Below are 67,500 nucleotides of genomic sequence, written 5' to 3' on the forward strand. Positions count from 1 at the left end.
TTTTTAAACGCATCTACGCTCACTCCTGATATGTTTCTTAGATGAGCTGGCAGCACATTAAATAGTCGCTGCATTATCGATGCTGGTGCGTAGTGGATTAATGTCCCTGTGCGCCTTTCTCAGTTTACCTGGAATGCTTTTTGGTACTATTAATCTACCTCGGCTTGTTCTTTCTGATACTTTAAGCTCCATGATGTTTTCAGCAATTCCTTCTATTTGCTTCCATGCTTGTATTATCATGTAGCGTTCTCTTCTCCTTTCTAGACTGTATAGTTTTAAAATTGCAGTCTTTCCCAGTAATCAAGGTCCTTAACTTCTTCTATTCTAGCAGTATAGGACCTTTGTACACTCTCTATTTGCGCAATATCCTTTTGGTAGTGTGGGTACCATATCACATTGCAGTACTCGAGTGTACTACGCACATAAGTTTTGTAAAGCATAATCATGTGTTCAGCTTTTCTTGTTTTAAAGTGTCTGGGAGAGGGAGAGAGGGAGGAGGGAGAGGGAGAGGGAGAGAGAGAGAGAGAGAGAGAGAGAGAGAGAGAGAGATATTTTCATCCTATTATAAAATAAGATAAGAGAGAGAGAGAGAGAATAAGAATTTTTGCAAGGATATACGAACAAATGAAAAAAGAGATTCATTCTATTATCTAATAAAAGGATGTACAGAGAGAGAGAGAGAGAGAGAGAGAGAGAGAATACAAGTATTTGTATAAATAGCAGGGGTATATAATTCGAGAGAGAGAGAGAGAGAGAGAACTACGCATCTGTCACTCAGTCTTGCAGACGACGCCATAAGAATGACGTCATCATTTAAAGACCGCTATTTTCATTGTTTGGAAAAATTATTGACTATTTGTTCTTTCTACAACCTTAGGTAACATTGGCCTTGCTATAATGTTCCCGAGGGCGTTGTGGAAACACAATGTACATACGAAGTTCAAGTAAACAAACGCATACATTATAACTTCTATACATCTTTGGCTTCTGTTTTCTTGTTCTCCACTTACTTTTTGTTCTTTCTATCACCTTATGTAACATTGGCATTGCTATAAAATTCCAGAGGACGTTGTGAAAGCACAATCAACATACAAACTTCAAGTAAATAAACACATGCATTATAATTTCTACATGTCTTTGGAGACTTTGTGATGTGTTCGTAGGTGGTAGTTTTCATTCACCTAACCCTCTACCAATGTCTTTCATTTCTGCCAGAGGTACGAGATTTCGAAACATGAGAGAGAGAGAGAGAGAGAGAGAGAGAGAGAGAGAGAGTTGAACATTGTTATTATAGTATTTGTATAAATGGGAGTTTTAAATAATTCGAGAGAGAGAGAGAGAGAGAGAGAGAGAGAGAGAGAGAGAATAAAAGTATTTGTATAAATGGCAGTGGTAAATAATTCGAGAGAGGGAGAGAGAGAGAGAGAGAGAGAGAGAGAAACTGCGCACCTGTCTAACTCAGTCAGGCAGACGACGCCATAAGGATGACGTCATCATTTAAAGACCGCTATTTTCATTGTTTGGAAAAATTATTGACTATTTGTTCTTTCTACAACCTTAGGTAACATTGGCCTTGCTATAATGTTCCCGAAGGCGTTGTGGAAACACAATGTACATACGAACTTCAAGTAAACATAGGCATACATTATAACTTCTATACATCTTTGGCAACTTTGGCTTCTGTTATTGTAGTAGACTTCGTTCATCTACACTCTACAAATGCCTTCCATTTCTGCCAGACGTACGATAGATCGAAATATAAGTGAAAAATCGCTATATATATGCAAAATTACACACAAAGACGATTTTGTCAAACTAAGTCATGCAGACGACACAGTAGGGATGACGTCATCATTTAAAAACCTCTATATCTTCGTTATTTGTAAAAATAATGGGTTGAAACTTCTGGAGAGCATGTACGATATGTTTCTCTATACAGAGAGACAATAAAACGATTTTTGAATTTTTCAAGTTGGTATGCCAAAATACCAACCCGGACGGTCCCCTTAAGGTGAAGACGCACGAAGTTAGAGCTGTAGCAACTTCCTTGGCATTTAAGCAAAATAGATCTCTGCGAAGTATAATGGACGCAACCTATTGGAGAAGCAAGTCCGTGTTCGCGTCTTTTTATCTAAAGGATGTTCAGTCTCTTTACGAGAACTGCTACACACTGGGACCATTCGTAGCAGCGAGTGCAGTAGTGGGTGAGGGCTCAACCACTACAATTCCCTAATTCCATATCCTTTTAATCTGTCTCTTGAAATGTTTTTAATGTTGTTTTTATGGGTTGTCCGGAAGGCTAAGAAGCCTTTCGCATCCTGGTTGATTTGGTGGGTGGTCAAAGTCATTTCTTGAGAGCGCCCAGATTAGGGGTTTGATGAGGTCCTGTTGTATGGGTTGCAGCCCTTGATACTTCAGCTCCTAGGGGTCTATCAGCATCCTAAGAGGATCGCGAGGCTCCGTAAGGAAGACGTACTTATAAGGCAGAGTAATCGTTCAAGTCGACTTCCTTACCAGGTACCTATTTATTTTGTTTTTGTTATTTTGATAACTTCTAAAATGAAATAAAAACTCTTAGCTCATAAAATGTAAACATATTATACTGGTCTCTACCCACCATCCTGGGTGTGAATCAGCTATATATTCACCGGCTAAGTTAAATATTTAAAAATGATATTTTAATTATAAAATAAATTTTTGAATATACTTACCCGGTGAATATATAAATTAAAGGACCCTCCCTTCCTCCCCAATAGAGACGCAGTGGGACGAGGAGAAAATTGAGTCTTTGTTTACATGGAGCTTGGTATCTGGCCGACAGATGGCGCTGATGGGCACACCCGCAACCTGTATAGCGATCGCTGGCGAGTTTTATTTTGTACAGTTTTTGTCTGTCGAGCAACAGAGTTGCAGCTATATATTCACCGGGTAAGTATATTCAAAAATTTATTTTATAATTAAAATATCATCATTAAAAAAATTTCATGTAGAATTGATGGACAGGTTTTCAGATATGGAAGGTCAAGAGATGACATTCATCACTGGAATTTACAAGTGTGTGTCTGTAAAGTTGAAGCTTCGTAAATATTAGGTGTTATCTTTGCTCCCAGGTCACCCCGAATATGGAGTGTTTTGGCTTATTCCTTAGTATAAATGCAATCTTGATGTTGCCATTTCCATTTACATTACTTGATTTCTAGTTTTTGTTGTCTTAAATTATATTTTACATTTTATATATGCCATACTGTAGTGAAGCTATTAAAGTACTGTATATATTTAGCTTTAATGTATTTTAAGTTTTAATGTTGCACTGCATAGAAAATTACTGTTAGTGATTTCCTTTTTACACGTTTTCTTTTTCAGCCTCTGGTATGTTGTATGCAAAGAGAGCAAATGTTCTTTTGAAACAAAAGCGAGTTAATGCAGCCATCAGAGACTGTAATGAAGCACTGAAGCAAAATCCAGATTCTGCAGTAGCATTCAAATACCGAGGGAGAGCTCACAGGTAAATTCTGTTCAGGTGCTACGTAATGGGCACACAAACTTACCCCCCCCCCCTTCTTTCTCTCTCTTTCTATTTTACGTTTATTTTTAATTGCATAGATTAGACTAACTCAGTCTTTTTACCGTTCATCGAGTTCATTATCATCTCCTCCTACACCTATTTACGCAAAGGGCCTCGGTTAGATTTTGCCAGTCTTCTCTATCTTGAGCTTTTAATTCAATACTTCTCCATTCGTCATCTACTTCGCGCTTCTTAGTCCTCAGCCATGTAGGCCTGAGTCTTCCAACTCTTCTAGTGCCTTATGCAGCCCAGCTGAATGTTTGGTGAACTAATCTCTCTTGAAGTGCAAAAAGCTTTCCCAAACCCTCTCCATTTACACCTCATTATCTCATACACATATGGCACACGAGTAATCTCTTGTAGTTTCATTTCTAATCCTATCCTGCCATATAACTCCCAATACCCTTCTGAGGGCTTTGTTCTCAAATCTCCTAAATCTATTGTTGATCGTTTCATTATCGTACCATGACTCATGTCCTTAAAGATTTAAATTTTGTAGGTATTAAAAGCAACCTTGCTTCTCTGCACTAATGTGGTTATGGCAGACATTTATGAGAACAGTTTAGTACTGTAGTGCTATAGTATGTCATTGCATGATTTGTACTAGTTAGTGCTGGTATGATATAGAGAATTCACTAAAGTGCTGTAGGGGGTTTATGGTATTAAACCCTTCACTACGAGGCAGTGGATCTTCCCTCAGTAGCTATGTGCAAGATTTGTCACCATCACCACTACTACTGTACATGCACACTTACTCTATGATAACCTACATTTCAATGTGTTTTATTGCTAATTACAAAATTAATATTTCAAGTTTGCTTTATTTTCCATTATTATCTCCATCAATGGAGTTGGTGGGAGGTTATGTTTTCGCACGTTCTTGTGTGTATTTGTTTCTTTGTGAACAGCTTCCTGGCCACAATTTTGATATTAGAATAATGAAACTTGCAGGGTTAACTATTACGTATAAACCTGGAAATTAAATTTTGGACGGTCAAGGTCACGGTCAACCAAATGTCCAATTCACGTAATTAGCCATAATTTTGTATGTGATTGTCACAAAGACTTCAAACCCACGCCAATTAATACTTGTTAAGGTCGAGTCCAATGTCCAACAAAAGGACTTAATTCTTGTCATCAACCATACGGCCACATTTTTATTTGTAATGAAACTTGCAGGGATTTTAAACTTATGTAAAGAGCTGGAAATGATTAAATTTTGGAAGCTCAAAAAGTTAAGATCAAGGATGAACAAAACGTCCAAAATCAGTCCAAACGGTAGAGAAATAAGCTGTCGTAGCGGAGATCTGTACCGAGTGCTTTTCTGGTATTTCACTGTAAACAACCAAAATATTCTTTCCATTTATTGTGAAGTTAGTATAGAATGATTTTTCAGAAATTTGTTTTATATAATTTTCTCTAAATATTGGTAAAGCAGTGTCATTTTGGGAAAAAAAAAAACATACATTGAAATGACTGTTATTCCAAAATAATTCCATGATAAATAGCCATCGAAAAGCATACAACTACTCATTAGTACAGTAATAATGGACATTACATTGTACAGAAATGTAATGAAAACATCCATTTGTTTCCTTTGACACAAGAGGTATTCTATAATATTTAATTATGATTTACACGATAAAAGCAATATCACAGTTCTAGCTTGTGTTTACGAAAGATTTTTCAGTCGTGACAAAATGTAATGCAAAACTAATTTTGAAAATCTGCAATCTTTGTCAAATAGTTGTTCGTAAGAATGGTATAGCAAATAACACAATAAATATACCGCATATCTATAGTTATAAATTAGAATCATTGTAATGATAGAATTTGAAACATACGGAATTATATTGAATTTATGTTTATACATAATTATCCCTGCTTTCCCCACCATCACACCCTTTAGGGCTCTAACAATTACTCCCCCCCCCATCTCCCTTTGCCCTAACAACCAAAATCTTCTACACCTGAAATTCTGGAATCTATGGATATTTGAGGTTACAGGGCAGGGGGCGCATTTGTATTTGACTGTACATTAGGTGACACATAGTCCATTAATTAAATGTTTTACTGTACACAAAGTATCCAGAAAATTTTACAAAAGTTTTATGTGGCATGAAAGCTGGCCTCTTTTGGTGTGCCAGAAGCTCTAGGATGTAAACTGGGACCATGTAGACACATTTTATTGTACAGTAAATTTTATATGAAACATTACTACGCAAAGAATTAGCATAATTGTAAATTTCAGAAAATTGTGGCAGTATGACAACTTCTAATTACCACCTCAAAGTAGGCTTAAAATTGCTTTAGGGTTTGAAATATTGTTGGCTGTACCCCCAACTGGAAAGGAGCCTCGCTTCACTCGCCATAGTCTGACTAATGCCCTGAAATTTTTCTGAAAAAAATCCCTGCTTATGAATTTGTAACTACTACTGATTTCTAGGAATCCAAGATTATGTCTTCAGGCATTGCCTTTAGAGTTAGTTTCTCTTATATAATCCTTTCATAATACTGTATGTAAGATGATAATTGTTCTAAAAAAAATTTTCAGGTTACTCGGAAACTGGTTAGAGGCTGCTAAGGATTTACGGTTGGCGTGTAAACTTGATTTTGATGAACAGGGTGATGAATGGCTGAAAGAAGTCTTGCCTAATGTAAGTATTGTGGAGGGTTTCCATTATTAAGTAAATGAACATATTTAACATGAATATATTTGTATTTGTGTTCTCACAAGTAAGAAAACATCTAGAGGGGTTTCTGGTTTAGTGGTTTTTTGTGTAGAGTTGCAAATCTTGTAACCAATTAGTGATTTTACATGAGGTTTAGCTATTTGGTTTCAGTATTACTCCGGAATTATTTTGATTAATTTTTCTCAGGCATCGAAGATTGAAGAACACAACAGAAAATATGAGCGGCTTAGAAAAGACAAGGAAGCCCGCGAAAAAAGGGAACGAATCCGCAAAGCCCAAGAAGCTCAAAAGAAGGTGTGTACAGTACAGTATATGTCATGTAAAGTTTTTGATATATAGATCATTACAAAAGTGAAATGTTCAGGTATCTAAGATATGCTTGCTAAGACTTTTTGAGAATTTATTGTAAGCCTCTTGTACATTTTATAATATATTATTGCTCTATTACAATATACATAATGTATAATTTAATTGTTCAATACATTTCATATTTATATTTTCGTTGGATTCTTCATCTTCCTATTTGTCACTTATTGTCTGTATTTTAGGCTCAAGAAGAACAGAAGAAGCAAGGATTTCCAGGAGGAATGCCTGGTGGATTCCCTGGTGGATTCCCAGGTGGATTCCCTGGAGGTTTCCCTGGTGGTATGCCAGGTGGAATGCCGGGAGGTATGCCAGGTGGAATGCCTGGTGGTATGCCAGGTGGAATGCCGGGAGGTATGCCAGGTGGAATGCCTGGCGGTATGCCTGGTGGAATGGATTTTGAACAGATATTGAAAGATCCTGAGATATTGACAGCAATGCAGGTAAGTGATAATGTTTTTGTAACTGATTCACAGGTTTATTTGCAAGCCTAAAGGACAGTACTGTAGCTCCCCTTCCGTACCGAAAATGCTTTCGGGTACCCATGCAAGACTAGTTTACAGTACTGTACTGTTATAGCAGTGATTGTGGTAAATGAAAACTAAAATCCCTAATGTCGCCAAACCACAAATGGGTCATACAAGAAGGGGTTGTCCATTGTTTCCATAGATTCAGACATTTGTATATTTATTTTGTATACATACATGCACATACATATAAAGGGGAGGGAGTAATTCCTCATTTAGGGAATGTTGCCATTGGCTAAGGAGAGTGGTGTGATTATGCATGGTAACGTGAAAACACTTTTCAAATAGTCCTTACAAAATTAATAATACTAGACTAGAATCCCTGGCTTCGTTGATTGGATTGCCTCAAGAAAGGAGGAGGCACTATTCATAGTAAAATACCCTTGGGTGTGATGTACCATCAAACTTTCATATGGTTTATGTTTTGTAAATAATATTTCTGGTACGTCATACACAAGATATGGGCAACCTGCGGCCCGCGACATGTTGAAATATGGTCCGCATAGCTTTTTAGCTTTCTTAAAACAAAATACTCAAACTATTAGATGCTCAGTCTTTTTTTTCAAAATTCCTTTCTCAGTCGAACTAATCATTTACAGGCTGAAAGATTACCTTCTGACCTTCAAGAAATTTAAATACATTTGAGAGGATTATTTTAAAGGAAATACCTTTTTAATCTTTTAATTAGCCTCCCAGCAAAATCCTGCCACTTAAGTACTTAATCCTTATTGGTTTTTCGTATTCTTAACAAGGATGTAAATAAATAGTATCTTCTAGAAAAAGTACTATTGTTCTTCGTTCCATTTCTATCAACGCACTTTAAAATTACTGGTGTTCTTCATTCTGTTTCTATCAACCCATGAAGATCATAGTTCTTGTATCCTTGCACCAAAGATTAAATTTTCAATATTTAACTTAGCCGGTGATTATAATAGCTGCAACTCTGTTGCTCGACAGAAAAACTCTACGGAAAAATTCGCCAGCGATCGCTACACAGGTAGGGGGTGTACTCAATAGCGCCATCTGTCGTTCAGATACCCAGTACTCATTGTAAACAAAGAACTCAATTTTCTCTCTGTCGGGCTATCGGCAAGACCTACTAATTCGCTGTTGCTAACTGGATTTGTTTTCACAACTATTTGGTGAAGTACACTATTCTAGTTTTGAGCTTTCGCTATGCAGGTGTTTTATCTTCATCTTAAAACTTGAACTCGTTTTGGATAGATTTAATTATGGTGACAAAGAGAGTATGGACTTTCTTTCACTTTTAAATGGCCGACCCTTCCCTTAGACGGAAGTGTGTTTAGGCTTTTAGTAATTCTTATCACGTTATAGATTTTCCTCTATATATTTTATATCTCTCCGCCTTTATTAGGCCTCTTCGATTAACTTTCCATTTTTTATAAACATATAAAAATAAATTTTAATGCTTTGTTTATATAGACCTTTCCTGAGAGTAGGCGGTCCTAACTTGGAAACCGAAGTTAATCAACGTTGAGCCCTTTATATCGTCTTTAGCTTTTAAAGAGCTAAGGATTTAAAACTTTTTAAATGTAATATTTTATGAAAGAATTTCTTTGATAGTCTTCGTACTGTTTTCAAAGATGAACTAACGTTTAGTTTTTTATGCTACGCAGTTGTTGACGTTCAGGACGTTCAACATGCGCTCTATCGTTACGATAGAGAGAGAGTGTATCACGGTTTCACTTTGCAGTAAGAGTAAATCGATTCTGACGTTTTGTTCATTCTTTCTTAGCTTAAATGTTTTAAATTCTAATTTAAAGGAACTTTTTATTTGAAATACCTTTCAGTTTTTTTCCTTTAGTCAAATAACATGTTTTTTTGACGATATATAATTGGGCTCTTCTCTTAGGTGTGAAATCAAGAGAGAAAGAGAGAGAGAGATAGAGACGGAGGGAGAGAGAGGAGAGAAAACGTTCCGTTCAAGCGGGTAACGTTGTTCTCGTGTTACTCTCGTCCCTAGTCTCTATACGGGGAGGAAGGATAAAACGTTTTTAGGTTTTTATTCTCGTCCCCAGGCTATGTGCGGTGAGAGATTGAAAACGTAGTTATATGAACTAGTGTTTAGTCTCTTTCCCAGCCACTGATTTTTCTTTTTATCTTAAAATATGTTTTCTGTTTTTTGCTGGTATTATGAGCTTGCATTATACGACTGATTTCGCAATTACTACCTTTTAATGAAGGGTAGAATTGCGTGTTTCAGGTAGAAATAAGTGCAAAACAGAAAATCGAAGTGATAAAGTGATATGCGCAAAGTGTTACAGTGTTGCGTCCGAGGGTTCGTCTGTTCGTGCCTGTCGTTCACCTAGTCCGGGACCTCTTACATGCTCCCAAGCCCAGGAGAGAAGTAATGTCAAACGACTTATGGGTTCGAGAGGCCTTGACCAACGAACAGACGTTTTCCCTCTATGGTATCGGGTGTATCTTACCAAGATCTCCCCTACCATAAGACGAGAGAGACGTTGTTTCTCCTCGCCATCCGTAGGCTTTTCGCATAAGAAACCTGTCACAAGGTTTCGAAGCCCTTAAGCGAAAGTCAGTCCTTTCAGGACAGGTCCAGCGTCCTGGTTACAGCCATTAGGACAGCTCTGACCCTATGCAGTCATCGGATAACTGCTCGCCGCATAACAAAAGCGTAACACAGACTCCGAGAGTCTTTTTTTTGTAGGCAAAGTGTTGCAGTCACAGACGTTACCCTCGTCTATTACCACAACCATTTCCGTTGATCCTTAAGGGGTTGTATGGCAAAACATGCAGTATATGCTTGCCTCCCTTATGGAAGACTATTCTGCCGATTAGTCTGTTGAGTCTAGCCGTTTATCTCATCGATATCCTGGCTTTCAGCCAACCTAACGTTCCTTTGTGCTTTCTGTTGACGTTGGCGTAGCTTAGTCACGTCAGTCAGGTTGTTTAGAACCACACTCGATGCGGTCTCGTGTGGTTTTTCAGCCGCATTTGGACGTTAGGCCACTGGCTGATGCTCCTGTTGACGTTCAAGACGTTCACTAACAATCGGAGTTGACTTGTTTTGACGCTGTGCGTCAACCTCCGCATTCTAGAGTTGTTTTGACTGCTCAGTCTAGGCAGTCAAAGCAGTCTCGAGTGGACGCTGTGCGTCCTCACGCACCTGTTGGGGTTGACAGTTCAGTTGTTGACAGTTCACAGACTGTCAAGCAGTTACATGACGTTGCGTTCTGGTCCGCTACTAATGCACCAGTGAGAGACTCAGCTTTTATCGGACAAGGTTCCTGTAGATGAGGAAGTTGCTGTTCTCCCTCCTACTGATATTCCCTTGAGGACTCTGTCAGATGGAGAGGAGCCTAAAGCTGCTTAACCTCCTATGGACTTTAATTAAATCATGATGATTTTTTTAAGGATCTTCGTCCGGATGTTTTTGTAACTGCTGCTCCTCGTTCGCCTAAACGTCAAAGCTTACACTAGGCCTAGCTACTTCGAAGCCGTTGTTTTTAAGCTAGTGCTCTCTCGCTCTCCTAGAGAGCGTTACGTTAGCTAGGCGACTGGTTTTTCACCAGGAGGAGTTTGGGGGATACAGCCTTTGCTTTCCCTTCTTTTAAACTGGTTTATAGAGCGAGATTCTGATATGACACGAGAGAAGTTCTCGGCTTGGGAGTTCATGCCTCTGCCCAGATAGACTTCTCAATTCTGGTAGACTCTCCCTGGCGCCTAGCCAGGAGACGCTCCAAGTTGTTTACAGGTCAACTTCACAGCTGTTGTCGAGCCTTTGAAGTTTTGCTGTACTATTATGTCACGCATAACAAGGCTTTCAGGGATGGTAAACGGTTCCGCCTCAGTCGCTAACCCCGTCTGTTGCCACACCTGCTCCCGTAGACCCTAAATGGGCTTTGCTGCAAGACATGCAGTCCAAGCTTGCGTCCTTGATAGAGGACTTAAATGCGGAGAAGAACCTTCTGGCCAACAACCTTCCAACCGGTCGGTTGTGCGCCCTGTTGACGCTGAGGTAACCTACTCGCGTCTGCCAGTTGAGGTGGTTCCTCCACCGATGCGACCCAGTGTGGGTTGCCAGCCGCACGTTGACTGCACAACCCAGACGGTCTAGACAGTCTCGGGTTGACGCTGTGCTTCCTCGCGCACCCATGGTTGTTGACAGTTCACAGACTGTGCAGCAGTTCCATGATATTGCGTCCGGCTCCGTCACGCATCCACCAGTGCGACCGGATTCAGCGAGCCAGACGTTGCCCACTCCGTTGCCGTTTCCTCATCAGTTTTGGATGAGGAACCCTCTGATGAGGACGTTGCTGAACAACAAGACGATCAGCCCCCAGCCCTGCTATCCATCCAGAAGATGCTGAAGAAGGAACGCTGCTCAGTCAGGCTGTGGATGAGTCTGGTAGGGACGCTGTCATCCGTGGATCAATTTGTGTCACTAGGAAGACTACACCTCCGTCCTCTTCAATACCATCTAGCTTTTCACTGGAAAAAGGACAAGACGCTAGAAGCGGTCTCGATCCCGGTTTCCGAAAAGATAAAGTCTTGTCTGACTTGGTGAAAGGACAATATCAACCTAAGAGAGGGTCTTCCCCTGGCTGTTCAGACTCCCAACCACGTTCTCTTCACGGACGCATCGGACGTAGGCTGGGGTGCGACATTAGACGGTCGGGAATGCTCGGGAATATGGAACTCGAGTCAAAGGACAATGCATTTCAACTGCAAGGAGCTACTGGCAGTACGTCTGGCCTGGAAAAGCTTCAGGTCTCTCCTTCAAGGCAAAGTGGTGGAGGTGAACTCGGACAACACCACGGCTTTGGCGTACATCTCCAAGCAAGGAGGGACCTACTCTCTGACGTTGTACGAGATCGCAAGGGACCTCCTCACCTGGTCAAAAGGTCTAAACATATGACTAGTAACGAGGTTCATCCAAGGCAACTTGAATGTCATGGCAGATTGTCTCAGTCGGAAGGGACAAATAATTCCAACAGAATGGACCCTCCACAAGGATGTATGCAAGAGACTTTGGGCCACCTGGGGCCAGTCAACCATAGATCTCTTCGCAACCTCGATGACCAAGAGGCTCCCAATATTTTGCTCACCAATCCCGGACCCAGCAGCAGTTCATATAGATGCCTTTCTCCTAGATTGGTCACATCTAGATCTATATGCATTCCCTCCGTTCAAGATTGTCAACAAGGTACTGCAGAAGTTCGCCTCTCACGAAGGGACAAGGTTGACGCTAGTTGCTCCCCTCTGGCCCGCGAGAGAATGGATCACCGAGGTACTTCGATGGCTAGTAGACGTTCCCAGAACACTTCCCCTAAGGGTGGACCTTCTACGTCAGCCACACGTAAAGAAGGTACACCAAGGCCTCCACGCTCTTCGTCTGACTGCCTTCAGACTATCGAAAGACTCTCGAGAGCTAGAGGCTTTTCGAAGGAGGCAGCCAGAGCGATTGCTAGAGCAAGGAGAACATCCACCCTTAGAGTCTACCAATCGAAGTGGGAAATCTTCCGAAACTGGTGCAAGTCAGTATCCGTATCCTCGACCAGTACCTCTGTAACTCAAATAGCTGACTTCCTCTTATATCTGAGGAAAGAACGATCTCTTTCAGCTCCCACTATCAAGGGTTACAGAAGCATGTTGGCATCAGTCTTCCGTCACAGAGGCTTAGATCTTTCCAACAATAAAGATCTACAGGACCTCCTTAAGTCTTTTGAGACCACGAAGGAGCGTCGTTTGGTTACACCTGGTTGGAATTTAGACGTGGTACTAAGATTCCTTATGTCAGACAGGTTCGAGCCGCTACAATCAGCCTCCCTGAAAGATCTCACCTTAAAGACTCTTTTCCTGGTATGCTTAGCCACAGCTAAAAGAGTCAGTGAGATTCATGCCTTCAGCAAGAACATCGGATTCTCATCTGAAACGGCTACATGTTCTCTACAACTTGGTTTTCTAGCCAAAAACGAGCTGCCTTCTCGACCTTGGCCAAAATCGTTCGATATTCCAAGCTTATCGTATGGTTGGAAATGAACTAGAAAGAGTCTTATGCCCTGTAAGAGCTCTTAAGTTCTATTTAAAACGAACTAAACCTTTACGAGGCCCGTCTGAAGCTTTATGGTGTTCAGTTAAGAAACCATCTTTGCCTATGTCAAAGAATGCTTTATCCTATTTTATCAGACTGTTAATACGAGAAGCTCATTCCCATCTGAATGAGGAAGACCAAGCTTTGCTGAAGGTAAGGACACACGAAGTTAGAGCTGTCGCAACTTCCGTGGCCTTTAAACAAAATAGATCTCTGCGAAGTATAATCGACGCAACCTATTGGAGAAGCAAGTCAGTGTTCGCGTCTTTTTATCTTAAGGATGTCCAGTCTCTTTACGAGAACTGCTACACTCTGGGACCATTCGTAGCAGCGAGTGCAGTAGTGGGTGAGGGCTCAACCACTACAATTCCCTAATTCCATAACCTTTTTAATCTTTCTCTTGAAATGTTTTTATTGTTGTTTTTTGGGTTGTCCGGAAGGCTAAGAAGCCTTTCGCATCCTAGTTGATTTGGCGGGTGGTCAAAGTCATTTCTTGAGAAGCGCCTAGATTAGAGGTTTTGATGAGGTCCTGTTGTATGGGTTGCAACCCTTGATACTTCAGATCCTAGGGGTCGCTCAGCATCCTAAGAGGATCGCGAGGCTCCGTAAGGAAGACGTACTTAAAAAGGCAGAGTAATTGTTCAAGTCGACTTCCTTACCAGGTACCTATTTATTTTGTTTAGTTATTTTGATAACTTCTAAAATGAAATAAAAATTCTTAGCTCATATGATGTAAACATATTTTGCTGGTCTCTACCCACCCCCCTGGGTGTGAATCAGCTATTATAATCACCGGCTAAGTTAAATATTGAAAAATGTTATTTTGATAATAAAATAAATTTTTGAATATACTTACCCGGTGATTATAAATTAAAGGACCCTCCCTTCCTCCCCAATAGAGACACAGTGGACCGAGGAGAAAATTGAGTTCTTTGTTTACAATGAGTACTGGGTATCTGAACGACAGATGGCGCTGTTGAGTACACCCCCTACCTGTGTAGCGATCGCTGGCAAATTTTTCCGTAGAGTTTTTCTGTCGAGCAACAGAGTTGCAGCTATTATAATCACCGGGTAAGTATATTCAAAAATTTATTTTATTATCAAAATAACATATTTTTGGAATATTTGAAACCCAAGCAACCTAAGTTATATGCTTACACTGATGGTTTTTATTGATTTGGCAGTCTTTTTTTATACCACAGAAATGAGATAGGTTAAAATTAGTCTTCATTTTTAAGATTGTTCACTCAATAGGTTGTTTTATGGTCGGATATATACATACATATACCAAGGCACTTCCCCCAATTTTGGGAGGTAGCCGACATCAAACAAATGAAACAAAAAAGGGGACCTCTCCTCTCTACGTTCCTCCCAGCCTGACAAGGGACTCAACCGAGTTTGGCTGGTACTGCTATGGTGCCACAGCCCACCCTCCCCCGTTATCCACCACAGAAGAAGCTTCATAATGCTAAATCCCCTACTGCTGCTACCTCCACGGTCATCCAAGGCACCGGAGGAAGCAGCAGGGCCTACCAGAACTGCGTCACAGTCGCTCGCCATTCATTCCTATTTCTAGCACGCTCTCTTGCCTCTCTCACATCTATCCTCCTATCACCCAGAGCTTCCTTCACTCCATCCATCCTCCCAGACCTCAGATATATACAGTACAATATTCATATTTAGTTACGTACTTATTCATTTACAAAAATAAAGTAGTCCTGTATACATTATTTCATGATTTTCTTTGACCTAAATATAAATAGGGCAGTAGCAGTAGTTCCCAGATTACTCGCTAGTGTTTTCTGGTGCTGTATTTACCTTGTTATGATAGGGCCCATGATTGAAGTAATGTTTATTTTCATGAGTTTCATTTTACATTTCTTTAGTTTCATTTTGATGTCATTTATTTTAATTCCTTAATTGTGTCATCCTAGTGTGAAAAACTTTAGTGATGATCTCAGCTGCTCTTTGTGATGTTGACCACTCCATTAGAATTTGGTAGTAATTTTGATTGATTTATTGCATAGAGAAACTTTTTGCGATACAACGGACTATTAGCATTACTGGACCCGCCTGCCGCCTTATTAGTCAGTTATTTCGTGGTTATACTGTACTATGTTAAAGAATAAGGGAACTTGTGAATAGGCGTACATACAGGTAGTCTTCGACTTATGACCGAGATGGGTGTCATAAGTCGATTTGGACGTTTGTGAACTTAAAAAGTAAAGTTTCCATTGATATATTATGGTGCGTCATGATTCGGCAATTGTCCGAGACATATTTTATCAGTATTTTCTTACTGTATATCATTATTTCATTTTCTTGTTGTATAGGATACTGTATTATACACTTCGCTCTATTTAAACATTTTTGTATCCTATTTTTCAATTTTGGAAGCATTTTAACAATTACCAACTTTTTTTATGTTTACCTTCGGTCGTGATCAGCTGATCTGAAGATCCCGCTACCGTATCGAGAGGATGCGTATTGTTTATATTTCTTAATTTATTTGAAATATCTTCGTGATGAATATTACATAAGAACCAATATGTTACAGGATATCATAGATTTCATACAGTACATTTATACCCATTATTATTAGTTATCATACGAATACATTTTCTCTCTCTTTGTCTGTGCGTGTGCACATGAATAGGTTGTTAATTTTTCAAGCTTCTTGCAGTGCAGTATTTAATTGTTAGTTGTTCCAACACAGAATACTTATCTCGAACTACTTTCTTAGGAGAGCCTGGGGATCTCTCAGAGTGCGTTCCGCCAGAAATATGTCACAGGACATGTGACGTGAACTCGTCTTTACTTTTTCTGTAAAAGCAAATATATTATTTCTAAGAAAATATTTGTCCTTCTAGTGTACTTTCATATCATAAATATTTATCTATTTCTAAAGATGAAATAAAGCTAGCCTATAGTCAAATTTACGCTAAGTAGTACTCATAACAACCAATACAGACCCACAAAATTATTTGTATCGTTACTTAGTGTTTTGATTATGAGAATACTAATATTAATCTCTATCCTATTGGAAGGAAATCACTCTATTGCCCTCTCGTGTTCCACCGGAAATATGACGTCACTAGACATATGATATAAATATGACAGACATTAAAACTTTGGATACTGTATACAGTATTATCAATAAAAGAAAATATACCTTACCAATATAAATCAATTAATTTTTCTACAAGAAAGTAGATTTGTCATTAGTGTATCATTTCCAACATACTTATGACGCCATCACAGTTGAAAAATGGTTGAACAGTCGTAAGTCGCATAGGTCGGAGTCGACCTATAGATGGCACCTACTTGTCATTGTAGGTAGAGCTATTCTGCTTTTCTGTCACATGATTTGATGGGAACAAGCAGCAATAGAATTTTCATGGAAAGTTAGGAATCTTATGGTGAGCAGTAGTTGAAGACTTCAATTTCCTGGATGAGTTTGTTAGGTTTGGTAGTAGGAATGAGTGGTCATGTTTTGGATCACTTGGTGTCCAGCACTTATGATGAAAATGTTGAAAGTATATGATTTTATTACTGCACCTTCCAACTTTTTGTTAGATTTTACACTTCACACATTCCTTGTTACCATGTGCTTGTGTTAAGGATTCTAATTATTAATAGTACTACAGGTACTACAAGACAAGTTGCAACATCACTTTGTAAAAACCATAGCACTATGACTGACTATTTACAAAGAGAAGAACAGTTGCAGTGCTCTTGAAAATGAAGTTCTTAGATGCAGGTAATGATAAGAAAAAGGCAACCTTGATAAGCCCCCATTCATCCGTGGCCCTTCAAAAAAGAAGAGCTGAAGATAGTCCTTGAGCATATCTGCAAGCTAAATAACACTTGACCCCTGAGAGTATAAGGTCATTGTACAGTATATAGGCCACAGCATTATGCAAATTTAAGAATATTTTTATGATTTTGAAGTGTTTCTACTGAAAATACCATGGGTAAACATTCTTGTCTACTTTCAAGTTGTGGGTAAATAACAATATAACAGATACAGCCAGTACCCACATATGAGAATTGAAGGTGTAACAAGTTTAGTGTTGCCAGAATTGTGAAGAAGGAGAAGTATGTTAGGAGTATGCCAAATTGTTTGATGTACAGTATGTTTAGGCAATTGAAACAGCCAAGCCTAGTAAAAGATCCAACATCAAACCAGCCCATCTTTCAAGTTCACTCTTTAGCAGTAAAGTAGTATTGTATTTCGATGGGTATTTTAAATAATTATAGCACATGAGGGGAAAGAGTGGAGCTACAGCATTATTGTATCTTTGTAAATAATTCAACCTTGGACTAAGTTATAAGTAGATGTTCTTCGTTACTTGTCCTTAACAAAATGGGCTTTTCAAAACCTTCGCAGATACTAAAGATTAGTTTTGAGCCAACTGAATTTAAGAGATTGTCTGGAGAGTCAAGTTTTGTGGGTGTAAGATTGTGTTCTTCACTGTATCACAATCAAAGTAATTCAGTTAGAATCTTTTATAAAGTTTTATTAGGATTTGAAAATAATTTTTCGTGAGTTCTATTCTTTTCCCCCCTTTTTTCAGGATCCAGAGGTTGCAGCTGCTTTCCAAGATGTGTCTGCAAATCCTGCAAATATCTTCAAATATCAGAGTCATCCAAAAGTAGCTGGAATTATAAAGAAAGTACTCACCAGGTTTGGTGGCGATGATAGTGAAGGATTTCCAGGAATGCCGATGTTTGGAGGCGGCTCTATGGGGTCAGGAGGAAGTCGGATGGGAGGCGATGGAGGAGAGGGAGGAACGGGTAATAGTGCCCCTAAAGACTGTGCAGATGATCTGGATTAATTGTTATTCCAAACATAAAGTATATGGCAGACCTTAAATTGTGACAATTGATTAATTTGTTTTAGTTTTGATTTTTGGAATTTATTACAGGTTTCATGTACTGTTAGCGAGAGACTTTTGGATACAAATCAGTAAATGGTTTCAAATGTAATTTAATTGAATGCCAGCAGTATTCTTATTAATCCCAGCCTTCCTTTTGTAAGTATTGTAACAGGATCTCAATTTCTTCGCCATTGCGGAACGACATTTGTTTCTGAATTCAGATCTTCGTATTATTAGTGAAATATCCGGTTTGGTTAAGTGAACTTATCACTGTAGCTTAAAGTTGCTCACCTTTATTCATAGTAACACTAGATTTGAGTGGTACTTGGGAATGTGGTAAATTCACTTACACCAGTCTTTACATTCATTTGAGAATTGTAAATTTACTGAAATTATATTTGACACCAGTTGGTTTGAACATCTTTTGTAAGGAAGGTGATTTATTTTGAATTTACCTTGTAAATTTAATGAAGAATAATGTGAGGAAGTTGTATTGAAAACAGAAATGACTACTAAATAAGGTTTGAGGAAATTGTGTTTTTCTAAGTCCAAAGCTAAACTTCCAGTTCTATACCTCAAAACTCTTATCATTAGGATTCCAATGACATTTGGAATTGTAATCAGGCATAGCTCAAGAATAGTATGTGAAGTGCCATAGTATTTTTTAAATTTAAACAGATTTTATTTTCCTAGCATTTTTAAAAACATTCCTCCATATAGTTCTCTTGTTTTCATGGGATATTTTCGGCAGTATTGCATGAGCAATGAAGTTGTCCATCTGTATACCTGCACAGTACTGTAAAAGATATGCAATTTTAATTTTAGTTATCAAGTTTCATAGCTTGAATATTTTACAAGTTGTTAATCTGCTAGGTTTGACAAATTTGTAATCCATTCATATTGCACACTACAGTACTACATTTACATTGTTTTTATGCTTTGGTTGAATATATTGGAAATGTTGAAGCCAACTAGTATAATCTTTTTGTCTTCTATCCTGTATTTGCTCTTAGGATGAGAAAAGTAAACACAATGTAGGAGTGATGTTAATGATTTTGGTGCGATAAATAAAGCGATTATGGTAATATAAGAAAAAAGTTATGGGAGAGAGAGAAAAGTTATTTTATATTGCTATAATGAACTGTGCTACATATGTTTAAAATCAAATAAATCTTATGCTCTGAAACAGGCATTGATAATTATTAAGGTTTCCTAATTTAACTTTAGTGTGGTACAATGTTGTATCAGGAAATAGATTAACAATATTATCCTTGCTCCAATTCATAACTTTATATCTTGTTTTGCAAGCTGGTTGCATATAGAATGTCTACTACTGTTTCATTATAGTTATCTTGTCCTTTGCTGTAGGTTTATCTATTATTGGGTCATACTGAAAATATTCAGGTAAATATCTGCATTTATAGATGCTGTTCTTAGAAGAGTACCTGTAGGTCTGAATTTACTTCCCCCTTATTGTTTTCACTTTCACTTCCTGCTTGCTTAAAAAAAATGCTTTACATAGCATGTGAGCCCATATAGAGAAGGGAGTTCTATACTTAATGACAATAGTATAAACTGTATCTAGAAAAAGCTATTGTATTTACATTTTTGGTACTGTATAAGGCTTGGTGATAAATGGATTGGAGTGCAGAGTTGGTTAAGTTGATGAAATGAAATGTCCATCCATAATGACTTGTCTAGCAGTGATTCAGTTTATCAACTACCATTGTTACTTGTTAAATGAAGGTACATTGGTGGTCAAATACTTATTAGAACTAAGATAAAGTGCCCAGACCCAAAATAAGTTCTTACAAAATAGTTTTAAGTGTGTATTTGTAAATAAACATAAATGAACTATTGGTTTTTTGGTCCTTTTTTTATTTTTCTTGGTAATTTTTTTTTTCTTTTTTTTTTATTTGTGAGATCCCTTTTTGGGGAGAAATTTATCGCAAACAGAATCTGCCTCGGAACTTTCTTGTAGAACAGTCTGTTTTGCTAGGCAAACTGATTCCTCTTCATTGTCACTGTAGGTAAAAATTTCTTGGCTGTATGAAATTGATTACAGTTGTATGATAAAAGTATAAGTATTGTTTGTCATTTGTACATCTGCTCAAAACATGAACTATTTCTACCCTGTCGTTTGTGTGATTGTATAGAAATGTCAGTAAAGTGATAACCCATAAATATGACCTTATTCTTTTGTAATTGAATGTGGTGATGGTTTTAGGGGCTGAAATTAATTTATGCTTTGGTCTTTCTCTAGACGAGTTTTCTGTAGTTTGACTGGTCAGTGATTTGTCAAACTTTCTCCCTCAACATAGTGAAGAGGTCAACCGCACTTGATACAGTGGAATTGATGATGTGATAAACTAGTGGGAATAAGATAAAAAGGTCCCTGGTTGTTTATATTTTTTACTATATGTAATAGTGTCATCCAAAAGTCAAGCCTATATTTGCTTATGACTTGCTTCTTTCAACGTAACCACAAGAAAGTACAAACTCATCTTCAAAACAACACTTGACGTGAGTAAATAGCTTAAATAGCAGCCTCTTGGACAGCAAACTAAGTGAAATGCTGTAGTTATCCCTCATTGCAGCTCGGCTGGAAGCATAATTTCTTATTGCTCGGTAACTCCTGCTTTTAGTGCTGTTGTTGCACTGAAGGCAGTACAGTACTTGATGAGCTTCGCTGTGTCTGTTTGGCGCCTAACTGCTCTCTCTTTCCCAAGCCTTTTCTGATATCCTGCTGTCTAATGTATTTGATCATTTACTTAGTGCCAATGCAGGGTTTCCCTGCCCAATTCCACCTGGAGGTTATATGGCTTCCCAGAATGGGTCAAATGACACAAATTCATAATTACACTCTGATCCTATTAACTAACGTAGGTACTGTATTTTGAACACGAACAAATTGATTATTTTGCATTTTTCACTTTTTAGCCAGAATATTGTCAAGTATAGAATTACAGTCCGTCCTCACTTTTCGCGCGTTCATTCTATGCGGTTTAGCTCATTCGTATAACCTATTGAATATAAAATCACATTCGCGATGAGTACTCTCGCCGTACAACGATTTCAAACAGCCCATAATCCTTTCCACATAGCTCGCTTCGCGCCACTACCCTCTCCTCCCAGCACAACATTCCATCTCACGCTGACTACCTCAGTCTTACATTGTCTCCTCGCATGTGCATCTCCTCCTTCATTCCTTTTTGAGCAGAATCATGTTTTCATGTAAAAAAGTGATGTATTTTTAAACAGTAGTACAGTACTGTACATACTCTTGGACATCGTTTATATTTATGGGGTAATGAACTGTGGATGCGTGATTCCGTACAGTACTGCGCAAGAGAAAACTCGTTATGAGTTACGTCATGCTTCAAGACGGCTGCATAGAACATACAAAAATGGTTAGTGGTCTTTGTACAAAGTATGTACACTTAGTTAATCTTGAATGCAGTATCATTGTATACATATTGTACAGTACTGTACATTAATGACTACATTTACTGCACTCTACAATATGTAAATGTAGCCTATGTGTGCCATGTGTTATCAAACGGTGTGGGTCGTTCGAATGAAGACAGCGAACACTGAGTGATAGAACAGTATTACAGTAATTTACACTACAGTATCAGCGAGTGTTATTATTAGATAGGAACAACAGTGCTTTGTTGTTTTAAGTGTCCCGATGACTACTGTAGTGTTATTATACTGTACCGTAGCTGCCTTACCGTGTCCAGGACATGGTGCACATGCAGTGTACCCTACACTTACTGAAATATCTTCAATTAAGTATAAAGTACATATACTGTACTGTGATAGAAACCAAGTAAAAGCAATATTAGGCAGGAGGCCTACTTTGTGTAGGCAATGGTCATTAAGTAGGTAGGATTAAGTTCTCCTACCCTAGGGCAGCAAGTATTCGCGTATTCTGGCTCTTTGCGTCTTTCTGTCATCTAACCCCAACAAAGAGCAAGGGCTGACTGTAATGAATTTCCTCTCGAGTGTAGGGTCAAAATTTTAGAAAGGCCGTGCAATGGTTTATTTTCATATGTTAATGACAAATGAAATATTTATCAATAGAATCTTTTTTTTTTCTTTTTTTTTTTTTCTTTTTTTTTTTTTTTTTGTAACAATCATGTGCTCTCTGTTACTGTACTGCATACCGAGAATGGCATTTAAGCATTCCATTCCATAAAATGATTCTTGGATTTTGTGATGTTTCATCACTTGAATTTATGTGGTACAGTACTAATAAGTAGTCTGTCTTGTAAGTTTTGCTCTCAAAGAATTGGCTTTAGTAGTGTTTTTTTTTATTATGAAGTTTTTGTAGATTATAATTAGTATAATGCTTCTAAATAATAGAGTTTGATCCAAAGAATTGAGAATCAAATTGGATAAAACATATGATGATTCTACTTAAATTCATTAGAGTTTTTTCTAAAAAAATATTCAATGTTGATTGAAATTTTGTTGTAAAAATATCTGTGAACTGATGGTTGTTTGGTGCACTAAGTGCAATTCTAAAGGACCTCTGCCCACTAGCACTCAATTTTTACCCTTCGTATTTACCTCCATCCGTTTACACTTAAACTATTCCATTTTGCTGTCCAACCCCTTTTACTTTTACTAAATGGTGGAGTTGAGCCATTTTCCTCCTTGTTGCTTGAGCTCTCTGAATGGCCTATATTTCCAGACGCAGGGACTTTTGACTCAAATTAAAAAATCTAATCCAATCCAAACTGCACACATTCTTTATCCCTCAATGATACTTCTATTCCCCCTTCCTTTCCATCTTTCTGCTCACCTTCTTAACCTTTACTTCATAGTGCAAGTGGGGTGTTTTTCCTGATTTACACCCAATTACTAAATGACCTTCCTGCCCACATAGTCATTCTGTAAATCAGGTTACATCTCACAGTACATCTATATAGAACTCCTCAGTTCCACAATAGTTTTGATGTAATTTTATATACAGTATCTTCTTAAATGTGGCCGATTACCTGCAGAATTGTGGAACAGGCAGAAATTAATTTATATGGTTAACTATATTATGTTTGATCCAGTTAGAAACTGCAATTCTATTATCAGTGGCATCATTTTTTTATGCTTAAATGATTGAGCATCCAACTTACTTCAACAATTTTATTGTTTTAATTTAATTTAAGATAGATATGTAACTACAAAATTAAGGTAATTTTAAAAGATAGAAATTTAGTTCTTTTAGATCTGTTCTGCCTTGTAGACAGGTGTAAGTAGTAAAGAGTCGGCATAATTTAAGATTGTAAAATGCTCCTTTTTAGAGTAAACTGATGAAATAGTGATCAACGTATATACAAAAAAGTTTAATAGTCTTTTAAGCAAATGAAGGGTTAAAAAAAATGAGGTGAAAGTAACAACCAACGGTTTAAAAACGTGATTCAAATTGTGGTACCCCTCAGTTTCACTGCAAGTGCTTTTCATTGTAATTTTGTAAAAATGATTCAGAGTCTTCCTCGATAGGTCCTTGGACATTTTATCCAAGGTGGTAGAATATGCCTCCCAAAGTAGTTGGGATTTCCTTTATATGAAAAATATTTACTTGTATTCTTTTTTCTCTCTTTTTAGGTTCGATGAGAGTCCCACACCCTTGGCAGGAGTTGAGGAAGTATGTGTATAAAATGAGGGTCTATTAGGGCATTGCCTTTAGTGCAAGAGAAATTGCAGCATTTCTTTGGCTCTAGTTACACCCACTTTGTAGTCTCTCAACTTTGGTGCAGTACCTACGTCTATTGCTTCTTCTCTTCAGTCTTTGTGTCCAATTCCCTGCTACCTTTATTTTGTAGTGTAATTGCAGGATTTCTATGTTGCACCTTTGCACTTAATCTCTTACCTTCCCTGAGTCAGGGGCACAAGGCCAAATTCATAAAATTAATCTAACACTTTTTTTTTTTTAAGCTTGGTTGTTGCAAGTCTTATTTTATAGCACTTTTGTTGTTGCATGCTTATGGTATTGATGATGGGCACAGTAAAGACTGGAGATAAGGTCAGTGATATTACAAGAAAGTTATTCTTCCACATCATCATTTGGTTAGTGTAGGCACTCTAGGGGCTTATTGTATAGTTTCAATGTGACTTATTATTAGTATCATTGTTATTGATTGATTTTAATCAATAACAATGATAATAATAATAATTCACATTGAAACTAAGTGTTATTGTTATCATTATTATAACCCTAATAGGAAAAGCAAGATGCTATAAGTTCCAGGGCTCCAACAGGGAAAATAGCCCAGTGAGGAAAGGAAGTAATGCCTCTGACAGAAAAAGCCTAAGGCAAGAGAACTCTAACCTACGGCAGTGAAAGACTACGGTACACTGGTTTTGCCACTACCCAAGACTAAAGAACAATGTTTGATTTTTGATTGTCCTTCCAGATTCTAAAAGAAGTGCTTACCATAGCTAAAGAGGCCCCTCTACCCTTATTAAGTAGAAAGTAACCACTGAACAATGACAGTGCAGTAGTTAACCCATTGAGTGAAGAAGGCCTTTTCGGATCTTTTACCACTTGTCAGGTGTAGAATTATGAGGAAAAAAGAGAATATGTAGAAAATAGGGTAGAATATTCAGTGTATGCATAGGCAAAGAAGAAATGCTTCATAAAGAGGGAGGGATCCAATGTAATACTACTTGGGCAGTCTAAGATAAGTTTATCAAGCTGTAGGTCTACATATTAAGTTACTGTGTATAATTAAACTATCAAAGGTAAGAGAAAAAATAGATTTGGGTTTTGCTATAGTCATTTATTTGAGAACAAATTCCACACGGCACAGCTTTGTCACAAAAGGAGTTTTCTTTTAATAAAATAATTTTCTATGTATATTACTGTAGGCTACTACTACTACTACTACTACTACTACATCTAAGGGGTATGGTATACTGCTGCCCTGCTCAGAGATCATATATTACTTTGTGTAGGACGGAAAGAAACTATACCAAAAATCGCATTAGATCTAAATATATAATAATTTTGGATAAAGTAGGTGGATAAATATTTATAGCTAAAATTCTGACGCTAACTAGAAACATGATTTCTAATGCAATTGGGGGGAAAAGTACTGTAATACTAATACTATGATTTTAATTTATCAGGGTAAAAGCTTTACTTCAACTGAAATTCTTACAAATCACGTAATATAATGTATGACAAGCATAGTATGGCCAATGATACTACTAATACCTAGTTGATGAGAATCATCATCATTTTCTTTTTTTCATTTCAGTAGGAGATCTGGCTCCTTCTTAGAGCCAATGTACTCCCCTGTAAATATGATATAAGATAAAATATTAGATCTAACCAATACAGTTGACAAATTTCGGTGTTAGTCTGTTATTAAAAATTAACTCCTTCACCGAATGTTATGAATGATATGTTAACTTCCCTACATGAAGCTTAATACTTTTTATTCAAACAATATCCATGCTCCCCATTCCATTGATATTGTTTTTATAGTGCAATATATTATATATATATATATATATATATATATATATATATATATATATATATATATATATATATATATATATATATATATATATATATATCACTTTATTAAAAACCTTTCCATTTAAATAGATTTACATTGATTTATATTCATAACAACCTCCTTTGGTTTGTCTATTGCAAAATCGTTGCATTAAAATTAGTCTCTTCACAAAAGAACATTTATGTGGGTTTAGAGACTAAATTTAATCCCTATTCCTCTGTTGGATAATTAATGTTACAGATGATTATAATGTGTTTAGTAAATTAGTTTTAGTTAGAAATGATATAAAAGCAGTTTTCACCCTGTCCTGTAAAAAAGCTTGTCTCAATTGTATGCCGATATCGATAACAAATTAGCGTTAATATAAAAATTAAAAAGTGAGAAATTTCTTGATTCTGACGTTATATAACAACTCTTATAAATCACAAGTTATAGTATTTTGAATAAATCATTTTATTGCTAGATTTATTCTCGGTATTTGCATAATTTACTAAAGAAGCTCATTTCACACTTCTCGGCACAAATCTGCGCCATCTTCAGCCGGTCAGCTGAGCATAAACATTCACGTCAAGGAACCTACGAATTTTTCGGCAAAATGACTTTCTGGAGAACTGCTGGCTTAAAGTAAGTGTTTTGAGTCTGCTGTATTAAATAATTTCACCTTCCCAACATTGTTTTAAAGATATTTACTTCTTATTTAACCGGATTGTTAAATCGTCTGCTATTAGTGATACTGGTGCCAGTATTTATCTTACCTCTATTTCTCTGCTCCTGCCCCCGGAGAGTTAACCTAAATACTCTTGATCAAATTAAATTTAATTCTGATTATTAATCATGATTCCAAATTCATCCAAAACAGGCTATGCTCACAAAACGAGAAGCCTTTATATAATGACGGACTAGACTTTGTAGGCGTTTGTAAGTTGTGGCCGTCATACTACAAAACCTGAGTCTGTGTTTGGCAAGACCTTTACACAAGAACACCACCGAACCTAATCCGTGAGCCATATCCTTACCTACTTAGCCATGGGGGTGAGGCTGACACCATCTTACTACCCCCAGCCGTATTTTTAGCTTATCCTGTTTGCTACTCGCTTCACTTCTAGCAAAGGTACAGCAATCATATTTTGTAAAGGAAATCTGTTTTGCAATTCTGTAAGTTTACGCTTGTCTCAATGAAGTATGTACGTTCACTCCATGACACACTTCACCGACACAGGCCTTGGACCGGTGTCACGGTCTGAACGATCCCCCGGTCTCAGAATTCTCCTTGACATTGTATAATGGTTCTTTTTCGCCATTAGCTCGCTTCGCTCGCATGAAAATAAAACATCAAGCTCGTATGTACTGGCAAGCGGTAATGTTGAGCTGCGCACGCTAAATTACAGAAAAATAAAACATCAACCTCGTATGCACTGGCAAACGGTAATGTTCGCGCATGCGCAGATTATAAAGGAGCATTGTGAGACCGGGGGTTGGTTCAGACTGTCACACCGGCCGAAAATCGAGTAAAAAATTTCTAGAATCTCTTTTTTCAAGGGAATGATCAGAATGAAATATTAAACTCACTAAATTTGTAAATGCTTGTCCCAACAATCTACATACTAGGACCACTCTGCGCATGAAAGTCGGAAACGTGCGAGAAAAATGGACAGCTAACCCAAAATTCCCCTCCTAACCTGACCTACAAGCAGTGGCCTTACCTTCCTCGTGACCTAACCGGGGGGCGCTAATGTCCCTCTGCGACCCCCCAACCACTGTCGCTAACATACAAACCCCACAACCCAACTTAACCGAACCTAGTAGTTCCCCGGTCACAACCCCTAGCCCGGGGGCTTGCCCTTCGTAAGTCTCTCCTACACAAAAAATAGCTATGGGCAGCACTCTAAATTTTATCTTAACCACATTGTAATAATTAAAAAGTTACTCGGGATTACCTTAATATTTGTAGTTGCTTAAGTCTTAAATCCTCGGGTTCTTGCGCCTTCACAGAGACCTCTAAAGTTGCCTAAGATCCCTTTTCGAAATAAAAAATAAAAAAAAGTCCCGTAGGTCTAAAAACCTTGTCTTCAAAGCATCAAGCTGATCTATATGAGCAAGAAACTCAACACCATCGCTCAAAGAGAAACTATATGGAACACGTCTGTCCATTACGGTGTTTAGTGTTGGAAAGGGTTGACCTCGTGTGTAGGTCAATCTCGGGTCGAGGGGGTGGGATTTAAAATTTTGAAATCACGCGGCCAGCAAAAGTAGGCCTACAAGCGTACGGAAACGAAGAGTTAGTTTGGGTGGTTTGTTTGACACTGGCTTTATCTACCGAAACATCTTAACTAGATGTTGGCTAACCTAACCTTTGGTTGTATATATAACAAGTTAGTATTCGGCATAATTTCAGGACGTGTCCCTACGCACTAACAATTTTAACGAGGTTAAAAATAAAGATAGTTGGGATTAGCGAAAACATAAGTCCTAACATCGATAACTGTTCAAGCTTGCGCCACCAGCTGATAGGCGAACAGAGCGCCGCCAAACGGGTGTTATTATAGTCAGGCAGGAAACAATGCTTGGAGGAAATTAGCAGTATCAAATGTCACTATAAATGACGTGTCCCTAAAAACTACAAACTTTACAAATGGTAAAAATGTAGATCGATAGGACAGTATTAAATTGTAAAAACGAACGATTCTTAGACTGGGATGACACGGGCTCTATCTATCGGGAAAGTTGGAAACTAAGCAGGAGCTACCCGTGACTTGCGTTCGGATGGTGCTGAACTTAGAAAATATTGCCGTGGTAAAGGTAAATTATGATATTATTCAAAATGATAAAATAACATCATATTATGGTATATTGGATCATAGTAAAGAACATCTTCCCCATAATGAAAAACAATTTGGCGAGTATTAAGAAAGATATCGCCCTGTCCCTAAAAACTACATTCACCCCCAAATGACAAATTGATGTCTTACGTTAATAAGACAAACTTCTTTGTTTGTTAGGTAAAGCTCATAATCCTCGCCAGTTTTGAGTTCAAGATTTAGAAAAAATCACTTTATCATGTTTAACTTCATCACTCTGTGTATCATGTTTCCATCTTCACGTTTCGAAATCCAAGAACTGACGTCTTCGACCCGCGCTTGCTCCCGTTGCTCCGTATTTATTTTGTTATTGTATTCCGGGTGAATGTAAGAGATAAGGCCATGCCTCGTAGCTCTCTTATTTTCAACCCTATCGCTAAGAATACAGCAGTTTAACAGGGTTTGCAAGCCCCCCATTTAGTTTAGTAGGTAAGATTACGGCTTGTAGGATAGGCTAGGTAGGGAAGTTTAGGCTAGGTGTTGTATGGAGGCGGTCTTGTCCATCGATATACGAAGGCTCCAAATTCTGATTGGATATGAAAACAATACTGTAATTTCCCAGGTCAAGCAGGGTCTGATTGATTTACAAATTCCCATGCCTGTTAATTAGTTCCGTGTTCCATTACTAAAGCACCGGTGAATTAATCTAAACTTCAGCTAAAGTGAATTCTAGGAACTATGGGAAATGGAGTGTGTATCCGGGTACAGAGCTCGTTTGACTTACAAATTTCTTAGCAATTTTGATGATTTTCAAAATAATTCTATATCTATCAGCTGAGTACTTACTCAGGGTATTTAAATTATTCTGAAAAGTTTTTATTCTGTTCTGTACAAGTTTGGATAGAGTTGAAAGTAAGTTTCATCGGGTAGCCAGAGAACTTGGTCTCAGAAAACTGGGTCTCAAACGTCTGTGCTTGCATCTTAAAACCTTTAACTTGTTCGTTTACACTATGATTAAAGGGTACTAAACAGTAATTTATTATTAAAAGAACATTTATTAAGTATAGTATTTTATTTACAATATAATTATGGGGTGCTAAACAGTAGTTTATTATTAAAAGAACATTTATTTAAGACTATAATTAATCAAAAAAATTTAAATGAAGTTATAAATTAATCTAATAAGTCTAACACTTTTTAAAACACTTGAGGTTATGAGCAATATCTTTCAAAAAATCACTGGTTACTGCCATCATACTCTTCCGTTAACTTTTCAATGCATTTGTCAAGTTTTTCATATTGTTTCTTTTTAGCTTTTTTTTCTCCTAGTTGCAAACGTAGACTCTGTTTCCGTTAGCGCCTCTTCTTATTTCAGGACATCGATAAATTTCCAAATTTTGGGGTTTTTGCATGCTATAGATTGATTTAAGGCTGAGTGAAATCCTTCTAACGCATTGTTTGTCCGAGGTAATTTATTTATGACACGACTTCTTGTATTCCAAAATGTTATAGGGTATAAAGGAGCTTCTCTTCTACGGGGACATCCATGGATTGCATCAATATGTTAACTCAAAGTAACTAATAAATTCCATCGGTAGTAACCGTCTTCACTAAGTTCTTCAAATGCATTAGTAACTTCAATTGGTAAGAATGCCATTGTCCAAAACTTTATTAACAACGAAAAGTGGTTGTTGGTATTGTACTAACGCAAGACCCAAATCACAAATTCGGCGATAAACATTCTGGCACATATGAAAGAAGCACCCAACAGTTTGATAACAAGGAAAATGCTTTTTGATAGTATTACCAAGGCCTTTCTCGAAGTCAATCATCACTTCCTTGGGATTTAAATTTGCCATTAGTTCTTTCTGTATTATGAAAGCTTCATCATAAGTATTCTCTGTTTTGTCAGGCAATAAAATAAATGTACGAGGGAAGACTTTCCCGTGTATATAAGCATACATTCGGAATGATTATAGTGATAACGGGCAGAAAACCATTGGCTTTTTATGAAGGAATTCACTAGTTCAACTGCTCCGAAAAGCACCAAATTCCAACAGAAACGGCTGCTATATTGAGGTGTTAATATGATACAGTACATTAATTTTTAGCGTAACTGGAATGCACAATAAGAATTGGACGAGGGCTGACTAGTTTGGCATTTCTCTATAAGATTTGATGGGCTGAGGCATAATGGATTGCATACTGTATTGATTGACTAAATTGCGAATACCATTTCAATCAGTCTCATTTTGTTCCATATCTGGAATACAAACCAACACTATTTATAGGGGTATTGCTTTCGGCGAAGCTGAAAGATGGGCCATTAAGACTTTTAGCAAGGGTTAACCACTTACCCGCTAGTTAGCATGGGGGCTTGGTTGGTTGTAGCTACCCCTTTCACTCACACATATGACTGTAATTCATATACTTTAGCTAATACAGTATTACACCAATGTGTTATAAGTTATGATAATTTTCATAAAGTACATCCCTCTCTCCCCATCATTTCTCCTCCCATCTCTAAATTTTCATTTGTTCCAACACTTGAGTACTTACCTCGAACTACTTTCTTAGAGTATCTGGGATCTCCTCCCATCCGACCAGAGTTTTGTGTAGTTTACCCTATACCCATTTTCTATGAGGGGTAACCTCAGGCGGAGTGATATGCGCCCTGAGGCTAACCCCGGGTCAGAGAGCATGCTTGCTCAGGTCTCGACCTCCAGTAAGTTCTCTGGTCGCGTCGCGATATCATCTCGCCGCTCTCCTTAATCCCAGTGTGACTCTGTGTCTCACGCGGTTCCCACGTGGATCCTTTGTGCTTTTCCCTTTGCTTTCCCCGTGCGTTCTTGTGTCTCGTGGTGCTTCCTACTGCATCGTGGAGCATCCCTGCCATTGTCCTGGGCCTCTGGCCGGTAAATCGTGTGGAGCGTTCCTATCGAAACCTGAAGTAGACCCGCACTCCTTATGTTCGTCGTGTAGGGGCAGTGTGTGTTCCCCTACCACCACGTGTCCGGAGTGCGTGTCCTGGAACGAGGTGCAGTGGGTGCGTTACGGCACCAAGAAGAAGGAGGCAACGAAGAAGTCGCCTAAGAAGCCGAGCATCTCTTCTCCCCTTGCTTCGTCGGACTGAGCTTCCCTGCCACCCTCCCCTACCCAGAGTAGGGGACGAGGTAAGTCCGTTGCGGGGAAGAGGTCCGTGGCCCTTCCCCAGGAGTCTGATCTGCAGGATAGTGGGATTATGGCACCTTCCAGGCAAGTGTGGGGCCTGAGGGAGGGTCAGGAGTGTGTGTGGGGGACGGAGTCCTGGTGCAAGCAAGGCACGTCTCCTCTGATGACCCTATGTGGGGGAAAAATGTCCCTAATTCTTCTCCAGCCTCTTGGGCTTGTTTTTCAGGATTTTCTGCAGCCGAAGGTACCGCTGAGAAGGAACACTCGCCGACATCAGACCTCCTCGCGTGGGTACCCCCGAAGACGCCCTTCAGGTCCCCGCTGAGAATGGAAGAGGGCTTCGGCTCCTGGTCCCCTACTGAAGAGCGTCCGCGCTCCCCTCCAGCGCCATCTGCTAAGTTTCCGGACGTCTTCTTACAGGCCCAGTCGTCCGTCGAGCATCGAGGAACCCCCCTACGTCTTCGTGAGTCGGGCCCGCCTAAACAGGTTTACAAGTCGTCGGGTTTGTCAGTCGAAGCGTTTTCCTGCTCCTCGGAGGACGAAGCCCAGAGGAAACACAGAAGACGTCGGGAGAAGTCTCGCAGGAGGCACTCCCATTCGCGCTCCTGCTCCAGGTCTCGCCACGGGAGTAGGCGTTCCGGATCCCCCAGAAGAAAATGGAGAAGTGGCTCCCCGGACGAAGAGTGGGCAGTCATCCCTCGCAGCATACTGTTGGAGTTGGCAGCAGTTCCAGGCTCTTCAAGTTTGCGCCCTAGAGCCCATTCTCCGGAGAGATACTCGTCCATTGGTAGATTCGACCGACGGAGGGAGTCTTCATTCCAGGTCCCAGCAGACAGGCATAAGTCCGCGAAGGTTCTGACTCCATCCCCCCAGCGGAGAGAGTCGCCCCTTTGGTCTGGCAGCCACGTCCAGACCTCAAAGGCATCCCTGAGCCATCAGGATCGTGAAGGACGGCTCCCCTCGTCGAGCAGACCCGCAGATACGTGGACCTCGGTGAGGAAGCATAGACCGAGGACGGGGGCCTCCGTCTCGCCGGCTATGCCCGTTATTCAGCCAGAACCCCAGGAGTAGAGAGGGCCAAGGCCTTGTCTTCTCCCCGGACGAAGACCTCAGACGGAGGAACTGGACGACCAGGGGGAGGGTTCAGCAGCGGATGTGTCAGCCTATCGAAGGGTGATAGGTCTCATCCGGAGACACCACAGGCTGGACGAGCCCGAGCCCTCCTCCGAGGAATTCTGGCGGTCCAGTCTCAACAGACTTGTGGATGCCCCCGTCCACCAGAGACCCTCCCTGGCACTACCGTTAGCCAGGGATGTGAAGCTAGGTAGAGCCCACGTGGACAAGATTGTGGCCAACCACGCCGAGGCTCCCAAGAACCAGAGTTCCTCCAAACTACTACAGGGCCTGAAGTCTCAGAGCAAGTTTTACCTCCCGGAGGGCAAACGTGCAGGCACCTATACACTGGAACCTGCATTCGCCGTTTTAGGACAGGGAGCTGCGGAAGAGAGGGCCTTGACAGCACCAATCTGCTTTTCTCCTTCGGAAGCCACCATGATGGAGGAGATAGCGAAGGACCTCGTGAACGTCTCCTCCTGGCTGGATTGGTGAGCTTCTACCCTAGTGGGCGTCGAGGCCTCGTACGACTTCACGGTTCCAGAGAATCAGGCCTTACTCAAGGAGCTGATTAGCTCAGGAGGCAAAGCCCTGAAGTTTCTGTCGTACCAGTCACTAGCGCAGGCCGCCAACTGGGTCCTACGGAGGAGGGACACGGTCCTCAACAAGATCACCAGACGGCTTCCTGACAGAGAAGCGAGGTCCCTGAGAAGCCTAACCCTGTGGGACGACTCGATTTTCCCCCTGAAGGCAGCTGAGGAGTCAATTGAAAGGGTCGGGAAACTCGAGGACCAGGGCGATTCCAGACCCCCTCCAGTGAGGAGACCCGCACACAGGACTACCTCCGTTGTTCCTCTACCTCCTCGGGCTTCTCCTAGCCAGCCCAGGAGAGACACCCCTACTACGGGCTGGTCACAGTCCACTCAGCCCTCCCGTAGGGGAGCAGCCTCGGCTCAATCCTCCTGTAGGCCTTCGTATGCAGCGTCCAGAAGAGGGCGTTCAGGCCGTGCCTCTAGGAGGAGATAGGGAGGGAGGCCCCCTACTCCTGCCGAAGCCTCAGGTGAGGGGATGCCTCAAACACACTTGGCAAGCATGGAAAGACCACGGAGCAGACCCGTGGACCGTGGCAGTCCTGAAGGAAGGGTACAGGTTACCCTTCCTAGCGGAACCCCCACCTCTGATACCAGATCAGCAGGCAGGGTGGCTAGCCCCCAAGGACCCCTTGAAAAAGACAGCCCTGCAGGAGGAAGTCTCAGCGATGCTGGCAAAAGTAGCGATGGAACCAGTCAAGGACTCTGGTCCGGGGTTCTACAGCAGGCTTTTCCTGGTGGAGAAAGCGACAGGGGGTTGGAGACCGGTCATAGACCTCTCAGCCCTCAACAAATTCGTGTGCAAGACCGACTTCAAGATGGACACTCCGAAGTCGGTCTTAGCGTCCTTGAGGGAAGGGGACTTCATGTGTCAGTAGATCTCAAGGATGCCTACTTCCAAATTCCAGTTCACCCCTCCAGCAGGAAGTACCTACGGGTGAAATGGGGTACCCAGATGTTGCAGTTCAAGACCCTCTGCTTCGGGCTGTCCACAGCCCCTCAGGTCTTCTCGAGGGTCTTCACGAAGGTCTCAGCCTGGGCACACGAACAGGGCATTCGCCTGAGTCAGTACCTGGACGACTGGTTGTTACTTACTGCCTCAGAGGAAGTACTGAGGGAGCAAGGCATGAAGCTTCTACGGTTCTGCAACGTCCTTGGTATCATCATCAACCTGAAGAAGTCATAGTTGATACCCTCCACCAGGATGACCTACCTCGGAATGGTTCTGGACTCCCGGTTAGCGAGAGCCTTCCCCTCCGTGGAGAGATTAGACAATTTAGACCAATTCCTCCGTTCCTTCCTGTTGGGCCAGCCCAGGAGATCGAAAGAACTGGCAGAGGCTGATAGGCCACCTTGTGTCATTAGAGAAACTAGGTCCCCCAGGGCAGGCTGAAGCTCAGGGAGGTCCAGTGAAATCTGAAGGAGAGCTGGAACCAGAGGGACTCCCCCCACAAGGTGATCCCGGTCTTCCCGGAGATGAAGGAGGTTCTAGAGTGGTGGTGCGGCAGGTTGAACACCCTCAAGGGAATGCCCTTCGCAGCCGACCCTCCGGAGATGCTCCTGTTCACGGACGCATCAAAGGAGGGGTGGGGTGCCCATCTGCTCGGAAGGTCAGCAAGAGGGAGTTGGACAGACGAGGAGAAGGCCCAGCACATAAACGTGCTAGAGATGCGGGCAGTACGAAGGGCGTGCCTGGAGTTCGTCCATCTACTCCGGGGGAATACCTTGGCTCTGATGTGCGACAACACCACGGTGGTGGCCTACATAAAGAAACAAGGAGGACTAAGATCGAAGGAGTTGTGCGTCCTTACGTTGGAACTTCTGGAATGGGCCGAAGTGGAACAGATCAGAATCTCGGCAAGGTTCATTCCGGGAAAAAGGAACGTCCTAGCCGACGGCCTCAGCAGGATGGGACAAGTAGTGGATTCCGAATGGATGGTCTCTGCACCCAGAAGTAGCCAAAACCATCATTCAAAAATGGTGATCACCGGTGATTGACCTCTTCGCAACGAGGTTGAACGCACAGCTCCCCGTGTTTTGTTCTCCTGTGCCAGACCCAAGAGCGGCGTTTGAGGACGCCTTCCAGCATCCCTGGGACAACCTCGACGTGCCTTCCCCCCTTCGGGATGCTCAGACAGGTCCTCAACAGAGTAAGGAGGGCGGACAATCTGTGGATGACTTTGGTAGCGCTCTGGTGGCCGGAGAGAGAATGGTTCGTGGATCTAAAAGAACTGGCACAACTTCCACCTTGGCCCCTTCCGGACAACCACATTTCCAAAGGTTTCACGAAAACCCTCGGTCCCTCCGCCTTCACGCGTGGAGGTTACAGAGCGTCTCCTGAGGAAAGAAGGCTATTTGTTGGGGACGGCAGCGAGGATGTCAGGCTACCTGAGGCGATCATCGGCAGCAGTCTACCAAGCAAAGTGGGCCACCTTTACTAAGTGGTGCGCCTCTAAGACCATCAAGCCCCTGAGGGCCTCCATCCGGGAGATAGCGGACTTCCTAGTTTATCTCGGGGACGTGGTCAACATGTCCATCCCGGCCATCAAGGGAGTACAAGCTGCTCTGGGTCAAGTCTTCCTCCTGGAGGGCATCGACCTGGGAACCTCCAGACATCTCTCGATGCTCATTAAGAGCTTCGAGCAATCGTGTCCCCCGCAAGCCGTTAGTGCCACAGTGGGATGTGGCCAGGGTCCTGAAGATGTTGTCAGAACCTCCCTTTGAACCCCTAAAGGACATCGTGGACAAGGATCTCACCCTCAAGACAGTTTTCCTTTTGGCATTAGCTTCGGCTAAACGAGTAGGGGAGATCCATGGACTGTCCTACGAAGTCGCTCACTTGAAGGGTTGGCGGGAGCTCACTTTCAGGTTCGTGCCATCCTTCGTTGCGAAGACCCAGAATACAGCTGTGTGGGATCCCAGGTTTGAGGGGTTCTCAATACCAGTAATTCCTCGCTCGGACAACTCGAGGGACTTGCGTCTGTGCCCTGTCAGGGCCGTAAGAAAATATTTAAGAGAGGACAGCCAGACTTCGGCCCGAGATCAAAAGTCTCTTTGTTTCCATGGGCCTAGTGAAGAAGCCAGTCTCGAAGAACACAATCTCCTTCTGGCTGAGGCAGGTGATTATCAGGGCCTACAGTAAGGCAGATATCCCCCTGCCGGGAAAACCCAGACCCCACGACATTAGGGGTCTGAGTACTACGTTAGCTTTCTAGAAGAATATGGCAGTGGGCCAGATCCTGAGAGCAGGCACCTGGGCCAACCAGTCTACCTTCACTGCTCACTACTTGAAGGACTATTCAAGAAAATTCCTGGACGGGTTCTCGATAGGTACCGTCATTTCCGCGCTCCAAACGGTTTAAAGGTGTAGCCCCAGTGATAACCACGGGTAGTAAGTACAAGAGAGACAGGTTCGTTCCTTAAACCCCCTTGTTCTTCTTCCCCCTATTTTCGCTTCAAATGGTCTCAGATAGGACTCTGAGCCGGGATACAAGGACCCCTACTTTGGAAGGACATGGCTCCTAGGATTTCTTGCAGAGGTGAGTTACTTAGACACTAAGTTGAGTTTTTTTGTGTAGTTTCCTCTTTTCTTGCTTTTCCTTGGGGTCAACAGGACCTAGCTTCCTATCTAGGTCTTTGGATATATCTTAACACGGTCTCAGAAGGTTAAAAAGCCACTCCCACCTCCTAAAGTATGTCTCCTAAGAAAGTAGTTCGAGGTAAGTACTCCGTGTTGGAACAAATCACAAATTTTAAGCAATTTGTATTTTTCCTAACAGTACTTACCTCGAACTACTTTCGGGTAATGGCCCGCCCTTCCTTCCCCGAGTGCCTTCTGGAATTCTTAGAGACCTAAACTACCAAGAACTTACTGGAGGTCGAGACCTGAGCAAGCATGCTCTCTGACCCGTGGTTAGCCTCAGGATGCGTATCACTCGCTTGAGGTTACCCCTCATAGAAAACGGGTATAGGGTAAACTACACAAAACTCTGGTCGGATGGGAGGAGATCCCAGATACTCCTAAGAAAGTAGTTTGAGGTAAGTACTGTTAGGAAAAATACAAATTACTGTACTTAAAATTTGTGATTTTAAGACGTGGTACAGCAATGTGTAGAATGTAGAAATCGACTTATGATGGCATTTGTGGACTATTAGAAAAGCCTTCGATAGTGTGCACCAGCCAATTTTGTAAAGTCCTAAGTTATTAGGGGGTTCTTAAATATGTAAATTTTTTTTAAGTCTGTTCATGAGCATAGTAAGTGCAAAGTTAGTAGAGTCCTATCAAATGAATTTCCAGTGAACAGTGCAGTACTCCTAGAGTATTTGTTGTCACCTATGTTTATCCTCCTCATAGATTTTGTAATGCATGGAACAGTTTGGGATGGTAGAGAAGGATTGGACTGGATTTGTAACAGCAAATTAACTGACCCTGAAGTATACTGGTGACACTTTCCTTATTAGCAGAACACCACAGAACTTGCAAAACCTTCTTACCATAATGCTGTGAAATATCACATGAAGTTGGACTTGAGATGAAGAGGAGAGAGAGATGATGAACGGAATATGTAATGGAAGATGAAATATCATGGGAAGGAGAAAGGATTAATGAGGTGGAATCATTTAGTTATTTAGGAACTATGATCTGTTATACAGGATCTTTAGAATATGAGTTTAATGAAGATTGAAAAAAGTGAACCACACAATGGCTGGGTTAAGTAAAATTTGAAAATCAAATCGCCTGAAATTAAATATAAAAATCAGGCTATATTTCGGTTTAGTGAGATCGGTGTTACTGTATGGACACAAGTCGTGGTATGACAATGAAACAATATCCAACAGATATTGTAGATTTGAGAATAAAGCCCTCGGAAGAATATTGGGAGTTAAATGGCTGGACAGGATTAGAAATGAAACTATTAAAGAGATTACTCAAGTGTCATTTGTGGATGAGATCATGGTGACTGGTAGATGGAGATGGTTTGGGCATGCTCTTTGCATTCTCCAAGAGAGATTAGCTCACAAAACTTTCAACTGGGCTCCACAAGGCACTAGAGTTGGAAGACCCTTGCCTACATTGCTGAGGATTATGAAGCATGAAGTAGGGAGATAATGAATGGAGAAGTATTGAATTGAAAGCTCAACATAGAGACTGGTGAAATCTAACGGAGGCCCTTTGCGTCAATAATTGTAGATGATGATGATAAACAATACTCTGTTACCTGTATTTGTAAGTGCATAGCTAGACATAAGCTGATCTGATCACAACCGAAAATGAAACTGTAATATTAGATTGTAAAAGTACTCCCAAAATTTAAAACAGTACACTAATATTTTATTTAAGCACAATTAATTATTTATAAAATCATAATTATGTAGAGTGCAACAATGTGTCCACTAAAAATAGTTGCCAGCCGACTAAATTGGATAAGCTACGATTGAGAGACGGAGATCATCTGGTGTATTCAAATGCTGTTATACTGTGTTTAAATTTCCTTGAAAGAAACAATTATTTCTAAGAAATTTGTTTTTAGTTTATGAAATAAGATATATCGTTGTTTAAGAAAATTCAGTGTACTGTATACAGTATACTCTCAGAACAGTGGTTTAGTCATTTCCTTTTTGGCTGGTAGAGAGCAGTTTTCTCTCCTCCTTAGGGTTTAGCCCATAGATATTGATGAACGTTAGGATAATTGTTGTTTTGCGCTGCCTCTTCATTGATTCTACCGTGCAAAAGGGGCGTCGTTGCAAACAAGACTCTCCTTGTTTGGAGTATAGGGAGTGGTCTGCCTCCCAGTGGATGAGGAAGGCTAAGCGCGATCGCTTTCACTCCGAATCTAACTCGGAGGCGAAGAGATCGCAAGTTTCCTCTTCTCATTTGTGCTTTCCTATACCCCTTTTCGATGCTCCTCCTTGCCCGTCTTCCTCCGGGGAATGTATGAGTTGGAGCGCAGTCCTTTTAACTCCTGGGGAGCCTCGCGGACTTGGGTGAGTTGTTGCTTCCCCTAGCGAACCACCACCTCCTCCTGCCGCTAAAGTGCCCTTCTCCCTTTCAGATGGATTGCAGGCTTGGCCTTCCTTGGTAATTTCTGCTTCTCCTTCAACTTGGGTCTAAAAAGGATCCTTCGACTGTAGCCAATTTCTTCCTGGACATTAGCGAGGTTCTCATTCCTCCCTCCGAACAGTCTCCTGCCGACGTTGAGCCTTCTTGCCATCCTGTGGCATCATGCTAGTATACTGTACAGCTCTTTATTTTTCACATTAGGAAAGTTTCCAGCCTTCAGGCTAACCACCTTCCTACTGCAGCTGTAGAAGATTTCCAGGCATTCAGCGCTTCATCTGATCGTCGAATACAGGGATGAAACTCTTAACACTTCTTCCTGGTCGATCATCCTCAGGACGTTGTTCACAACAATCCAATGATGAGATAAGAGATCGCAGTTTCATGATCTTGATGCTCTTCACGAAGGCATTCTTTTCAGAGCTAACACTCATGATCACGAAATCTAAGCTTACGATCACGAGATTCAAACTCGATCACGAGATAAACTTTCGGTAAAGATCTGGACATCACGTTCATGATCTAGACGTTCACAAAGACGAGGCTGGCCCTCGCTTTCACGAGGGCGACGCTCACTTTCACGAGGGCGACGCTCACTTTCACGAGGGCGACGCTCACTTTCACGAGGGCGACGCTCACTTTCACGAGGGCGACGCTCACGTTCACGAGGGCGACGCTCACGTTCACGAGGGCAGCCTTCATGATCATGAGGGCATCGTTCTCGTTCGAGAGGAAGACAGTCTAGGTGTTCACGATCTCGAACGGGGCGCTCACGATCTCGGGCAGGACGTTCTAGGCGTTCATCTACCCATGCCTTACGACCGATGATGGATGTTACTGTTAAAGCATGATTCTCGTGTTTTCACATGAATTTCACGAATTCACAAGGGACCAAAGGTGAACGAGAAGAATAATGCCCTACGGGAACCTGAGGTACTGGAGTGTGACTATGATACTGTAGAGGCTTAGAACCTGAGCGACAAAGTGTTGGAGAGCGCTTTGCCCCGGTCGAGTGTGTTAGCGTGGGCGATCGTTTGGCTAAAGGGCCTCTGGCCGCAAAAAGAATGGGGTAACTGCAGAATGCTCATCGGTGGTTTGGTCAGTGGATTGTTGATTGGAGACGAGAAAATACAAACTTTTTCGTCTTTTATAAGAAGGAAATATCTGTTACAAAAGTTTTCAAAGCTTCTACAACAGAGTACTGGACGCGACTGTAATTCGTGCTATGCCCATATGTTCGTTCTGACCCCCAGTCAGTCTGTGTTACTGGTCCGTAGATAGGCTTTGGCTCATGTTACAAGCCCAACAATAAATTTAAGACATGTCTCAATCTTGTCGGTTGGGTGCATTTTGGTAGTAACCGACCAGTCTGTTGTCCGAAAAACGATTCCTAAGGAGATTCGCTGTGATAACATAGCAATACTGGCTACCTATTTTATCAATTTGTATTGCTACTCGGCCAAGCCCCACTAGATTGGTGGCAGGATAGGATACTCCCCACTTTCTTAGCAGAAGCGTGTAATTAGTTGCACATCTTGACATCATCTCTTGCTAAGCAATCTCTTTACCCAATGTGACAAACCGAGGAGCCTTGACTTTCACCTTAGAGTCGGGGCCACTTGTTCCACTCAAGGGAACTTGCTAGCCCTTAAGGAGGGGAACAACAATCGGTATCCGGGGGGTATTGCTGACCACCCTATGGGGTAATTGGTTGACCAGGTAGTGTAGTGCCCTTCCCATTTTCTGATACTGTATTTGGAAGGGGAAAATCTTTCCTCGTGGGTCCAAGTCGAATCGAACAAACGTTTCCCTGGACACCCTGTTGCAACTAAGGTCAAAAGAACTGATAGACATCAGGTGGTTGGTGGCAGACTAGAACCTCCGCAGAGAGGCCAATCTTCTCGTACCCCTACCCCTCTGGAACTGATGCTTTTTCAGATGCATCCAAAGAAGGTGGGGGCTCGTATGCTGCACCAATCCATCTCCGTACTTTGGTCTGAATCAGAAAGTTACACCAGCATATAGATCTCTTGGAGAACCATCTAGCAGTAGAAATAATCAGATAGACAGAAGACAGCTCGGTGTCCCTATCCGCTCGCATCCCAGGAATGTGCTTTCAGACAATTTGAGCAGAGCGACTCAGTGGGCTCCAAGTGTCTTTGAATCATTTAGTACAGTGAACCCTCGCTACTTCGCGGTTCGACCATCGCGGATTCACCACTTCGCGGATTTTTTCCATAACCCATATATATACAGTAATATATATATATATATATATATATATATGTATGCATGTATTTATGTATATATGTAGGTATGTATATGTGTATACATATAAATATATATATATATATATATATACACACACACACACACATATATATATATATATATATATATATATATATATATATATATATACATATATATATATATATATATATATATATATATATATATATATACATATATATATATATATATATATATATATATATATATATATATATATATATATATATATATATATATATATATATATATATATATATATATATATATATATATATCTATATATCTAAAGTAGGAAGATGTGATGTAGTTCTAAGGGAAAAGTATGGGAAATATGTCTGGGTAATAAGCAAAGCTCTACCTCCAGTTTGTTTCTACATTATGATCAGAGATAAATGTAAACAAAACATTGGTTGCCATTTTTTATCGTGCTTTTTAGCATGTTTAGGAAATGCATGATATAAAATCACCTTTAATATTTGTGCCTGTTTTAGTTTAGGGTACTGTAGTACATGCATTGAGTGTTCTGTACATTAAAGGGTAGTTTGTTAACAGTACTACGTACAAGGGAAGGTTTTAAAAGTCTGAATATACATGTTGAATAAATAGGTAAATATGGTGTCACTACTTCGCGGATTTTCACCTATCGCGGCCGCGACTGGAACCTATCTACCGCGATAAACGAGGGTTCACTGTAGCCAACAAAGTCTTAAATTTTTTGGGTTCCCCGACTGTGGACCTGTTCACAACGGCCCTGAACTTCAGGCTCCTACTACTGTATACTGTTCCCCAGTCCCGGACCCCAAGGCTTTCGGGCAATATGCCTTCCAACAACGGTGGGACAGCATAGATGTGTACGCATTTCCTCCGTTCTGTCTGATGAGAAAGTCCTCGACCAAGTCTAAATAAGCAATAACTTATCAATGCTCTAATAGCCCCGCTATGGCATCACTCAGAGTGGTTTCCGGACCTTCTGCAGCTTCCTACGAAGCTTCCGAGGGAACTTCCTCCACGATATGATCTACTCAAATAGCCACATGCCAACTTCTTTCACAAAGCCGTAGCTTCGCAACGACTTCACGCCTTGAAACTGTCCAGCAACGCCTCTCTCGGAGAGGCTTTTTGCAACGAGTTGCAGAAAGGATGTCTAGACACCACCTGGCGCTTTTCAGTGACTGTCTTCCAGGCGATGTGGTTGTGTTTTTGTAACTGGTGTCATGGAAGGGGTATCACTCCCCTCGATGCCTCTATTCTAGCGAAAGCAAAGTTCCTGATATACCTTTGGGAAGAAACCCTTCTCTCGGTTTTGGCGTGTCAAAGGCTACCTCCGAGCCTTAGGTTTTGCCTTTAAACTGAAAGAAATATTCTTTCTCGTTATTAGATCTTTCTCTACTCATAGGAAGTTAAGAGAGCACTTTTCCCCACTCAGGTCTTGGCATTAGTTCGCTGCCAAGGGTACAGAACATTTTGTCAACCCTAGGAAGGTCAAGGGAGCCTGTCAGGATCCCATTCCTTCCTGACTGGGACCTACGGAGTCATATCCAGTCATTGAACCCTCATTCCTGACTGGGACCTACGGAGTCATGTCCAGTCATTGAGCCCTCCTTTACAAGCGAGTGATTGAATTGAGGTCGGACCTCAAGGGAGCTTGCATAGGTTGAGCATGCTTCGCTAACCCTTGAAGGGTCAAAGGAGGCTTACAAGGATCTTGTTCATGACTAAATTATCAATCCTAAAAGTCCTCCGGCTTTAAGACCCAGAGCTCATGATGTCGGGTATCAGTATGTCCATGTTACAAGTTTAACAAGCGGCTGTATGGAAGCGCCGAACTACCTTCACAGCACACTGTCTACTATATGTGGCCCACAGGAGATTCAAAACTACTGCTGGTCCTGTGGTGGCTGCACAAGTGGTCTAAAGTACTCGGGCTACTTGTTGGATGAGTAGTAGTTGGTTGAAGGCATTGGTTACCTGGGTTAAGTCTGGGATAAATTAAAGTATATCTGGCTTTTTCCCTTTCTTCATCTTCCCTTCTCTTAGGGTACAGCACCATGGGTCCTTCTGTAAGCTGGCTTCAACTTCTGCAGGTAATAACCATTTCCCTTTTGTAACCTAGTTTACAGTAATTTATATTGATGTACTTGTACTCGTCCCCAATGCTTCCCTCGAGGTAGGCATTGGGAAACTTCTATTTTTATGTGCAAGGTTCCTATTTAGAACATTCTTAGCTAGATGTTCATATGCTGCATCTCTCATCCAGTATTGCTCAGGCCACTATCTTTCTCACTTTATGAAGTGAGGTGGCAAGGTTTCCCTAGATTACAGTCTAATACTGTACTAGGCAAACCCGGGTCAATAACTATGCCACTAGTTGGACTTATCCACCCACCTAAGGGCGAGTCATCCATAATAAAGAAAGGTTTGTTAGTTTGGTGAACAAATGACAAATTTGTAGACCTGTCTCCCAATAAGTTCTGCCTGCAATAGAAAAATTGATTAGATTACCATTCTGCGAGTACATATATAGGCAGCTATTACCCCTAGCCACCCCCTACCTAGTGCCACCTCACAGCCAAGATCCAATTGGCTACACCTTCCAGCTTTGCCAAAAGAATATCCATAATTAATAACTCCAGGTTTGTATTAGTTGCGTAAAAATACAAATTATCTACGATTTTGTCATATTTAGTGGGTTAATTATCTGAGTGTAGGTAATGGCAGTGAGTTGTTAGGTTACGTTAGGAGTTAGCCCACCCTAGGGTAACCCATAATCACGATTTTTCCCTTTCGTGCCTGTCTCCGTAACCTAACCCTAGTATAAAAAGCTTGACTTTTCTCTATTGGGGAAAGTTTCATCAGACTCCCAAACAGAGCATTTGGGAGCACATATGTCATAACGGGAGGTAGTCTCCTCTTTAGATGATTGCAGCAACATAGGCAAAGCTTCTGTTCCTGTACAAGCAACCTTCCATGCCAACAGCGACTTTTCTTTAATGGAACTTCTTTCAACAGTGGAGAGGCTAGTCAGCAACGAGTGTTCCCCTTGCCTTTTGATTTTGTTGGCACAGGAAATGGGATGTTCTAGGCTCCTCGTAGCTGTATGACGAGCTTCATCTCGGGTACCCTTGGTTCTAGGGAATCTACTGTCTACAGGCTTATCAGAGGAGGGATGGCCCATCTGAGTATCCAGCCCATCTCGGGTATGTAAAGCACAGTAGTGTTGAGGAATGAAAACACTTCCATTCATGCTGTACCTTAAAGTAGCTTGTTCCTTAACATGAAACTGTAATCTTGGTAGATCATCAACTTGGGAGGACTTGTTTGCAAGATACATCCTGGCTGGAGGACTTTTTGGGCAACCACACATTGTTGACTTGGACTATGTGATTCCTATATCACTGCATGATGGAAAGGCTTCTTTTTGTTATTTTTACTATTGCTGGACTTACTAGCTATTCAGTTGAACAAGAATCTTCCAGTCTTCTTTTAGCCCCAGGTTGTCTGTAGCATTCATGGGATATCTTCCAACATCTCTGAAAATTCTATACACCAATGCCTGTCTGCCCATTGTACCATTTCACTGATTTCTCAATAGTCGTTTGACTACTGCGCCATGGCTCAATGTGACCCTGATCACTCTGAAGCAGCTGCTTACCCAATTATATACTGTCAAACCTTTTTTGTCTTTATTTGTCGAGGAAGCTCCTCAATCTTTGTGGGGAGGATACCACTTGCCTCTTGATTCAAGTTTCCAACTAGGGCTTAGGGCTGGACTCTTCGAAAGAATCTACAAGACTTGTGAATGGAGCGGGACATTCTTGTGCGCCTAGGGAACTCAAGCTGCATGTTACGTATCTCGAGCGTGGCTGATAGGGCTTAGACTCTTGTCTGTCCTCTACTAATTCAGGCCCAGTGGAGCAAGTAGGAAACTGCATGCCTTTATCCTTTGTCACAAGTCATGTAGCATGTTAAAGGAGGTCTCCATCGCCTTTGTTCAGGTGTTTGTGGCCAGGACCTAAACCAAGCTGTCCATGATTTCAAGGCCGCCTTCTGCTCTTCCCTACAAGAAGCAACTACTGTGTTGTAATGGGGACTAGGATGACTTCCTTCCTGTCCTGGGAGGACACTACAACTCTTCCTACATCTTTCTGTCTTCGTGGGACAATCGTACTTTTATTTGACTGCCAGTGAGGAGTCTGAAGGACCATCTCCGGTTCAAGTACACCAAGTAAGACATATTGGATTTAGTCTAGCCCTTTGGAAGTACCTGTCTGTAGCTTAGTTCTGGAAGGCAGGAGTCTGGTAACAACAGACTACCTTGTATCCCATTACATAAAGTACTGGAGTATACGTACAGGTCCTTGGATACCTTTTATCTTAGGCTCAGTTGTTGTTACTCAACAGATAGCGTAGGAAACCTTTTGCTCCTTTGTGACGAGAAGCTTATTGTCCTAGATATAGGTCGCTATGCAAGTCTAGAATGTGATGTAAGATTGATTAGACCTTTTTACCTCTTCTTCCTATCCTTTAATGTGTGCAGCAGTCATTCCTTTATTTTCTGGACTGGATGCTATTTGCAGGTAAGCTGCACCTTACCTGCAATTTATTAACAAAAAGTTTGTATAAGTATTGCCCCCATCTTCCCAGATGAGGGGGAGGATGGGCAGATTTATGTAAACCCCTTTCTCATGGTTGACCATACATTCAAACAATATATCTTCCAGACACAGGTTCTTCCTTGACCTTTTACTATTTCTTATTTGTGTCCTATTCTAACACCTACCTCTTATTCATGTCCAGTTTTTCCGAGGTTGACAAGAGTGAACACTTTGTTCCTCCACAGGGTAGTAAGTTTCCTATGTTAGACGATGAAAGTATATTAGTGTAGAAACAGATTATAAGTTTTAAAGTAATTCCTTAATGTTACACTTCCCACCTCAATCTTCCCATAAGTCCTAGGTTAAGGTTAAAGCGGCTTCTCCAAGGCCTGTTTGGACAGGGCTTACCTGCCACCCTGCAGTAACTACCACCACCTTGTTATAAATTTTAACATCTATAGCCAGCTTCTATGAAAGTATACTCCTATTAAACGAGTCAGGAAAAATACAAAGTGCTTAGTTTGTGATATTGCCGTAAAATGAATGTAATGTATACTAATGCATATCTTTTATATTCCAGCTACATCCAGTATTCCACGATTGCTGCCAGAGCTCTTCGCCAGGCTTTGAAAGAGCCTCTGAAGACAGAGGCATTGAAGCGTGATGGTACCCAGATCAAAATTACTAAGTGGCAGGATGGAAAGCCAATCAGTAAGTAATTTAATGTATTATTGTATTGTAGGTTACATGGAGGAAAGTACAGTACACTTACTGTATTGTTGTTCATAAAAGGAAGGTATTCTTGTTCAGTGGCTAAAGCAGTGATTGCTAGCTATGGCTTCCAAGTATTTACATATTCTATTTGATATACCCTGTACTGTACAGTATGCATCAATACTGGTGATACTTTATTTTATTTTTGCTTTGTAAAAGCATTTTTCTCAAGTTGCCACTTAGTATTAATTCTTATATTTAAATTTGTAAACGTGTATGTATGAGACAACTTTGGTCACTTGATAGGGATAATTTTATCATTGAATAAGTTAGATTGTTAGAAAAACACTTCATGCTAAAATGATATTTCAGAAAAACAATTGAATGTTAATGTAGCACGAATCTCTTTGTCAACGTAACTCCGCGAGATACTGAGACTAGTCTTTGAGCTGTGTCTGTCTGGATTGAAGGATTCAAAAGTGGGAAAGAGGGCATCTAGATGAAGAACAGTTTAAGCAGAGCCCTATAGTCTAATGATAACAATTTATGCATTTGGGATAAGATTTCAAAGTTGTTACTTATTTTATGCTTGTGTCGATTTGTGTATAAAACAAACGTTCGTTAGGATCGTGATTTCAAAACTTGCAATAAATTATTACAAGTCATAGTTTAGACTATAGTCAATGCTTATATAATTCTAGTCTCCCAATTGGTTTCTTCGTTTAAGGAAAAATTATAAATAAAAACAAAATAAGCAAGGTGGAAGTTTTCTTCTCTATTAGAAATACAATTAATTCTACCTTTCTATTATCTTACTTTTACTTACAAAGGGAAGACTATAATCTGGTCATACATACTCAGCCACACTTTATGTGCAGATTCTACAGAAAGACAATAACAACCTATCTTAAATTACAATAATAATAATATAGTAATAATGATGATGATAGGATGGCTCTGGAGTCTAGGCTTATGCTATTGGCTTTATAACTCTCTTCTGTTGTACAGCAGCGGAGTCTCTCACTTCCCAGGATGGATTTTCAATTTTTTTTCTTTATTGCATCGTTTAGCCATCTATTAAAAGTTGTTTTGTCGATGTTAAGACCATCGGTTATATTTTTTTTTATAGAGAATCTGCTGAAATAAGCTTAACTAGAGTTGCAGTTATCCGGTAGCTGTTGGGTAGCTCTAGCCATATTGACAGATGACTTGCTTGTTAGAGTACTACCATGAGACTGCCAGTTGATGTCCGGTTAAATACATAGCATGGTGACTAAAGTCACTAATTTTTTTTTTTTTTCAATTTTATCCTAAAGATTATTGGGTTAATTTTTCCATAATGATCTAGCTGATATTTGGATAAAAAATGTAGCATAAATTCTCCAAAATCATGCTTAATGAACTGTATCTTTTTTTGAGCAGTTTCAAAATGCTTCATCCAGGGAACCTAGTCTCATTAGAAATATCAATGTGAGAGTTGCCAGTTAGCAACTGTCAAACGAAAATCGCTAAATTAGGTATCGCCAGTTTTACTGTATACTGTACAAGGTTCTTTATGTATATACTGTATTGGCTAAATCTCAAATGATTTAAGTGCTAAAGATTGGTAATTCGTATACGGTTCTTCAGAGATTTATTTATTGGTGTCTTTAGTTAATATATTTACTAATATGATTAGGATATGTTTTCATTCATGCACACTATTACTGCACTGGTAATTTTTGGATTGCTGTACGTGAGGGTTTGGGTCAGTGTTAAAACCTCACTTATATTTTAGGTTGGATCCCTCTCTTAAAACTACCTTAGTTTGTAGTAGTGTCGAGAGTACTGTAGTTTGGATGTAGGGAGTTGTAAGAATGAGTTGTACATTAATCTACATGTCAGATTTTGGTGCCTCCAGGAATTACTCCTAATAGCATTTTTGCAGCCATTTTTTATTTCAAAATTCTTATATATACTTGTGGTTTATGAACAGGAGAATGGAAACAGTATATTAGTTTTGATTGAAACTCTCTATCAATTGTATTGAAACTAAGGCTTGTAACAGGTAAGAAAAGTTTAACACATGAAAATATTAAAGTAAATAAATACTGTAACATCAGTACTGTAGATTCATAGGATGGAAATTTGATACTGAAGTGTATGGCATCACAAAGAGGAATCTTTTGACCTTTTACACTATTTGGTTATCTAATTGTTGAACCAGTGCCTAATGGCTGCTAGATGGTTCAAATTTCCTTTGAATTCTTTTGTTTTTGTTTACTTAGATCCATCTTTGAATTTGTTGGTTGTATTTTCCTAGTATTTATTTTTTCTTATTGTTAAACTTTGAAAGGCATTTTTCCATTAGAAAAAAATATTTGCCATAAGATTTTGTTGGTTGTTTAACCAGGCCATCAAAGCTTGGTAAGCATTTAGCCAAAATGCTAGAATTAAATATTAATGATAAATTTCAGTGGTATAGAGGAAACTTTAATATTTTTTTTTTTACCTTTGAGATTATTGGACTATTTTTAATACTTATCTAATTTTGAGTAACATTTGATGTTTCAAACTTCGTTACTGATGGAACAAAATATTTTGATATTTTTTTTATATATACCTGTAAATGTAAATTTAGCTGAAGAAACTTTAAATTAAATTGGTAATTTAAAGTATAGTTTAATTTAACTGCTCTTGTAAAGGAGGTTACTATTATCTATTGAGGAAGTAAAGTACAGCACCGAACAATCCAGTGCATTGTACGACCGTGGATTGTTTTTTAAAATACCCATTTGCTTTCAGAGTATAGTTTTGAAATACCTCATTCTCTGATTATTTTAATAAGAATTTGTTGACTATATCCAGGTTTTAATCCTAGGCATTATTGATAGCAGTTAAGCAATGGTCTTTACAATACTAGTTCATAATGCATGAATTTATATCTTCAGAAAAACCAGCATCTTCAGCTTCTTCCTCGTAGTAGGTTAAATATGGTGGTGTTGCTTTTCTCCTTGATTTTACCCATCACAATTCCTTGTCAACCTTTAACTTCCATATCTACCTAAACAGCCGTGTTGGATGTGTTCTTTGGATTGCAAACTGATGCGTGGTTTCTTATTTATACCAAGCATTATTATTATTATTATTCATGTCCGTTTTAGCAATGAATGGTGATGAAGTCATAGAGATTTGCAGGTGTTTGGTGTATATTTTGACTTGCTAAAGTGGTTCATTGGTTTGTTGTAAACCAGTTATTTTGCTGCAGCAGTTATGAAAACCTTTGCTTCTTAATGTCCGGTAATGAAATGGCATATTTTATTTAATTTAGTGTTTTTTTTTTCTTTGTCATGGGCTTTGGATGCAATATTTAACGGAGGAATTTTGACATATCTTTGCTATAAGGGAAGATTGAACCCATGATAACTTGATAGATTGCATTTTCAGAATTCCTCAATGCATTGTAGGCATTCCGGAAAGGCTTTTGCAGTACTGTGTCCTTTAGGTCCCCTAGTTGCTCTCATTTTTTAGCCTTCTACTATATCCATTCCAGGTTACTATTTTCATCTTTCTATTCAATTTCTCAACCTTTCCTTCATGGTACTACAGAGGGGGTTTATCAAATACAAGTATGCAGTGGAGCCTCCGAGATCAAACTTAATTTGTTCCAAAACAGTGTTCGAACGCTAAATTCTTCGTCTAAACTATATTCTCCTTAAGAATCAATGGAAATACAGTTAGTATTAAATGACTCTCCATCCCACAAAGATTACAATGGTAAAATAAATTAAATAAAACCAAACCAAAGAAGTTACAACTATTAGAACAAGAATATGAATATGGAAAAAATGAAGTTCAAAACTTTAAAGTTATTTGACCTTCAAATTTTTGTTTGATCACGAGAGGCACAAATTATTGAATGATTTCTGGGGCTTTTGATTTTGGAGGTATTACTACTGTACTTACTGTATATGGTTATGGTATGATTTAGTGCTGATTTTTCTTTTATATCGTAGTGTTTCTTCAAATGTTTAAAGCTTGTTGCACATTAGCGGGTTGTTAATTTACCTTCGACAGTTTTGCTTGGTATTGATGACTTCTTTTACTGGGCTAAATTATGAGCAAATTATTTGAGAATTTGATTTAGTTATACATCATGAATGTGGTATTGGAGATTTTTTTGTATACAGTATGTTATGCATTAACGGTAATTAGTCGGATGTCAATGGTGAAAAAATTCTTGGGTATCTTTTTTGGTCCATCTGGATTTTTTTTTATTCTTTCTTTCTTTTCCCAAACTGGCTGACCATTGCATTTTGTATCCCTGCTAAAAGTGTTTTTTCAATTGTATTTTGTTGTGCCTCCTGAACACCCTCACCCAGCATTAGAAAAAATTGAGATTTCATGCATTTGCAGGTTATATAACCTGATTATGATAATTAATTCTGTTTAATTATTTTCAGAAGGGTTTTTTAAGGGAAATGTTATCTAATAAGTTTGTAAATTGCAGATGTGAAGTTGTAACTCCATAAGTTCAGTACACTGTATTCACACCAGTAAGCAAGTAATATTCTGAGAGTAGATTAGCGGTTTTAAGTACAAATAATGTTTTCAGTAGTTCAACATGATTTTTAAATCCTATGTTTCGTGGTTGCAAGCTTATTGGTAATTGTATCTGCTGATAGTACAGTTTATAGTTACTGTATTGTACTGAAACAGTATAGCACATTAATTTCTAATTCTATTTTTGTTACAAAAATATTAACTGTAACACTTTACCATGACAAAATTTGTCTATACCTGTAGATTCTTAACATCTTTTGAAGAATTTCTAATAGTGTAAAATTGTGTGTACTAAAAATAACTATATTTATTCTGCACTTAAAAAGTGTGTATTTGCTAAGATTGTTTATTTTTTAATTAACATATAAATTTGCATTGAAACATTTTATAGCTTTTGCATGGATTTGGGCTTCCCATGTTTATATATTAATAATCAATACTGTACTTATTTAAATTGAAAACTTTTATCATGTTTTGGTTTGTAATGAATAACACCTGTTTTTCAATGGTAACACCCTGATGCTTTTCAGGCGTCCAAATTTCTTGTTCATATATAAATACAAACCTATTTTTACATCTTTTATAGGGCATATGTAGATAATTTTAACTAATGGATCAAGTTAGTTGCAGACCTTTAAAGGGGTAAAGGAACTCTGGCACACATATGTTGATACATATAAACAGGATTTTGGATAAGTAACCTTTAGGATAGCTTTGTTAAGTCATCTCTGCTCTCCTTTCTGATAGTCTGGTTAGAGACTAAAGTGAGTGGTGAATTGATTTTGGTGTAAGGTACATTTAAATACAGTAGTTTATTTACATTTTATTTCCAGTTTTGTTAGAAAACAAATTTAACAGTATTCACTTGAAGGTATAGTACTATGTTTGGTGAGCTGTCTAGCTGACCGTGGCAAATATCTTCATGCTGGTGAAGTAATGAAAGAGCTCGTCGGTAATATGCTCCACTGCAGTGCTCTTTTTAAGCTGTCGTCTTAACTGGTTGTTACTTCTCCCAGGAACCGTCTGAAAAAGGTGTGGCGGATGAGGGTGATGCTTTACATCCTAACAATGTACAGTATGTGCTTGTCCCCATAGCACTGTATTCACCTTCACAGGCTGGTTTGGTGGACAATGTTTACCATAAGTATGTGAGATGTTGGACTGGTGGGAGTTTCTGCAATTTCTTTGCAGCCTTTTCAACGGCGGAAGGTGTTGATGAAATAGGTTCTCACCCTCGCCAATCCTTAGTCTGTGACTTTCTATGTTGGCCAAAGCAATACTCTAGGGAAAGACGAGGGATCTTCTCCAATAGCTGCTAAGTGATTCCTCGATGTATGTCATGTCAGGTCAGGTACCTACTAGTGTACCTCCTCAGCTTTGAGAAAAGGGTAGAGGCATTACTTTCACTTGGGGGAAGAGACTTCTACCTTGCCTGACCACAAATTAGTCTCCTACTATCAAAAGAATTCATCCAGAGGACTCGGCCTTAGAAAAAACTGAAGAAGGACTGTTAGGTAGAGAGCTGGAAGTTGGTATGGAGTAACTAAAGTTTCCTAGTGCACAACGAAGCCGAAGGGTATCTTGACTTTCTTACTCTGCAGTTGTTATTTACAAAGAATAAGTAAAGTCCTGCATTCATTACTAGGTATGACATTTCTCAGCTATGTCCCTTGATGAAAGTACAAAGGTGGTGGAGATCCCAAGTAATTTAGGCGACTTCCTAGCCAAATCGGGTGTGTTCTCGTGCAATCTCAAAACTGAGAAATTTGTATTTCTCAAACCAGAGTTATTCCAGAAAAGGGCTACTCGTAATCTCGGGCATTGAACTGAAGTTAATAGTCTGCTGAGCTGCTATTGCAAATTCTCTAACAAACACGTGGTCAAGGACTTGCGAATTACAACATGCAGGGAATGTGCCAATGAAGAGGTGCTGCAGTTGGCGCTTACAACGGCATCCTGGGATCTTCAGCTTATCCTGGCTTGAAGGTGCTCTGTGCAGTATATTACCCATGAGGTGTCTTCAGCGAGTCTGTTCCTGTTCCAACTCCGTCGGGTGATGCTGTAGGAAAGAAGGTACCACCCTCTTTACTTCTTTCTCAAAAGGCTTTAATCAAGGGCAGCAGTACTTTGACTCTATGGCTCATGCTCCTCAGGTTGCAATTCTTCCTCTTCTAAAGTTATTTACAAACTACTATTTGCAGGCGGTCTTCGTCACAGCTCCCCTCGCCTTCCACATCTTCCAAATGGACTGCTAGACCTTTGCTCACTGAGCACAGGGAATGCTCTCCTCCCAACAGTTCCAGCCCGATGTCCCTTCCAGCTCACCATCAGTATCATCGCTCCTCATGAGCTTTGAATACGCATTCTTTTGTAAACTCTTCCCTATTAGCTAACAGATCTCTGAAACTGATAGGATACTCTTTGAGGAAGTCTCCTGGTCTTTCCACCGCAGGATATAGTCACACAATCTTGCTTTCACCACAGGGCCGATGTCTTTGCCCTCGCCTGCTGACAGTTCTACTCTCTGACACTAAGCAATACTGTTCCAGCACTCCGTCCCGTCCAGCTTGCAGTCAGTATTGTCAGTCCTTGCGACCTTTGAATCTAACACATCTTGCAAACGGTATATTATTGTGCTCTGTCAACGACTCGCCTTGCCACGGACACCCTTCGGTGTGCTTTTCATACTAATCCACTAATGATACCTCCTTTTAGGGAGACTCGTCCACCCCCTCAGTCTAAGTAATCTCGTTCCAATCATGAATGCTCTCCCCCCATCCGGAATGAATGCTCTCCCCCATCCGCTAGATCCATCAAGAGCACCTCAAAGCACTCCTTAAGTTCATATCTCTGTCACCTGTATGAGGTGATATAGCATTGAGAGGAAGGATTTCTAAGAATTCTTCTTCCCCAAGTGGGAGTAGCCCGAAGTTTCCAAGGTGAATCTCGGTACAAAACAGAAGATGAATAAGTAAGGTTCATGTAATGTTCCTAGAGAAGTGACTGGAATGCATATTCACACCTCTCTCCTCGAGAGACTACTTTGACAGGCAACTACTGTACTGGTTGTCACCCATAGACTTAGATAAGATCTAATCTTCCAGCAGTATTAACAAGCTCCATCAGTGCTAAGGTTCCACTTCATCAAAAGCTTGTGGCTCTCACATTTTTCAGCGGTTTTTTTTTTTCCCAGATAAGAGAACTATGCTTTTCTGCCTTTTTGCCACCTCAGAAGGGTCCTGAACAGTATGATCATCTCCAAATATATCTATGACACTCTTAGCACCAAAGTCGCCAAACGTGAAGAGTTCACTACTACTAACATTGACTGCTAAGAGTGTCCTAGATATATTTGGAGATGATCATACTGTTCAGGACCCTTCTGAGGTGGGAAAAAGGCAGAAAAGCATAGTTCTCTTATCTGGGGACAAAAATTCTTCCGCTGAAAAACGTGAAAGACCCACAATCTTTTGAAGAAGTGGAACCTTAGCACTGATGGAGCTCGTTAATGTTGCTGGAAGATTAGATCTTATCGAAGTCTATGGGTGACAACCAGTACAGTAGTTGCCTGTCAAAGTAGTCTCTCGAGGAGAGAGGTGTAAATATGCATTCCAGTCACTTCTCTAGGAACGTTACATGAACCTTACTTATTCATTTTCTGTTTTGTACTGAGATTCACCTTGGAAACTTCGTGCTACTCCCACTTGGGGAAGAAGAATTCTTAGAATTCCTTCCTCTCAATGCTATATCACCTTACAGGTGACAGAGATATGTACTTAAGGAGTGCTTTGGGTTGCTCTTGATGATTTGTCATCTTTCCTTCTGGATCTAGCGGGTGGGGGGAGAGCATTCATGATTGATGATTGGAACGAGATTACTTAGACTGAGGGGGTGGACGAGTCTCCCTCAAAGGTGGTATCATTAGTGGATTAGTATGAAAAGCACACTGAAGGGCGTCCGTGACAGAGCACAATGAGATAACGTTTGCAAGATGTGTTAGATTCAAAGGTCGCAAGGACTGACAATACTGACTGCAAGCTGGAAGGGACGAAGTGCTGGAACAGAATTGCTTAGTGTCAGAGAGTAGAACTATCAGCAGGCGAGGAAAAGGACATCGGCTTTGTGGTGAAAGCAAGATGTGTGACTATTTTCCAAGATGGAAAGACCAGGAGACTTCCTCAAAGAGTATCCTATCGGTTTCAGAGATCTGTTGGCTAATAAGGAAGAGTTTCCAAAAGAATGCTTATTCAAAGCTCATGAGGAGTGATGATACTGATGGTGAGCTGGAACTGTTGGGAGGAGAGCATTCCCTGTGCTCAGTGAGCAAAGATCTAGCAGTCCATTTGGAAGATGTGGAAGGCGAGGGGAGCTGTGACGAAGACCGCCTGCTTGAAGTAGTTTGTAAATAACTTTAGAAGAGGAAGAATTGCAACCTGAGGAGCATGAGCCATAGAGTCAAAGTGCTGCTGCCCTTGATTAAAGCCTTTTGAGAAAGAGGTAAAGAGGGTGGTACCTTCTTTCCTATAGCATCACCCGACGGAGTTGGAACAGGAACAGACTCGCTGAAGACACTTCATGGGTAATATACTGCACAGAGCACCTACAAGCCAGGATAAGCTGAAGATCCCAGGATGCCGAGAGATGGCCACAGCTCTCAAGTCTTCTACTAAGAAAAAGGCTCTACAAGGCATCATAAAGTGAAGCCAACGATTCTCTAAGGAAAATAAAACCACCTATTGCCCAAGTGTTATAATGCCACCATTCTTGGTCGAAAGAACCTGGAGGAAGCCACATGAGAAGAATCAGAATGAAGCTTCCCAAGGTAAGAAGAAGCAGGCCTGGCCTTCTAAGACTTTGAGAAAGACTCGGAAGGCAACGAATACTTCTACAGGCAAACTTCACCCACCGAGAGGAATCAAGACGAAGGCTTTATAACTGTGACACCACTGCAGGTTATAAAGGTACCACAGGTCTTCATCAGTATCCCAAAACATGTTTGCATAATGGGCATGATGCAAGAAAGTTTTATAGAAACATTTCTGCCTTATAAATTCCAGTCAGAGAGAGACACTGACTGACTCTCCAATGGCTAAAATCAAAGCAAGTTCTGCCAGGGGGAGGTCGCCTTCCCACTACTGACAGGTAAACTACCTGCAGGTTGTTCACAGCTCATTTAGAGGTTTTAGCTATCATATTCCAGCTATATAAAGAGCGATGGTTTGTATTTATGTAGGAACAAATTATGTTTATCAGAATACACAAGATAAAAAGGCTTTTCCTTTCAACCTATGAGGTTTATGTATGATCCAGGATGTTCACCTGTATTACAAATCTCCTATAAATCTTGAACCGATTTTCTTCTTGGCAATGTTTTCCTATTTAACTGCTGTTTAATTTCTTTTAGCCATAACATTTGGAAAGTTTGCCTTGCCCTGGAAGAGTAAGAAAGTAATTATTTTTGCAGGCTGAATAGTAGTAACTTCTTATGTACTTCCTGTACTTGCATTTACTACAAAGAATAGATTAAAAAAATTAATATATTTGGATCTATAATTTCTGTAACTATTATTTAATTCCTCTGTTTTTGTCTTTTACAGAAGGATGAATGTGATTGGATTGGGCTACTACAGTGAAAAGATGTAAAAATTGTAAAATGGTTATAATAAATTTATAATTTTAAGTTGTTAGATAACAAATGTTTTATTCTTTCCTACAATAACCACAACAGTGAGATGAAAGTTATTGCACTTGATAATGAAAAGGCAAGATAGGAAATGACTTCATGAAATCAAAAGTTTGAGTGTTCATCATTTACCCTAAAATTGTCAATAGTTGTAGCCAATGAATTATGAATTATAAAAATTCACTAAGTAAGCTTCTTTACATCATTCTAAATTTTCAATCTAAGGAAATTATATGAAGTTTACTTCATGATTGTTTTTACAAATACAAATGGGACAAAATGTAGTCTCCGCTTTACTGTATTGATATTGACTAAGTAATTTCATTTCAAATAAAGGATTCATGTTTGATTTGACCAAAACAAACTGCAATAACAGCAATCCAGTAAATGAGTAAACCTGTAATTTATATTTTGAAAATAGCAAACTTTGTTTTTCTCTGCCAGGCAAGTTTCATAAATTGAAAAAGAAAACATTACAATTAGTAAGTTCAAAGTATATAAATGTTACTTGAAAGTACTGTACAAGAACAATAGATACTTCTACCAATAACTGACATCACAGCTACCTCACTGCTGCAATGATAATCTTTACCTCATACTCTTGAATTTCTTTAGAAATACCAAGACTCCAGAAAACATCCAGGAACTCTAGGCTGGAACAATTTAACATAGATAAGTATTAATATTTCCACAGGACAATCTGGTTGGAGAAGTTACTTGAAAGATTTTGTATTCCTGATTCATAAAATTTTTTACTAAAATATTTTACATGCAAAACAGGGTGTACTAGTGACATTACTAATGGGTTTTTGTAGTATCTCTTCAGCCCCAGCTGCAACAACTTATTAACCCTGAAGGGGTTAGTACTGACAACTTACAGGGGGTTGTGTTTTTTTTTTTTTTTTAAATATATATACATGACCTTGTAACATTCCTTCGCCCCCTAGCTGCACTTTCTTTATATCCTACTTTACTTCCTTTCTTCCATCTTAGGGTCCAACCTTCTCTAGCAGCAAGGTTTTCCCCAGTTGCATTTGGGCCGTTACTGACCTTGACAGTCAGCACCAGCCTTGATCCAAATTCAGAAATCCAGTACAACCAATTTCTGACCATGTATTTTACCTTCATTCCCAATCACAGTATATTACACAAGTATTCCATTTTAATGTCAAATCTCTTTCTTCCTACTACAAAAAGTTGCACCTGAATGACCTTCCTTACTCCCCACCATTGGGGCATTTAACTAAAAAAAATTTAATTTGGCATATCGCCTGTTTCTGTACTCTCTTCATCAAGTTCCTATGGTCTTTCCGCCACTCCCCCACACACGTGTGTAAGAAATATTAGTTCTTAATTTTCAGTCCGTGCTTCTTCTATAGGAGGACAAGTAGAAGACATCAAAGATGTCCAGGAAGATATGAATTAATAGGGGTCATGCATGCACGACTTACCATTTCTCTCCCTGTGAGAATGACAAGGTACCAGGAACCTCCCTTCTTGAGTAAGTACCAAAAGTTGTCCCATAGCAGAAAGGGACATAAACATATTCAACTCTGCGGACATGTGTTATTAGGTACGAATGTTCACACACCTTTTACCTGCGCTCTGTCTCTTAATGAAAGAAGCAAATGCCGAGAGTTTTCCCATAGTTGGAAAAAACTTCAAACATCAGCATGAGCAACTTTTATGGAGATGAGCCCACACACTCCGGGTCAAGAGCAGCCCTTCTTCCCCATTGCAGGACTATCTTTCAGATACAGGGAATGGTGTGTGCCAACAGTTATCCCTATAGGGGAAGAAGTGGCTATACATGCCCCTTTTGCACCCATTTTCAGTTTTGTACTGAATACACTACCCTCAACCGAGTATGGTTACTTTGCCCACCTCCCGCCTGAAGATGACGTCTAAGAAGACGGATTAACGTAGCTGTGTCTTGGACTATTTCTCCATGCGTACATGATGTTGCATACCAAGATCGTACCCAACACAGAGGGGTACAGGTGTTCAGACGCCTGTTACCAGCACTTTGTCATGTATTCTTTCCCTCAATTAGGATAAAGGGCATTGCCCTCTTTCCCATCCTTCACCAAAGAGTTCCTAGGAGACAATGAGATAACCGCCAAGGAGGATGTCGTGCTAGGAAAAGTATCATGGTGAAAGGACTCTCCCATCACACAAGCAGCGAGAGGATGTAAGCACAGTGTCTTGACACCACCAAAGAGCACTCAAGGCACAAGGATTTTACTAGCAATCTCCCTGTGTATGGTCTCTACCAGTACTTAGTCAGAATTTTCATCCTTTCGCCTGTACGCACAAGGTTCCCCACAAAGGGTCGGACAGTGTTGCTTTTCATGTACAGTTGGGCTCCAAGAGCACTTGAGATCCACAAGCATCTGTCATGCCACAAACCTCTTCCTCACTGATTTTCTGAAAGACCCTACACATTCTGTTTGTTCTCCACACCATTGGCATCCATGCGATAGGACATTAGTGTTAAGACCCCTTACGTTAGATCTTCCGCTCTGAGGAAATTTTACGTCGCAACATCCCCCCCACTTCAAAAATGGTCAACATCATGGGACTTTCTCACTCATCATTGTGTTTGAGTTGAATCAGGCAAGGCAACTTCACAATTCCATTTTGAAGGGGATTACATTCGAGACTACATTGCATGCGTGCTATCCTGCCCTACGGAAAAAAAATTTCAGCACTTCCTGCTCCATCAGGTACTGAGCATCCTCAAAGGTGGAAGGGAACAAAGGTCGCCATTCTTTCGAGACTTGAAACCTCAATGTCTTCCTCTACACTACAGTACATCCCGTAGTTTCGAGGGAGATGCAGTGACGTTCCAAAACCCGACCCTCCATGGGAGGGTGTTTCAGTATGAGGTACACAAGCTCGCACTCCTACTACCAGTGCTAGGTCTCATGCCATGAGACAAAGCACAAGCACTGATAGTCTGGACTTTGGCAGCCGTCATTGTCGCTATCCTAAGTCGGGACGCTTCCGTGAATTTAATAGAACCACTGATATACTGTACCAAGAACATAACCACTCTGGAAGAGGAAACTACAAAAGTGCATTCTTACCACGTTGAGGATTTTCAAAGAATGTTTGGATATTCACCAGTTTGTACGTACTGGGAACCTATCCATTTGGGAAGGGGATAGAAATATATTTTTACCTCGTACACACGGGAAGAGGTTACATATTGGGTACTATTCCTTCTCATCAAAACAAGTTTCGGTAACCTGTACAGGTTTTCTCACGCTTACTTTTATTGCTCTGTCTTGAATTAGACATATTACGTGCACCTCTTGCAGAGTAGTAGGGGGTGCCCTCATCCCATTCCCTCTTCTAAATTCCAAACATGACAACCCAGTAAAAGGAGAGTGGTGGAGAGTACAATCAACAAGCGGCATGAATGCGATGACATTAGCTGTCTTGTCTCAGTTGACTGATCCCACAATTGACAGAGGCTAGTTTCTCACGGATAGTTCCCCAGCATTCATTCCGGTATTTCCTGAAGCTTTACTAGTCAGCATCAAACATTCCCCTTACCATATGGAATTATTGGAGCAGGAATACAGAATGATATACAATGATAACCACATCATTATGCTCATCAAGGGAACTCTGCTATTCACATTTGTATCTGTTGGAGGGGTGCCCACCTGACAATGCCATGTCTAGGACATATGATATATGTAAGAAATGCACCTGCTTTTCAACCTACAGGTAATGCATTTAGCATGACTACGTACCAACCTTTTCAAACGAGTTTGGTGAAGCACTCATTAACGTTGATGAAAGTGAATGTTTCTGTTTATGACGCTCAAAGGGGCTTGTTTCACAGACCTAAAGCAAGCAGGTGAACTTTTAGGAAGTCAACATGGTAGAGTTATTTGCAGTATAAGACTTATCCAGACAAGAGGACTGTTTGAGTAAACACACCGAGTTGCCAGGGACATGGTGTCAAGCTTTTTTGCCATCCCTGCATCATTGCAGTGGAAAGGCTGCTTTAGGTTTTTCAACATTGCTCGACCAGATCGCCATTCAGTAGGTCAAGCTTTTTTGCCATCCCTGCATCATTGCGGGGGAAAGGCTTCTTACTTTAGGTTTTCAACATTGCTCGACCTGATCGCCATTCAGTAGGATAAGAAACTTCCAGGATTCTGCTCTCTAGTCCCTCAGCAGCGTTTACGGATGCCTACCGACATCCTTAAGCATTGTAGACACTTCTTTCTTTCCCCCATGGTCCTATTTTTCCCGATTACTCAACTGTTGGTTGAAGACATCTAGGACTGGCCTGCTGCTAATTGCTCCGAAGTGACCACATGCTGACTGGTATCTGGGTCAGCTTTTTTTATTCTTCAATACTCACAGTTCAGGATACTGTTCACCCCATGAACCAAGCTTTTAACTAGATCTAATCTGAACTCTTAGGAAGAATTGACAAGCAGATTAGAACACTTTGAGAGTTCAAAGGTCTCTCAAGCAATCCCACTTGAACCCGTGGGACAAGGAGCAGATAGGGCTTCAACCCAAGAGACTGTCTTCTACTAAGCCTAGCCTAGCCCTGACAAAGCAAGATGGAAACGGCTTAACTTTTCCTGTGTCACAAGTCATTCTGAAGGATAAAATATATCCATCTCAGTTAAGGAGTTTGTAGCCAGAACATAGAACCTTGCCATTCATAACTCCATTCATAACACAGTTCTTCATCTCTTCCCTACATGAAGTGACTAGTGGGACCAAGATGTCTTGCCTTCCAGTCCTTGAAGGACACTACGAGACTTCTTACAGCAACAGAAGGAATAGGAGTAAAGCTCTCCAAACTAATATTCCTCTCTGGCTTTGTGGGACAATCAGGCCTGCTTTTCCTACAGGCAAGGACACGAAAGGACCGACTGATTCAAGTGCACCAAGTAGACATACTTGGATCTATCTCAGCTCTTGGGAAGAAACCATTGATGGTGCAGTTCTTGAGGCCGAGTCTAGCAATGACAGACAACCTTCTCTGACCATTTCCCACATGAGTATACCCATAGGTTCTTGTGGTAATCGCTCAACAGATTATGTAACAAACCTACCTACCTTCACTAGACAGGAAACAAATATTTAAGATAAAACTTCATGATGTAAGCCAAGATGAAAAGCTAGATCGACAGGCTCTTTTACCTCTTCTTTCTTCCCCTTCCTTATGGTACAGCAATCATTCTATTATTTACTGTATCGGACGCTAGATGCAGATGATGCGGCAAGCAATATGATTGAGTAACTTTTTCTACCAGACAAGGGGATGAGGGCCAAATGTATGCAAATCTATTTCTCATGAATGACCATATGTTCAGATAACATATTCCCCACAAAGATATGTGTTCTTCTTTGACCATCCAACAGTCCCCGGTAGAGACATAGCCTAAAACCTGCCTCTTCTTCATGCCCAGGTCATCGGGAGGTTGACAGGAGTTATCACTTTTGCTCCTACACAGAACTGAAGTGCTTGACATTTCCAGGGAAAGTAAACGACCGTTTAGTTATAGGGACTTCATCGTTCTTAAAGATAGGTCTATTAAAGGACAAATGCTTGTATTTGTGTAGGAGAAAATTGCTGGGAGGGACTAGATGCCAGTCATGGTGCTTCTACTGAGGGACCAGGATGAGAGAGTTCTCTTCAGCCTGATTTCCTCCCATAGGTTCCATGGACGGGCCGAGCACAATGTACGGATGTCGTACTGTATGGATTTGTTTCCAGTAAGTGTCTTATAAACACTATGACCAGACTTTTCCAGTAGTGTCTTACAAACCCTATGACTGAACCAATCTATAAAGCTCTGGATGTTCTGAAATAGCATATTACCAAAAAATGCCCAGGTCATTAGAATGTGAATAGCCCCCTGTGGGAATGGGCTTATTGATTTGTGCATTTTGAAACTGACTATCTTGTGGATCTCTGCAGGGTAGACACTAGACAGAGTTTGCCAACCCCCAACTGTAAAACTGTGATATGAAGAGGATCCCGCCCCTGTAAAGAACTTTGGTGTTTTGTTAAAAATATTAGGCTCAGAGTCATAATCAAGAGGCAACCAAGAGAAATTGGGAGGAATTCATTATTCCGAAAGTAATGCTACAATCTCACAAACTATTGCTCCTGAAACAAAAGCTATTTGGAAAATGGTCTTCTGGAGTAACTCTTTGAGGAAAACACTATGTGCTATATGAGAGACCAAGATACTCAAGGAGATGGTTGATATGGTTGTTATATGTTATCTTATCAAACATGTCAGTCTAAATCTATGCTAAAAGCCTCCTTGAGATGTTCTCAGTCCAGATTTGTAGAAGATTATTGATGTCCTAAGTTTCCTTTCTTCAAAGAGGTGAACTAGAAGGGAAGCTATGATGTCTGGGATTATCTGGCATGGGTACCTATCCCTAAGGAAGGTCATCCATGTTTTCCATATTGACAGGCCTTTTCTGGTGGAGGAAGACCTCTTATATATTGGATATGTCTCACATGGAATGCTGAAAACTCTTCAACATAAATACGGGAAAGAAATTTCAAGCACGAAGGTCCCGTGGCAGAGGAGATATTCCAATTCCCTACTGTGATACAGCAATGCTGATCAAAGATGGTGTGATGTTGGCCACAGATGTGGAGGTAGTGGAAACCATGGGCCATTGTGGCGTCACCAACACAGCTGTCCCTGAAAATTCTGGAATTATCTTCAAAACCTTCAAAATCATACTCGGAGGAAATATAAATCAAGGACTGTTTGTTCCAGTCCATGTTTAACCCTGGATAGGTACGATGGGTCGTTCACGACCCCGAGCGTAAAAAAAAAACAGGTTTTTCTCACGTGACTCACCCCCGTGACTGAATTTGTGGGTGATCGACCTGCAGGAGGTGTCTCCCCTACACGCTCTAGTAGTGTCCAGATGTGCATTGCTGTAGCTGTACTCCTTCCCCGATTTCTGAGACGCGTCGGGGTCGAGCGCGACCGAGTTTACCCTTCTAAGGTAGTTTGCATAATTATCAAAGTTATTACGTATTATGAAATTGTCGTAGAATGGTGCAACTTGTATAGGTTATCAGTTGTGGAAAGTCTTGGTGGATTGTTTGGCTACCATGTGCATGATTTTTTTTTTAGTTAAAATGTCGTTCATCACCACGAGGACCATTTTACCGCGAGTGCCCCTTTTTCATTTTTTTTCATTTTTTTGCCAAGTCATTTTTCCGTAAGATATTGCCAAAGTGTCGTAAAACTTTTGCTTGTTTAGTGTTGGAAAGTGTGTCTAGATGATCTGGCTACCCATGCATGACTTTGTTTTTGTCAGATACGACGTAGTTATTGGTATATTGGGTATTTAACTGCGGTTACCAATTTCTGTTTTTTTTCAATATTTGTAAAAATTACTACGTAGTAAGGAATTGCCGTATATTATTGATTTTTTTTTCATGTTTATGTGTTAGAAAGTGTGCCTTGATGGTTGGGCTAACACGTGCATGTCTTTTTTTTTATCTGAGATGCCGTATATTAGAATGTTGGGCATTTTTCCGCGAGTGCCCCTTTTTATTTGTTTTGCATTTTTTTGCTTAGTCATGTTACCGTAAGGAATTGGCAAGTAGTGTCGCAAAACTTATATTTTTATAGTGTTGGAAAGTGTTTCTAGATGATCTGGCTACCCATGCCTATTTTTTTTTTAGCCAGATATGGCGTATATATAAGTATGTGTTCGATTTTCCTGTGATTGCCATTTTTTCGTTTTTTCCCATTTCTTTCAAAATTACTACGTACTAAGGAACTATCACAGAGTAATGATTCATTTATATGTTTATTTGTCGGAAAATGTGCCTTGATGGTTTGCCTAGCACGTGGCTGAAATTTTTTTTTTCTGAAATGCCGTATATTAGAATGGCCATTTTTCCACGAGTGCCCCTTTTTATTTGTTTTGCATTTTTTTGCTTAGTCATGTTACCGTAAGGAATTGGCAAGTAGTGTCGCAAAACTTATAATTTTATAGTGTTGGAAAGTGTTTCTAGATGATCTGGCTACCCATGCCTATCTTTTTTTTTTTTAGCCAGATATGGCGTATATATAGGTATGTGTTCGATTTTCCTGTGATTGCCATTTTTTCGTTTTTTCCCATTTCTTTCAAAATTACTACGTACTAAGGAACTATCACAGAGTAGTGATTCATTTAGATGTTTATTTGTCGGAAAATGTGCCTTGATGGTTTGCCTAGCACGTGGCTGAATTTTTTTTTTCTGAAATGCCGTATATTAGAATGTTAGCCATTTTTCCACGAGTGCCCCTTTTTATTTGTTTTGCATTTTTTCGCTTAGTCATGTTACCGTAAGGAATTGGCAAGTAGTGTCGCAAAACTTATATTTTCATAGTGTTGGAAAGTGTTTCTAGATGATCTGGCTACCCATGCCTATCTTTTTTTTAGCCAGATATGGCGTATATATAGGTATGTGTTCGATTTTCCGGTAATGCCATTTTTTCCCAATTCTTTCAAAATTACTACGTACTAAGGAACTATCACAGAGTAATGATTCCTCTAGATGTTTATTTGTCGGAAAATTTTGTTTACTTTTTTTTTGGATTGAATATCATCAAATTTTTTTAGCTAAAATATTATATTGTTTTACATTTTTTTTTTTTTTCGATTTTATTTCCCTTCAAAAAATTTTTTTTGGGTCAGAATTTCAATTTTATAGTCGTAAAATAATCGACAATTATCCAGCAACCCACCATACAATTTTTATGCATATCCAATAATAATTAGATTAGTAAATAACACCTTGAAATTGACATACCCTTCCTACATTTCAAGTGGCAGATTAGGGAGTCTGAGTCAGTGTGGTTGGCGGCCATTTTGTGGACATATCCGAAGCGTAAGCTGCCCTATCTATATATATTCTTGTTCCCTATAGAATTTGTGATATTTTGGTATATTTTTACCTGCATAAATATCATATATATTAAATATATGTATTTTTTTACGAAATTTCTAAGTACTCAAAAAATTACCTTTAGATATGGCCCCTGATATAAATGTAATTTACAAAATAATGAAGATTTTTTTACATATTTCTATTTTAGGATAACATATGTTTATTCCCTAAAAAAATTAGCCACTTCCTATTTCATTTGGGTACCCAAAAAAATTCATGAAATTTGGACAAATTTTTTTGGCCAAAAAAAAGTTACTCTTTTTTTCTCATTTCAGATCTTCACCTCCATGGGTCTGACTTCATCCAAAATACATCAAGATGTGTCCTAAACATTCAAGAATCAATTCCTAAAAGGATTTGTGTATATATGTATAAACTTTTTTTTTATGAATTTTTATGTCAGGTCTTTTTTTTTCTACTTAATTTTTTAAAATATTTATAATAAATAGTTTTTCTGCAGATGAGTAGTATTTATTTTTACAGTTGTTTTAAGCATTCATTGAAGTTTTTTTTTGGCAAAAGAAAAAAGGAGGTTACTGCAAAAACTGATTTTTCAAGAATTTTTTTTGGCGTCGGGGTCGTTCGCGTCCGAGTATACCCTTAAAGGGGTGTCCGAGGAGCGTACCTATCCAGGGTTAAGACATCTCTTCCAATTGCCTGGGGATCCACATTTGGCATGTGAAATGGAAGTTTGTGATTATCTTTCATTACAAAAGTCCTCTTGGAGATCCAGAGTAATCTTAAGATCTCCTGGAATAAGTCCTGATCCAGTGTTTATGGCTGTCTGTGTCTGGATAGGGAGTACATTACCATGTTGAGGGAGCCTTTAAGGTGGATAGGAGATAGGGATAGATCCTTCTGAAGGAACTAAATAAATGGGAGAATCACTGAATTTGAGACCAGGTTTCTTCCCTGGTACAGTACCTGTCTTCCAAACAACTTTCTTGCTTTGTTATAAGGTCATAGAAGAAAGGAATGAGAACCAAATTCAATGATGGATGTGATCAGTTGTGCTAAATCTGTAACAGATTAGTGTTAATTGGTTTTGGCAGCAACTAACAATCCCATTGGTTGGGTCTGTAACTTTAAATACAGTAGGCAAGAATCAACACTAATTTATGGTTACCAATAGTAGGTGCTTGGAGCTTGAGGCAGGAGAATAGAGATGAGATAAAACAGGTCGAAGAATCCAAAGCATAAGATAAGTGAAAGCCCCATAGCCTAAAGAATATCACCAGATGAGGAAGGGATACACAAATCACTTGAAATGTGCAAGAGTAAACCTATGGTTAAGCAATAGGCAGACTAGATAGTAGGGGAGCAACTAGCAAGCTTATGGAAAA

General features: G+C 40.0%; 1 protein-coding gene and 1 long non-coding RNA gene across 4 annotated transcripts; both read left to right on the top strand.

Moving 5' to 3' along the window:
- The first annotated feature begins 3,365 nt into the window (after positions 1–3,365).
- LOC137658480 (uncharacterized) lies at positions 3,366–19,954 on the top strand. Its single transcript, XM_068393223.1, has 5 exons — positions 3,366–3,505; positions 6,120–6,222; positions 6,445–6,552; positions 6,807–7,064; positions 17,802–19,954. Exons 1-5 carry the CDS (start codon positions 3,372–3,374, stop codon positions 18,060–18,062), a joined length of 864 nt encoding a protein of 287 aa, XP_068249324.1. The 5' UTR covers positions 3,366–3,371; the 3' UTR covers positions 18,063–19,954.
- Positions 19,955–26,102: 6,148 nt separating this feature from the next.
- Positions 26,103–57,192, top strand: LOC137658481 (uncharacterized). 3 transcript variants are annotated; one of them, XR_011047339.1, is made up of 4 exons: positions 26,103–26,260; positions 46,837–46,967; positions 49,901–49,931; positions 57,110–57,192. It is a non-coding gene; the product is annotated as an uncharacterized lncRNA (long non-coding RNA). The 3 variants fall into 3 exon arrangements; XR_011047338.1 differs by lacking the exon at positions 49,901–49,931 and adding an exon at positions 51,460–51,505; XR_011047337.1 differs by lacking the exon at positions 49,901–49,931.
- Positions 57,193–67,500: the final 10,308 nt, after the last annotated feature.

This window comes from Palaemon carinicauda, chromosome 19 (assembly GCF_036898095.1).
Source record: "Palaemon carinicauda isolate YSFRI2023 chromosome 19, ASM3689809v2, whole genome shotgun sequence".
NCBI classification, from domain to species: domain Eukaryota; kingdom Metazoa; phylum Arthropoda; class Malacostraca; order Decapoda; family Palaemonidae; genus Palaemon; species Palaemon carinicauda.

Excerpts from the sequence above, each read along its gene's own strand:
- LOC137658480 (XM_068393223.1), top strand. The coding sequence starts at position 3,372 with ATGTTGTATGCAAAGAGAGCAAATGTTCTTTTGAAACAAAAGCGAGTT. Across the intron at positions 6,553-6,806 it reads CCCAAGAAGCTCAAAAGAAG|GCTCAAGAAGAACAGAAGAA; the intron begins GTGTGTACAGTA and ends TCTGTATTTTAG. Across the intron at positions 7,065-17,801 it reads AGATATTGACAGCAATGCAG|GATCCAGAGGTTGCAGCTGC; the intron begins GTAAGTGATAAT and ends CCCTTTTTTCAG.